The sequence below is a fragment of the Coccinella septempunctata genome, chromosome 7 (genome assembly GCF_907165205.1).
Source record: "Coccinella septempunctata chromosome 7, icCocSept1.1, whole genome shotgun sequence".
Classification (NCBI taxonomy): Eukaryota; Metazoa; Arthropoda; class Insecta; order Coleoptera; family Coccinellidae; genus Coccinella; species Coccinella septempunctata.
The window spans coordinates 22511627-22583715 of NC_058195.1; the positions used below are offsets into that span (position 1 = coordinate 22511627).

The 72089-nt window shown below is 38.7% G+C and overlaps 3 protein-coding genes across 3 annotated transcripts; all 3 read left to right on the forward strand.

The window, feature by feature from the left end:
• The first annotated feature begins 25943 nt into the window (after window positions 1-25943).
• LOC123317644 (probable inactive protein kinase DDB_G0270444) lies at window positions 25944-26822 on the forward strand. Its single transcript, XM_044904249.1, has one exon. The coding sequence runs from the start codon at window positions 26076-26078 to the stop codon at window positions 26820-26822; it is 747 nt and encodes a 248-aa protein (XP_044760184.1). The 5' UTR covers window positions 25944-26075.
• Window positions 26823-26830: 8 nt separating this feature from the next.
• Window positions 26831-29840, forward strand: LOC123317645. The gene is made up of 4 exons (XM_044904250.1): window positions 26831-27419; window positions 27849-28154; window positions 28248-29477; window positions 29569-29840. The coding sequence occupies exons 1-4, from the start codon at window positions 26831-26833 to the stop codon at window positions 29838-29840; spliced, it is 2397 nt and encodes a 798-aa protein (XP_044760185.1).
• A 934-nt stretch (window positions 29841-30774) lies between these two features.
• Window positions 30775-38359, forward strand: LOC123318068 (early nodulin-20-like). The gene is made up of 2 exons (XM_044904758.1): window positions 30775-30970; window positions 37661-38359. The coding sequence occupies exon 2, from the start codon at window positions 37662-37664 to the stop codon at window positions 38277-38279; it is 618 nt and encodes a 205-aa protein (XP_044760693.1). The 5' UTR covers window positions 30775-30970; window position 37661; the 3' UTR covers window positions 38280-38359.
• The last annotated feature ends 33730 nt before the right edge of the window (window positions 38360-72089 follow it).

A 72089-nucleotide genomic window follows, 5' to 3' on the forward strand; every position in this document is an offset into this window, starting at 1 on the left:
TTCTATTGTTATTCGATTGCTGGCCAGTAAAACCAGCAATATCGGAACAGGCCCTTAGTCCGTTCTATGTGAGACTCTCAGTAATTACGTTTTTCATCACAATGTCAAATCACTTCGGAAAATATTATAATAAGTCGAAAATATGTAACGTTGACGAATATACAAACTGATTGAAGACATACCAAATCTATTTATTTACATGGAAAAAAACAAGTGATCAGTAGCTTGAGGAGAGTTACTGTTGTTTATCTTCGTTGGCTGAAGGTTGAAGACATTACATCAGTTGTAGAATTCAAAATAATCAACCCGAAGATGAAATGCATTTGATGCATTGATTTGAATACTCAAAGGTGATAGGGAATGGTATCTCTTGAAGAAATGAACGGATAATTACAAGAATGTTGAATTCTTCACCAAAAATCATCTTGCGTGAATGGTAGTCAAAATAATTAAAAGAAGTTTGAAGCAAGAGGAGCTTCACTTTCAAACAAAACAACCGGCTGGTATTCATGTCTGTTCATTTTCAATAAATTGATATAATAATAATAATTATACAGGGTGTGGCGTAATGAATAGATAATATGGAGCCTGCGGGTAGAGGACTCTATGGCGGTTCAGAAAAATATATTTTACGTTTAGTAAAAATGCCTTGGTTTTCGAGATATTGGGGATTCTCGATGAATCACATCAAATAATAATAATAACTGGATATTGACATTTTTCATTATAGCGGATCGAAAGAAACTCCTTGATTTAATGGCATTTCTCAATTGCTCGCGGAGGCTTTTGCGATTTTTCAGTACACAGGGTGTTTCACGAGTAAACAGACAAACGAAAACCGTGAATAGGGGGTATTGAGCTTAGTTCAAAAACACCTCATATGTGTGTCTTAGGCATTCCGTTTCTGATATACAGAGGAGTTTATTCAAATTTCCCGAATTTTCGTTCGGCTATAACTCCAAATATTTTTGTTGGATTCGGCTAAAAATTCATTATCCGCTAAAACTTGTAAGTTTCAATAAAACAGAACATTAAAAGTTGACGAACACAGGACCGAACTCATTGAGGCTATATTCAAATTTAAACTCATGCAAAACACTCTGTTTGTAGTTTTTCGTCATAATTTTGAATTTTTCAGGTATCTGCATTGATTTTCTCAAAACCAATGAAACTTATCAGCCTCATCAGTGGATTATTTTTAATGAATAATTGTTTGGTGGTGAAATGCCTCTGGAAAAAATAGCGCTGCATATTGACTTTTACTTCACATTAATTAATGGTATGAATATGATCGCCAATCAAATGTGGAAATCTAAAAATGGAATTAGAAATGTTCAACTAAATTTTTTCGTTCTCAATATATGTCTTGCATTTGTTTTTGATATTTATAGCATATCTGGTTATTCAGATAAGTCATTTACAGTGATAATAAGCTTTATTATTGATAATGAACAAAAATAGAAATAAAAAACTACGCTATCATGAAAATAATAATAGTAACTTGATATGTTCCGAATCCGAATGAATGGCTTTTATGGGCAACGTGGACCTGAAGTAATTTTCCGAATTAATTTTCACCTCATTTGGTCTTTTAGTGAAGGTAATTATTGGCGCTTCGAATAAATATGATAAATGCACTTTCGAATTCTTCACTGATTCCCTTATAGTCATTATTCGATCTATGGAAATCTATTGATTGGTCTGGTCTTATTATAATTTGTTATTGAAACATTGATGATATTCATGCATCAGCAAAAGTATTTACCAGTATTTCATGTCATTTCATAAGAAGGGTAGCACCCCAACATTGGACTGCTAGATCTCCAGATCTGACACCCCGCGATTTCTTTCTTTGTTTTTATTAACACAACTAGTTGTCCATAGAAAAATAGATTCATTCTGAAGATCAAGTTTTAATTTTTAGTTTCAAGATAGCGTAGTTTTTCCATCCATATTTGGGTATTATAAAATTTCTAAATAAATTTTCATGAAGTGCTCTATTCCTTAGAGGCGTCTGACCAAAACAATTATTTCTAGAACTTGATCAACAAGTGGGGCAACCCAAAAATCAATTCATTTCTGGCTCTATGGCGGTTCAGAAAAATATATTTTACGTTTGGTAAAAGTGCCTTGGTTTTCGAGATATTGGAGATTTTCGATGAATCACCCCAAATAATAATAATAACTGGATATTGACATTTTTCATCATAGCGGATCAAACGAATCTCCTTGATTTAATGGCATTTCTTAATTGCTCGAGGAGTCTTTTGCGATTTTTCAGTACACAGGGTGCTTCACAAGTAAACGGACAAACGAAAACCGTGAAAAGAGGGCAATGAGCTTAGTTCAAAAACACCTCATATGTGTGTCTTAGGCATCCCGTTTCCGATATACAGAGGAGTTTATTCAAATTTCCCGAATTTTCGTTCGGTTATAACTCCAAATATTTTAGTTGGATTCGGATAAAAATTTATTATCCGCTTAAACTTGTAAGTTTCAATAAAACAGAACATTAAAAGTTGACGAACACGGGACCGGACTCATTGAGGCTATATTCAAATTCAAACTCATGCAAAACACTCTGTTTGTAGTTTTTCGTCATAATTTTGAATTTTTCAGGTATTTGCATTGATTTTCTCAAAATCAATGAAGCTTTGGTATGCCTTATCAGTGGATTATTTTCAATGAATAATTGTTTGTTGGTGAAATGCTCGGTGAAATGCCACTGGAAAAAACAGCGCTGCATATTGACTTTTACTTCACATTAATTAATGGTATGAATATGATCGCCAATCAAATGTGGAAATCTGAAAATGGAATTGGAAATGTTCAAATGAATTTTTTCGTTCTCAATATATGTCTTGCATTTGTTTTTGATATTTATAGCATATCTGGTTATTCAGATAAGTCATTTACAGTGATAATTAGCTTTATTATTGATAATGAACAAAAATAGAAATAAAAAACTACGCTATCATTAAAATAATAATTGTAACTTGATATCTTCCGCATGAATGGCTTTTTATGGACAACGTGGACCTGAAGTAATTTTCCGAATTAATTTTCACGTCATTTGGTCTTTTAGTGAAGGTAATGATTGGCGCTTCGAATAAATATGATAAATGCACTTTCGAATTCTTCACTGATTCCCTTATAGTCATTATTCGATCTATGGAAATCTATTGATTGGTCTGGTCTTATTATAATTTGTTATTGAAACATTGATGATATTCATGCATCAGCAAAAGTATTCACCAGTATTTCAGGTCATTTCATTAGAAGAGTAGGACCCCAACATTGGACTGCTAGATCTCCAGATCTGACACCCCGCGATTTCTTTCTTTGCTTTTATTCACACAACTAGTTGTCCGTTGAAAAATAGATTCATTCTGAAGATCAAATTTTAATTTTTAGTTTCAAGATAGTGTAGTTTTTCCATCCATATTTGGGTATTATCAATTTTGAAACATTTTATCATTGTGAATGACTATTTTGAAGACCGAATATGATATAGTTGTTGAACACATTCAACAGAATATTCTTTGAGAAAAAAAATAATTAAGAATTTCCAAATACATTTTCATGAAGTGCTCTATTCCTTAGAGGCGTCTGACCGAAACAAATATTTCAAGAACATGATCAACAGGTGGGGCAACCCAAAAATCAATTCATTTTGAGAAAATAATAATGCAGATAACAAAAAGTTAAAATTATGATTAAAAAACAACATACACGGTGTTTTTATGAGTTTGAAGTTAAGTAAAGCCTCACTGAGCCCGGTCCTCATTTTTGTTGAATTTTAATGCTCTGTTTCAATGAAACTCAAGGCTAAATATAAATTTTCAGTCGACTTGATCGAGAATTTCAGGAGTTATAGCCAAACGGAAATTCGAGAAATTTCAAAAAAACCCGAAGAAACCTATATATAGGGTGTCCCAAAACTATTGAATCAAACGTCACACCACGATAGAGTAGATCAAATACTATCGAATGACACCAACATTAGTTGAGCGAAAATGTACCGTTTCTGAGAAAACCTAACCTAAAGTTGCCGATTTCCGAACTATTTTTTTAATCGCAAGGCCAATTTGTAATTAAGGATAGCGTTTTTTTCCCATATTATCACCCCTGTTTATTCTGAGTATTAAAAATCATGTAGAAAAAACAATTGTTTTAATTTACATTTACTTAGATTATGGTTATCGATAAACTACTTGAAATAATTTCAATTAGGGGAGATAAAAGAATAATCTTAGTTCAATATAATTTAAAATCGATATCCTTTTTCACAAACTGGCCCTGTTATTGAGAAAAATAGTTCGAAAATCGGCAAGTTTAGGTATTTTAATAAAATTCTGATTACTTCGGAAACGGTACATTTTCGTCGAACTAATGTTGGTGTCATTCGATAATATTTGGTTTACTCTATCGTGGTGTGACGTTTGATTCACTAGTTTTGGGACACCCTGTATGTGGTGTGATTTTGAACTCAGCTCAATGCCCTCTATTCACGATTTTCATTTGTCTGTTTATTTGTGAAACACCCTGTATACTCCTTGTACCGTCATATGAAAATTCAAATTCTTCTTGTTGTGAGAAACGTTCAGTCCAACATCTGTTCACTGCAAAACACGTGTTAATGCTGATACGAAGTGTTCAAACTTTTCTACCTGATTCGAGCTTTTTAGGAACGAATTGCTCAAGATGCCGAGTAACATTTCGTTTTGCGTGTTATTATTATATTGGATAAAATTGAATTTATTCCATGAATGATTCGAGAATTATTGATGTCCGGAATGCTCCAGAATGATGAAAATTTTCAGATTTCATTGAAACTCATGCGAAAATTATCTCGTATATTGTCAAGTTTAGATTTTAATTCATTCAGAACTTCGAAGTTCGGCAAATAATAATGATGTGAATAATTCAATATTCTATTTGCCCCAGGACTCGAAACTTTTCGATTCATTTAATGATTTGATGACGAATAAATCAAAAAATTATGTGTGTTGGTATTATATTTTCATTCATTGAAGAATATTTTTATTTAGAATAATGAAGTTCAACAAATGATACGAACAAGATATTTATTCACTTAGCCTCATGATCCGAAACATTTCAGAATTTATTTCGTGTTTAGAATCCGCTGCATATCGTTGTTCACAATACGACTGTCAATTTAGGACCAATTATAGAACGATTCAATTAATAGATCAATAGCTTTCGAAAATGTTGGTCATTCTATGAACTGACAACTCATTTTGTCAAATGACTGATTTCAGTATCAGACTGCTACATAGTATAATGAGAGTTCAAAAAATTTGTATAGACTACAGAAATTAGATGGTTGATATTATGTGTCGCTAACAGTCAATCACATTTCCTTCAGCGTAGTTGTTGTTTTGAAAAAAAAAAAGTAGTAGATTCTCGCAAAATCCGAAACTCTACATGAATAGGCCCAGTTGTTCGGTTCGGGATTATAGTTTATCCTAGATTGATTTTGACATTTCAGTTCAGTTCCGTCAGGTTAATCTAGGATCATCTTAAATCTCGGTCTAATCCTGAACTGAACAACCGGGCCTTATAGTAATAGCAACGTAGCATTAATTAAGTCGGTATATTATTGGAATAATACTAATTTTTTTTAGCGGAGAATAGTGGTTTTTAGCCTCGGTATTCACGAAATTCATTTTATTATGTTTTTTTTTTTTAAGGTGAATCGGCCCGAATTCTTGGATCCCCCGACCTGCTAGTTTCGTACACTTCTATAACAATAGCATAATAACTCAAATTTCAACATTTTCACAGAAATTTTTGAATTCAAGCGAGAGACACATTTCCTTCAGCGAAGTTGTTGTTTTGAAGAAAAAGTAGTAGATTCTCGCAAAATCCGAAACTCTACATGTATAGGTCCAGTTGTTCAGTTCGGGATTAAAGTTTATCCTAGATTGATTTTGACATTTCAGTTCAGTTCTGTCAGGTTAATCTAGGATCATCTTAAATCTCGGCCTAATCCTGAACTGAACAACCGCGCCTTATAGTAATAGCAACGTAGCATTAATTAAGTCGGTATATTATTGGAATAATACTAATTTTTTATAGCGGAGAATAGTGGTTTATAGCCTCGGTATTCACGAAATTCATTTTATTATGTTTTTTTTCAAGGTGAATCGGCCCGAATTCTTGGATCCCTCGACCTGCTAGTTTCGTACACTTTTATGACAATAGCATAATAACTCAAGTTTCAACATTTCAACAGAAATTTTTGAATTCAAGGGAGAGACACATTAAAAAAACGATAGCAAGTTACCGCCTAAATTACGAGCTTGCCGAAGTTGAAACTGGTACCAATCTACTCCGTGCTTTATAATATGTATAGTTTTATGACTCAGTGTTCTCTAGAACACGTAAAAAAAATTAAAAACTGTAAACGCCTTCCAAAGGCTGTATCTTTGTATTTGGAAAAAAATTTATAGGAACTACCCCCGCTTATTTTTATTGAGGAATCATCTCCCTTAGGCCTTCGAATTTGTTTACAGATATCCTGTATACAGATATATTTCATCTATGTATCTATTCATTTTGTATAGTAGAAGTTTAATCAATATGTGTCATTTTCGAAGACCAAATCAAAAATTTCAATTGCACCTGATTTGTTAAGTATAAGAATCATCATTTATTTCGAATAATAAATTTGCATGCGAAAATACTTAAATTAACTTTTGTCCTTCTACTTTCAACTTGCGCCCATCATAGTGTCCGCTGTTCATCATAGCTTTTGGGAATTTACCAATCAATGATCTGTATATCAATCATATGTATCCGAGTATGTATGTAAATTATTAACTTCATTTTGTAGATTCATCATGTCTTGAAAAAAATATGGTTGCTATTTCAAAATAAGTTGACTCGAGTCCAGGATGGATCATACATCCTGTATGATACATCGAAAAATGCAAATCTGTTTTGGATAATTCTTCATAAAATCTTACTTGTTTCGTTATAATTGGTTATTTTCGTTCTGATACATCACTAAAAAATTTAAACCAGAGAGACGGTACAAGCTCTTAAAATTTTCGGGACAATCCAATATTCAAACATAATCGATAATAAGAGAGATGTTTCTGAGCGATTTAAGAAAAATATATAAAGCGTTCCATTTGAAATAACACAACAATGTCCAACCTTCAGTTCAGCCGACGTTGTTCATTTCTGCGATATTGTTAAATTTGTAGCATTTTTTTTCTTGATTCTGAAATGAAATTTTTCGGAATGGCTCATTGTCCTTGAATATTCATCACCATTTGAATATTCTTCTCCAAAATTTTTTTTCCCTGAACAGCTCCTTTTATTATATGCAATGTAACAATACAGATTATTCGTTATTCTTATAGGTAGTATTATCTATAGAGATAATTTCCATAGAGAGAAGCAATATTATTATGGACAAGACTCAAATCGATTTGTTTTCAGATAGGTAATGAAATAGTTCGCCAAATTCAGAAATATAGTGTTAGCTTGAGATGAAAGAAGTTCAACGGATGCATAGATACACACGATGAAATATAAACAGTCACGATCCCATTCGAGATTGGTTTTCTTTCACGTGATTATTTCCCCTACGAAAGAATGCGATCAAAAATCTTTGAGATATGCCGCCTGGATTGCAATAATGGAGGAGATAACGCTCTGCGCCTCTCTTCAGTTAATTCCTCCGTATACTGATATTCCGCCTGCCTACATCTGCTTGGACAGTACAACGTTGCCATTTTCGGAGGTGCTAACGAGCAAAGAGTCCCGCAGAGCAATTCTTCTATATACAGCTCGGCACACTAGCGCCAGTGATATACACTCGAACTAAAAGCTTGTTCAGTACATAAAGGGGGTGCGTTGTGACCTCAAAACGATTTTTTGATATGTTGGTCCCTGAAGCCTCCTGAATCTAACAAGCTAAAAAACAAGGCAAAACGTTGTCACCTCCGAAATCGGAGGTGACAGCGATATATATGAGGTGAGAGCGTTAAACGAGTTACTATTTTGGAGGTGGTATTAACACTTTATAACTATATATATATATATATATATATATATATATATATATATATCCAGCATACTATGTTGCGTCCATACATTGTCTTTGGGCCATACACTATTGCGTCCTGAATGATACTGCGTCCGTATACCGGACGCAGCATTGTTTTTCAACATTTTCTCTGGTATTTCGAGGAATTCAACGACAGGGGTGGTCGCAAATCGTGAAGGACGTCGAGAGCTATCATCGGAACAACTATAGATTTCATTCATCTTTTGATAAAAAAGTTATTCTACGTTGAAAAACATATCTCCAGACGCAGTAAAGTGCTTCTCATGAAACCTAAAGTATATTTTTAGTTCACGCAAATTCCGCTTCGGGGGCGCTTCAAATGATGAAAACTGATATACAGTCAATATACATCTTTCACACGACGCATAATGTTGCGTCCTAAATCTGGCAACAGTGTTTACGAGTAAACCAAGTTACATTTGCACAACTGAAATGATTTAGCTTCCTAGGCTCCAAGGTCATCCCGAAAGTCTGTTAGGTGAAGAATTGGATTCTGTCTCTCGAGCAATAGCAGATCCGATTGAAGTGGTGTTCTTCTAACTGATATTGTCATTATTATATTTTCGAATGAAAAAATATTTATAACTCACGTGAATTTTATTCCACTTCAATTAGAAATCAAACGATAATACTTTCCAGAGAATTATCGGATTTATGAATTGACATGAAAGGTATCGCTTTATCCGCTTATGAATATGTCATTTCATTTCACTTGTGAATTAAAAAAATTTTATTCCACTGGATGAATAAACGTCAACTTCCCTAGTTGCTTGAGGTTGAATCATGTCGTCCTCAAAATTAATTAGATATACCTAATAGATAGCAATTAAATATTTCTAATTTTTCTCCACTTGTTCAGTTGGGAACGGAAAAGCCATAAATCCGGTTACTATGAAATTGCATAGACCCATTTTCATTCGTAACATCTTTCTTCCTTAGGCCACAACGTCCTGTAATAAGGAATATATTATAGTAGGAAGACCTTCCTTACGAGGATTCTTGGTCTATATTGCTGTATCGATTCCAGTTATGGGTTTAGTACCTGTGAAGGTTGTTTTGGGAAAACTGAAAGATCGTTCCTGTTTTCCTTCGGTGAATTATCCGTCTGGCTTATTGAGCGATATTGTGGGGTTGATTACTCCTTTTGCCATGGCCTTTTGTGTTCTGGGTGCTTTGGGATTAGAAGTGACATTACCACAAAAATCAAAAACAAATTATGTAAACTCTGGTATATATGTAGTGTCCTTGTAATATATTATTTAATAAGGACTGTCCGTCAACGTGAATATCACAGAGATGCGAGACTTAATTGAATTTAGAACAAATCATATACAAGATGACTGTAACAATATATTTGTTCTGGGTGTAGCAAGGTTGAACAAGCGTACGGGTCTAGAACTTGGACTTCGTACATGAAATCCTACTCTAGCAAGTAGTTGTGCCATTCAAGGGTCCATGAAGGAACCTCAAAGAAGCAACGCCACTCCTAACATCAATCTTAACTGCATCGAATTTATTCAACAAACAGCATGATCTTATTCGAAAAAATTTCTCTGAACAGCCTCCATTAGTCCAAGAGCTGGCAACGAAATTCGGCAAAAGTTTTGTATTGGGGCATAATTTAATATGATTTAATTGATTTAGTATTGTGGGTGTACATTAGTCAGCACCCACTCTCAAGGTCAGCTAGTGGAACACCTAGCGTCGACGCGCTTTGATGTAGGCATATGAAATTACAACACACTCTACAAGTATTTTGTAATGATTGAAAATTTTCACTTACCTAGTTCATAGAACTGAAAACTTGAAAAAGTGGTCAGATCTCATTTTAGTGAAACGCGCTGTGTCAGTACACCATAGAAGTTGCTGCCTCAACGATGTTGTTTCAAAAGATTTGTATTGGCTGAAACTGCATTTACTACTAAAATATCAAATATTATTTGAGAATAAAATATTCAGACCCCATATCAATAGAAGAGAGGCAGTCAGCAGTCACCCCAGAGTACGGATATTGTAATTTTATATAAATCAAAGAGCGTCGCCGACAAATGTTCCACTACCTGACCTTTTAGAGTTGGTGCTGATTCATATACACCATCAAAACTAACTCATATTCAATTATGATTCATTACAAATCTTTTGCCGATTTTCGTCGCCAGCTCTCGGACTGCATGTCATTGTGATGTGTATGCCAATCGTTTATTGGGTTCCAAGCAATGCATTCAAACTCCAGTTTGCTCCTCACAAATGTATTGAGCAGCAAAATCATGGTTTCCGGATCAAAAAAATATCTGCTATTATACGCACGATGAATTCATACATTCTTGGCCTCGTACCAAGTTAATGATCAACATGAGAAACAAATGTAAAACTTTGATCTAAACAACACCAAGATCTTTTATCTCCGTTTTTCTGCTCAGGACGCTGCCATCAAGACTATAACATAACTATACAATATATAGTACTGGTGTACGTGGCGACATTGCACTCAAAAAGGCTCAATGGTAGTTTATTTCTGCCACACCAAATCAAGAATGAGTCTACAAAGCACGCTGCCGGGAACGCAATCTACAATAGAGCCTATATCATCAAAGATTTTAAAATCGTCGGCATGAGCCCATGCACGAATAGGATTGATTAGATGCATCCTCACTTGTTCAAACTTCCGGAAGTGGATAACTGGAGTGGAAGGCATCTAAAATTCCCTGATCGACTTTTTGTTCCAGATCGTAATGTGAGAGGTTTGGCCAATTAGTTTCGAACTGTTGTAAGTTTTGCTTAAGATGGATCTTAATGGTGGATCAGTTCCTCTTCTGTTATTCTATATTCGATTATCCTATGGTCAGAGATTGATGGTTTGGTCACCATTTCCCAAGCTTTATCACTTCATCTGGAAGCTGCATTGACCATTGTCACGTCCAGAACCCCTTTTCTTGCCCTAGTGACAGAACCAGGTGTTGTCACCACGTTCTTGAGATAGTTCTTCATTCTGGGAGAGTTCTGCAGGCCAAAATAATCTCCAATTCAGTAACGTAGTTAGTTCTCACATCTAAAAATTCTTCAATCAGAATTACCATTCAAACTTTATGCCCTGGGTATGAAGCCCCCTATTCGAACATTGATCCTTTGTCTTTTTCACTTTTCTGTTCTTCGTTCACTACCACAATATTTTCGGCAGCGAAGGGAATACGACACAAGAAATTCTTTGAGCTCTTTTTCTGGCAGAACTTTATCGAGCTTTATTGCGTGGATATGCCAAGTTGTTGAAAAAGCCTAATTCCAATATATGCGAGCTTTATCATTCTCAACAACTCCTCTGGTCTTTGGAGGTACAAATGAAAGCTTCTTTTATTTGTCTATGCCATAAACTTCTCTCAGATGGAAGTAAGGAATTCGCATTGGGTCTCTCTATATACCCTGATAAAGTATGAATTCTGCAAGCGGACAGAATGTGCATGAGAGTTTTCGTCGATCACGGCAAGACCTGCAAGATGTTGAGGTGACCACTTGCATTACATATATTCTTCTAATACCACTTAGTATTCTAGTATCTAGTATCACTCCATCTTGATGAACAAATCCTCCCGTTTCCGACATCAGCTCAGCCGACTCCAGAAAAACAGAAGATGATTTTTACAGCAGGTCATGGTTCTTCCATCTCTTGAAATATATGATATTCGAATGAAAACTTCAGTTTTGCTTGTCTAATCTGGCTTTCTAATATCTTTTGTTCTGCTAGCATGATAGATTTTCCTACTAGCTTAAGATCGATTCATATGTCGGATATTAGCTTCTCCAAAGCACTCCAGCTCTTTGACTTTGGTTTTTTGATGAGCTACTATTCCCTTGAGTGGGTTTTGACTTCTCAATAATCTTATTCCATTTCCAACTTTCGTGTATAATGTTGATATTGCAAACTTTGAAACCCCTGTCCTCCTGCATTCGAGGAAAGTATATCCTTTGAATCGAAGAGTTACAGTTACAGTTTGTTGGGCGCATCTGTCGAATGCCCCAGACTTGCTACCGCGACCAAAGCGGTCTATTGTGGCACACAAACAAGCTCAAAGAGCTAAACTTCTACCTCCAGTGCCATCTTCCAAAGGGAATAGGTGATAACAGAGGAGGAGTAGTTCATGAGTTCCCCTAGAACCAGCCTGAGCGAACCTTGTCTGCCGCTGGGCAGTCACTGAGGATCAGCTCAATGGTTTCGTCTTCCTATAAGCAAAGCGAGTCCTTGTATATCGAAGAGCTAGGATGCAGGCTACGATTCATATTCAAACTCTTCTATCGAACTCGAGAATATCATTCGCCGTCTATTTAACTACCCTGAAAGAGTAGTTGACTCTCCAGACTGCCAAATTGTTCGTAGGATGAACGTAGGGGAAACTAACAACTCTGCAGTTAATGCATTCCTAATTTGAGTTATCTCCAGAGCACCATTCTTTCACATTCATTCGTTATTAAAAAAAAAAAACTAAAATAAATAACTTTTTGAAAATTATTACATAATCACTAAAGCTTTTCTTGACAAAAAGACACTTAAAGAGTGTTTGAAAAATTCTGAAATACGATTCCCCAAATTAGCAGTCCACAAACTAAGGATAAGAGCCATCAAAAATATGGAGGTGTTTTGAAAGATGAAAGTTGTAATAACTTGAGCCAATGTTATAATACGATCACGTCATCGAGTTCGAATAATCCTAATGTACCAGATTCTAAAACATATGTGGCAACTACGCTGGACGCAACAACATGCTAATGGTGAAAGATTGAATAAAATTCGGACGCAGCATTGTGCTACATATGAAAACAAAATATACGCCGGACGCACTAATGATAGGAACATGAAAGGACGCAATAATGTGCGTATATCAACTTCTTTATTAATGAAGATATTTGAGATCTGAAACGACCAAACTACGTAACTTTTTGCGTAGATTAATATACTTCGATCAGATTCCACCTAGGTAGCGTATTTCTGGGAGACGCAATAAGGTTGCTTTTTGAAAGGACGCAATAAAGTATGCCAGATGTAAATATATATATATATATATATATATATAAATATATATATATATATATATATATATATATATATATATATATATATATATATATACATATATATATATATATATATATATATATATATATATATATATATATATATATATATATATATATATATATATATATATATATATATATATATACAATCTAAAACACAACTCACTGAATGCGAGGTTTTGTATAAACATACACCTGTCATGAACCATACGTTAAAAACAATATAAAATTATCCTTATTTCTTTCATTTTGGAATTTCTTTGGTTTCAAAACGACATATAAAAATTCTCATACACACTTTTCAATCCTTCAGCACGAAAAAATTTTTTCTTGGTTATGTTACCTGTTCTATGAAACGTCGTCTGTTGCCCAACTCTATGCTCCTTGTTTTCTCTACTCATCTACAGGACCGTCATAAAAGCCACTCATTTCCAACTTCTCTAACAAATAACTGTATATGGAACTCAGTTTATTTGTATCCGTCTTTTTGTTTAGAGTGTTTTTTTCTCTGTTTATATTTATCATCTCGTGTATCAATCTCTTCTGGTAATTACTTTCTGTTTTTAATATCTCCACATTTTCAAAATCTATATGATGATCCAGACTATGTGCATGAGCAGCCAAAGCACATCTTTCTGGATATTTTCTTATATCCGACTTATGTAGCGCCATTCTACTTTTTACCCATTGTGAGGTGTGTCCAATATAACATTTATCGCAGTTTTCACAATTTATTTTGTAAACTACATTACTTTGTAGGGGTGTTGGTATAGGGTCTTTTATTTTGGTATACAAGGACCTTATGGTTTTTTGGTTATAAACTGCAATTTTGACATTATCTTCTCTAAACACATTTTTTAATTTTCCTGTTAAGTTAGTAATATTAGGATACGATGCATAATGTGTCCTTGTTGTTGTCGAAGAAGCATTAAAGAAATGCGAAAGCTTGGCGTAGAATGAAGAGTACCTCATTCACTCCCCAAACCAGAGTCGATAGACCCTTATCGTCGAATTTATATTATCAAAAGGCTCTTATAACTACAGTGATTATATATATATATTATTTAATTTATATTATCAAAAGGCTCTTATAACTACAGTGATTATATATATATATATATATATGAACCCGTAGTTCGTTGTTACCTCCGTTAAGTTCATTGGGCGACCTGACCTCTGGGTGAAGGAGTTTTATAATTGGAATAATTTTTGCTTATATATGTAGAGGGGAAGGTAAATAACAGGGGTACCTAAAGAGGGGAAAAGATTTTCATCGAAAAATTTTTCTTCAAACGAATCAGACCCTACTACCTCCGCATATATTTCTTATTAGTAGTGCGCTCTCACCTCCCGCAACGTTGCCATATTTCAGGAGGACAGAAAGTAAGGCAGCTTGAATTCTACTCATATACAGAATACAGCTGCTCTTCCGATTCATTCACACATACTGAAACCTGTAAATAGTTCGAGAACGATACTGATATTAATAAACTTCATACGCTAATAATTGATTGATAAGGCTCGTGATCTCGGAGTAAATGAATTTGCACAGAAATTATTATCTTTTCTTCATGAATATCAACAGTTTTGAATAAATATGCTTATGTCTACGATACTTCGTCCGATAGGGGAGTTTAATACCATATGGGTCCCAAAATGAATGATACATGACAATGAAATTTTTCGTGACATATAAGATTAATTCCAAAGACAATTTTACCGAATTGGTTCTGGTATGAAATAGTAATCTAATTTGTGGACATTATATCCACGACATTAGGAACTCCATTGAAATGTTTTTCCCGAATGAATCAACAAAGATATACGTTTTACTTTCAGCTTCTATACTTCATTCATTTTATTTCAGCACTGGATTGGCCATGGAAATTGGATACCTTTCAATCTGTATGGTACGAAAATGTTTGGTTGAGACGCTTGTCAAAACATTTTTGAGTTTTAAATCAGTGCTACTTAGTCCGTTCTACGTGAGACTCTCAGTAATTACGTATTTAATCACAATGTCAAATCTCTTCGGAAAATATTGAGTCGAAAATATGTAACGAACATAACTGACGTTTATACAAGTTGATTGAAGACATACCAAATCTATTTATTTACATGGAAAATACAAGTGATCAGTAGTTTGAGGAGAGTTACTGTTGTTTATCTTCTTAGAATTCGAAAGAATCAACCCGAAGATGAAATGCATTTGATGCAGTGTTGAGTTGAATACTCAAAGGTGGTAGGGAATGAATATCTCTTGAAGAAATGAACGGATAATTACAATAATATTGAATTCTTCAACAAAAATCATCTTGCGTGAATGGTGGTCAAAATAATTGGAAGAAGTTTGAAGCAAGAGGAGCTTCACCTTCAAACAAAACAACTGGCTTGTATTCATGTCTGTTTATATTCAATACATAGAGGACTCTATGACGGTTCAGATAAATATATTTTACGTTTGGTAGAAGTGCCTTGGTTTTCGAGATATTGGGGATTTTCGATTAATCACCTCAAATAATAATAACAGCTGGATATTGACATTTTTCATCATAGCGGATCAAAAGAAACTCCTTGATTTAATGTCATTTTTTAATTGCTCGAGGAGTCTTTTGCGATTTTTCAGTACACAGGGTGTTTCACAAGTTAACGGACAAACGAAAACCGTGAATAGAGGGCATTGAGCTGAGTTCGAAAACACCTCATATGTATGTCTTAGCCATTCCGTCTCCGATATACAGAAGAGTTTATTCAAATTTCCCGAATTTTCGTTCGGCTATAACTCCAAATATTTTAGTTGGATTCGGCTAAAAATTCATTATCCGCTTAAACTTGTGAGTTTCAATAAAACAGAACTTTAAAAGTTGACGAACACAGGCCTCAATGAGTCATTGAGGCTATATTCAAATTTAAACTCATGAAAAACATTCTGTTTGTAGTTTTTTTCGTCATAATTTTGAATTTTTCAGGTATCTGCATTGATTTTCTCAAAATCAATGAAACTTTGGTATGTCTTGTCAGTGGATTATTATTAATGAATAATTGTTTGGTGGTGAAATGCCTCTGGAAAAAACAGCGCTGCATATTGACTTTTACTTCACATGGTATGAATATGATCGCCAATCAAATGTCGAAAACTAAAAATAGAATTGAAAATTTTTTCTTTGTTCTTTTTTTCTTCCTTTGTTTTCATTCACACAACTAGTTGTCCATAGAAAAATAGATTCTTTCTGAAGATCAAGTTTCAATTTTTAGTTTCAAGATAGCGTTGTTTTTCCATCCATATTTGGATATTATCAATTTTGAAACATTTTATCATTGTGAATGACTTTTTCGTAGAACGAATATAGTATAATTGTTGACACATTCAACAGAATATTCTTTGAAAAAAAAATCAATTAAGAATTTTTAAATATATTTTCATGAAGTGCTCTATTCCTTAGAGGCGTCTGACCAAAACAATTATTTCTAGAACATGATCAACAGGTGAGGCAACCCAAAAATCAATTCATTTCGAGACAATAATAATGTAGATAACAAAAAAAATAAAATTATGATTAAAAAACTACATACACGGTGTTTTTATGAGTTTGAAGTTAAGCAAAGCCTCACTGAGCCCGGTCCAAAGTTTTGTCGAATTTTAATGCTCTGTTTCAATGAAGTTAACAACTCAAGGCTAATTATAAATTTTCAGTCGACTTGATCGAGAATTTCAGGAGTTATAGCCAAACGGAAATTCGAGAAATTTCAAAAAACCCCGAAGAAACCTATATATAGGTTGCCCCAAAACTACTGAATCAAACGTCACACCACGATAGAGTATAGATCAAATACTATCGAATGACACCAACATTAGTTGAGCGAAAATGTACCGTTTCTGAGAAAACCTTACATAAATTTGCCGATTTTCGAACTATTTTTTCAATCACATGGCCAATTTGTGATTGAGGATAGCGTTTTTCTCCCATATTATCACCCCTGTTTATTCTGAGTATCAAAAATCATGTAGAAAAACAATTGTTTTAATTTACCTTTACTTAGGTTATGGTTATCGATTAACTACTTAAAATAATTTCAATTAGGGGAGATTAAACAATAATCTTAGTTCAATATAATTTAAAATCGATATCCATTTTCACAAACTGGCCCTGTTATTAAGAAAAATAGTTCGAAAATCGGCAACTTTAGGTATTTTAATAAAATTCTGATTATTTGGAAACGGTACATTTTCTTCGAACTAATGTTGGTGTCATTCGATAATATTTGGTTTACTCTATCGTGGTGTGACGTTTGATTCACTAGTTTTGGGACATCCTGTATATGGGGTGATTTTGAACTTAGCGCAATGCCCTCTATTCGCGGTTTTCATTTGTTTGTTAACTCGTGAAACACCCTGTATACTCCTTGTACTCTGAAAATTTTGAAACAAATGAAAATTCAAATTCTTCTTGTTTAGAGAAACGTTCATCCAGAGACTCTATATACTAGTTCATCCCTTTACCCAACGTCGACCCTGGTTACATTGCCCGAAATGAAATCGGCATCTGTTTACTGCAAAACACGTGTTAATGCTGATATGAAGGGTTCAAACTTTTCTACCTGATTCGGGCTTTTTAGGAACGAATTGCTCAAGATGTCGAGTTCAAGTAACATTTTGTTTTGCGTGTTATCTGTTATATTGGATGAAATTGAATTTATTCCATGGATGATTCGAGAATTATTGATGTCCAGAATGCTCCAGAATGATGAAAACTTTCAGATTTCATTGAAACTCTTGCGAAAATTATCTCGTATATTGACAAGTTCAGATTTTAATTCATTCAGAACTTTGAAGTTCGGCAAATAATGATGTAAATAATTCAATATTCTATTCGCCTCAAGACTCGAAACTTTTCGAGAAATGATATATTTAATGATTTGATGACGAATAAATCAAAAAATTATGTGTGTTGATATTATATTTTCATTCATTGAAGAATATTTAGAATAAAGAAGTTCAGCAAATGAACTGCACATATTATTTCTGATGTTACAGATTTTTTACTTGAACATGATTAGTCTGATGCTTCTGATAATTTGGCTTTTTCCAATTCAATGGTTTTTCTGACTATTTCTTTCATTGAATGTATTTCTTTTTTTTTCACTTGTTTGATTTGTTCTTTAGTGTCGCAATTTTCAGAGTGTTGGGGGTAATGCGCATTCTACTTGAAGCTTTATCGTGGTCTTCTCTATAAGTTATCTCCTCAGTAGAAATGCCTTTTTACTCTGACTTGGAAATCATATCGGATGTTGACCTTTATTATTTCGTTCGCTCCTCCTCAGGTTTTTCATACACGAGTTTCGGCCCCAAATGTTCGTCGTCACAACCAGTCAAAGGAATAAAAATGAGGTCCTCTGGTCGTCAGAATCTATAATTAACTTTTTAAGATAGAAAAAACGACAATAAGAGATACAATTATTATTTTTAAACTTCTGTCACTGTGATCAAGAGTTAGATTTATATATCTATCGGAATCATTACGAATTTTCCGCAATCATTAGTCCAATATCTCTTAGAGATTATGTTTTGTTTTCCAGTGCACAAAAGATTTCTTCGATTTTCGAATTATTTCGTGATTCATTTCTACTTGGATTATGATTGTGGTTTCTCCTTTGTTCAGGAAACACTAAATCAAACCATATGTTCATAATTAACAGCCTTCACTTCATCTACTATATTGTCTATTTTAGGTGTTGTAATTTTTCTAAAGTATTTTTGATTGGCACAATTTGCTGTTTCAGATGCAAATGTGATGATTTATGCTGAGTGGTCTCCCATTTGTGAATTCTTGGTGCTTGTGCTGTTTGGTTCGAAATTGGAGAATATATTGTCGATACATGTTTAGCTATCCGCAGTTATTCGAAAATAATCATTCATTTTATATTCAAGATTGTACCATTTGAATAACTAACATAGTTTTCCCTTATTTCTGCTTTCACTCAATATATTATATTCCCCGCAGATCAGTCATCTATATCTCGTGTATTTGTCGAGTAGGAAGATGTTATTCAAGATTTTTTTCCATATTGGATAGATTTTTTTCATATTGGCTTGGACATGGTATGCCTTCTGAGATCTATCTTTGCTTAAAACCAACAGCTCCTCTTGCAGGATTTCGATGATATTTCAATTGTGATTTATTTCGTGTTTTTATTGGGGAAATCTGGAAAAATTCCTCAGCAAATGGTTTCTAGAAAAAAATCTAAAAATACTAGGCAATCGGTTTATTCAAAGAAACCGTGTGAAAACTGTGCACGTACAACGACTAGAGACCACTCTATATAATCAAAAAAGCTAATGACTACTGAATTTTTTCTGAACTGTATCCCGAATGAATAAGTAATTATAATATTCAGTTGTCCTAAACGAGATAATGAGGCACCTACATTATTGCGTATTACAAATAGGAAACGAACCGAAGTCTATTTAAACTTACTGATGATTAGGATTATGTAACTATGTTTTTATTCAGCTATGTATATATGTTGTCTTATAATTGGGAGTACTTACTCTTACGATAGTAAAACAATTTTGTTCTTTTTTTCACCGTTGCATTTTCGAATAAGTGGTTGCAGTCATAAGGTCAGATTGAATTTTATTCTGCTTTCAAAGGTCTTCGTAGGTAATGAAAAAAATTTCAATTCAATAATACTTTTACTGTACAGTTTCAGTTTTTCAAGCTACATTTTGAAGAAATATTGAATGTTGAACAGGTGCCATACAAATGTTTAACCAAGAATTTCCAGAAATTTAGGTTATGGTCCGTGAGTTAACCAAGCGTACCAGAATTCCGTTCGGGTGGTCCGTATCCCTAGAAATCGTTGTCAATGAAATTAACCGACACTGAATGCGCTCAACTCCATGAACCGTATCAACCATTAAAAAAAGACGATTTTCACGGTTTTATGTATGTGTTCTGTAGATTGACATAAGGCTTTTTAATTTCTCCGACCTTTCAATTGTTTTTGTTTCGAATTTTATATCAGCTCTGTAAAAAGAGTAGAAAGTTATTCCAAAAGTATTTGTAAATTTACAGGCCAGACACGAATGAAAACAAGATGAACCGAAGCGTTTCGTATATTAACCAGCTTCATTAAACAAAATCAGTTGACGCATAACCGCTCTCAAACGATTTCCTGACCTGATCTGGTTGACTCACGGACCATACCCTTAACAACAAACAATATTTTATTCGGGTCCTATCATTAGATACTTATTGATCAACTTCATACAAGTTTATATGTTACGACTTAAGGTAGATGTGAAAAGAAAAGATTAGCTGGCTAAGCTCAGGTCTTTGAGAAGATGCTCATATCAGTTTCTCATATTAGTTTCTTTTAGGTTCATCCCTCTTAACTTAAATGCAAGCGCAACCTATCGGATGGAAATTGGGGATGGATTTTCATCACGTCTACTTGTATTGGATTAATAAGTCCAATTTATCCAATACAAGTATTGTTACCAGCCAAGGAAGTACTAGATCGGTGATCAAACTAGTATTTTCTTTCAAAAATTGCGTTACAACAACATAATCTGAAGAAACAAATTGCGACGTCCAAGCAGTGTCCTGAGAGATCTTAAGAAATAAAGCGATACTTCGTGAATATAACATATATTTCCAAATATATTCGCTATAGAGAACATATTATTTTGGAAAACGTACTCAAGGGACTAGAAGAAACAATTATAAAGGAAGGATATACATACGAATCGAATACGTTAATAATATTCCAAAGATAGTTTTCTCACAGAATGATACTGATACTAAAAATTAGAAGTGTCTCTTATTGAAGTCTTCCTATGTGTGTTCCATGATAAGCAAAATAGGTGAACTGAAAGATAGTATTCAAATCACGAATGCTAATATACTGATTACAGAAACATGGGTAAATGCATTTCAATCAAGCACAACATAATGTTCAGGGTATCCCTGTTTCTGGTACTTCTAGAAAGAAAGAAACGTAAGGAGGAGTCCTAGGCTGAATTTTCGTGAAAAGTGAAAAACTGGAAATCGCACCACGATATCTTCATCTGACTTGAAGATATAACGTAAAAACGTAATATACAGGCTGTTCCTAAATTGAACGTACAAACGAAAAGGGGAGATTCCTTAAGTGAGTTCAAGAAAAAAAAAGTCCCATAAACATGGGGTCGCAAACGTTTCGTTTTCGAGATACAGAGTGTTGAAGTTTGAATTTTTTTCAAGTTTTTTTCTCATAGTATCTACACTTCACAAGATATTCAACTGAAATTTGGCATAGAAATTACATTTTAAAGTTCTCACCACGTGACATGGCCATTTCGATAGAAGATCTACAGTGTGATATTTTTTCTGGAACACTGCCACCTGTTCTTCTGCAGAACTTTTTTTTGGTGAGCAACTGTTAATTTGAAAAAATGCAAATAGAAGCTTTGTTCTTATACTGAACTTTTCGGTCTCTTGTAGTTTTGTCGTGTCTACCAACGATTTCGAGAAAAAAAAGTTTGGATTATCACGAGGATTTCGAGAGAATCGTTCAAAATTTTTTTTCTCGAAATCGTTGGTAGATACGACAAAACTACAAGAGACCGAAAAGTTTAGTATAAGAACAAAGCTTCTTTTTACATTTTTTCAAATTAACAGTTGCTCACCAAAAAAAAGTTCTGCAGAAGAACAGGTGGCAGTGTTCCAGAAAAAATATCACCCTGTAGATCTTCTATCGAAATTGCCATGTCACGTGATGAGAACTCTAAAATGTAATATCTATGCCAAATTTCAGTTGAATATCTTGTGAAGTGTAGATACTATGAGGAAAAAACTTGAAAAAAATTCAAACTTCAACACTCTGTATCTCGAAAACGAAACGTTTGCGACCTCATGTTTATGGAACTTTTTTTTCTTAAACTCACTTGAGGAATCTCCCCTTTTCGTTTGTACGTTCAATTTAGGAACACCCTGTATACGTATATAAAAGTAAAACGGTTTCCAGTAATGAACTTTTCACAAAAATCTAGCCCAGGACTCCTCTGGACATTTTCACCTACCTAGTCTGGAAATAACAAAATCAGCCAAACTCAAGCAAATTGATATACCATTTACATGCAGTTGTCAGCAAACAGTTTGAAACAGTAGCTGCAGTTGTATCGTTGTCAGCATTGAAAGTTTTAAGTAGAATGTGAATATAGACAAAAGGAAGAAGAACAGAAGTGCTCAATTTCATATAATATTTGTTCGATTTAAAAACCGAATGGCGTTATGTAACCTAACGTTCCTCACCTAATTGTCAGATAGTTTAACCCTAAACCATCTCATAGGTACACAAATAGCATTATTTACTAACCTTTGAAGACTGCAAACTGGCATATCTTATCAACCTAGAAATATTGGCATTTTTACAATTTTGATTAACTCATTTTATCTTGTTAATTCAATAAAAAAAAGCATTCAGCATTAAAATGAATTCATATTATTCACAATCTAGGGCATGTGCCAAGAACGCTTGAAGGTCTTGCCATGTATCGAAGCCAAATTGTGCTGCTGTAGGCTTTCAAATTATTCAGGATTAAATCCTTTGGCCTAGGGAGCCAATAGGTTTAATTCACGAGCCATGAGCCATAACCACCTCGCGCGTTCATCGTTCAGGTTTTTAGCCGTTCAATTTCAGGTAATGTGCACAAAAGTCGGCTGAATATAAAATTCTCCAAGGCAAATTTACACTTTATCGAACTTTAGCCATCCTTGAATAGGTAAAAACTTCGAGTTAGGTGGCTTTATACTAGCATCAACCTTTAACTGTAACAAATACACCTCTTCAATGAAGCGGTCACTAATTTTGGAGGTTACGATATTCATTGATAATATTAGCTACAATCAGATCCAGTGGTGTGTCAATTTCTAAACTATCAACTTCAGGAATTTCCACAACGGCACAGCTGAAAAATGAAAAAATTATTATTATCATCATTAAACAAATAAGTGCAGTTCCTATTGAAGTTTCGATTAAATTCATTTTCAATATGGAAACGACAATTCAAATAATTGACGTTCCATTAATGCGTGCTAGTCATGAATCAGTGGAGGAACTCCCAGAGAGGCTAAAAAATATAGACACAAACTGTAGACTGGTTTGGCCCTTATTGTCCCTCATCAGTACAGTGCAGTGTAATACGTCTCAACTGCAGGATGGTGTCTTTAAGCCGGAAAGAAAGGCCGCCTTAGGAATATTTTTCAATCCTTATCACGACGCGCTACCTGTCCCACCAAGAATGAACCAATAACACGTGGTATCGTTTTGGAGTAATATATTTATTTATTTGTTCATAGGTCAGAGTACACAGCATCGACCTGCTCCCGCGCGTCTAGTGCATCATGTTTATATTCAGTAAATACTGAGAATTAGTTTCCACATATCTCTCACGAAAGAGACCGTGTTGTTCTGGTATCATAAGTTGAGCAACATGAGATATTTATGGACGAATTTTTCGAACAGCTTCGGTATCAACGATAATTTGCTGATTTGCTTGTAATTCCTTAAATCTGATCTCTGGCCGCTTTTGAAGATGAATATCACCGGAACTTCCTTCCATAAAGTTGGAAAAGCCCCCTCCGTGAGAGACCTGTTGAATATGATATAAAGTGGTTCAACTAAGGACGTCGCGAACTTAATCAAGAAAATTGCAGGCACATGGTCAGGTCCACAACCCTTTTTCAAGTTGAGCTCCTGAAGACTCTCGAGTATCCCATTCCTAGATAAATAAATCGAACTGAGGATATTGGTATCAACGCTTTCCGCTTAATTACGATTAAATGAGTACTTCTCAGGTTCAAAAACCGATTTGAAGTGGTCAGCCAATAGCTGACAGACACTACTGCCTCAGCCGCAGTACCTACACCCAAATGCATCTCCGACGACAAATGATTCGATCCTACTCCATTTCTCGACACGAAAAAATAACCAGGGCCATTCCTCGATTTTCCGAGAAAAGTAGGGCAACTCAACCCGAGGAATAGTAAGCTCCACCAGTCTCGAATGAAATCTTGACAAAAGAAGACGTGCTATAGTGCTCCATTGTGCTATAAATGTGAAAGCGGAAGAGAAAGTCGAAGTGGAAGTGCCCACTAACAAAGCTACGGAATATTTGATTCCGTCTGTGAAGTTTGTGTAGGTTCTATATTTGTTATCGGAATTTTAATTCGTTGAAATTTTAGTTGGTGTTCATCCCCAGTGTCCAGATTTTTGATCGTTGATACTTCAGAAAACATCAGGTGAGCTTATTTTCCATATCTTTTTTCTGATTTTTCTCATAGCATAGAAAACTTTTGGCTTCATACCATAGATTTATATCAGTCTATTTCAGTGAAGATTGCTGAATATTTTATTATTTTCAAATTGTTTGATATTTTGAGAAATCTGAGTATAAAACCATGTCGGAAACCTCAGATAATGAGGGTTCCTATATAGAAGCGACCGAGGCTGAAGAATTCAGCGACGGCGAACACGAGGAGCTTGTAAATCTCAGGGAAGTTGAAAGCTCAAATTGTCAAACCGTCAAGTTTTTTTTTTTGGTGTAACAGGGGAAAATCTGCAAATCAGACGAACCACCCTCTCCTGAGGGGGAACAAGTGTGGGGATTCTCACTCTCCTGAGCTTGAGACCCACTAAAAACCCTTAACTGCTTCTTGAATATGGGTTCCGGGCATTTGCCTTTAAACCGTTCATATCTTAGTCAGTTTTCTTCTCGCACACTATCGTGCTGGGATTTATGTGTTTATCCTCTAACGGATAACTCTTTATTGGATTTTTCAATAAGTTTATGTTCTTATTTTAATCTCTTCTTAATTGATCTCTTGGTCTCCTTCGGTAAATTCGCATTCTCCTTTTGTCTTCCTCTGGGTCGTAGTCCACAAGTCTCCTGAGTTCTTGATTCGGATGGTTTTTCGCTGTTTCGAATAATTTCTCTGCTTTTCTGTTCATGAATTTCGTTATGCTTTCCCATTTTAGGTCCCTATAAATCTGTCTATTCCTGACTAAAGAAGGTGCATCTATTGCACATCGTAGCAGCTTGTTTTCAGTGGCCTGAATTCTTTTGATTTGGCTCTTTGCCGCGAAACCCCAGGCAACTGATCCATATGTCAGTTGCGGCCTAGTAACGGCTTTGATTATCTTCCATTTTCTCTCGTTAAACATGTAGCTCCTTCTTCCTATCAGAGGCTAGAGTCTATTCATCGCTGCTTTCGTTTTGTCGATTGCTTGTTTGATATGACTTTCTCAAGTAAGTCCTTTGTCAAGCGTTATTCCTAAATATTTAGCTTCATTTTTCCAGTCGATTTCTTCGCCGTCAACCTCCAGTTTCGTTGTGGGTCGCAGTCTTCTTTTCTGTAGTAATATTGCTTGGCTCTTTTGTCCATTGAGCTTGATTTTCCACTTTATGCACCAGTCATTTGTTTCGTCGATAGTTTCCTGTAGAACTCGATCTATGACTTCTGGGTTGCGGTGTCGTTTTGCTATGCCTGTGTCGTCAGCATATAACGTTAGCATGGAGAAGAGAGAGAACCGTGCTGGGGTACGCGACATTCGGAGCTCCGTAATTAAACTCGATATACTCGAAAATTACGAGCGGGAACTTTTCAAAAGTCATCAGGCTTATTGAAGATACACTGGTGGATACCAAGTTGAAGAATACAGTTTTTGAGAGCAAATTATCCGTAATTAAGTAAATAATAACGAACAATTCGGGTTGAAAATTTAACAACAGAAAAGGAAACCAGCTGTCGCCAGAGATAACGAACGTTATTGCCGCCGATAAACGATCTTGATACCGGATTCCGAAACAGAGGTGGACTCGGTTATATTTTGAAGATTGCAGACAGAAGAGAATAACAAAATGAGTAATGAAGATTATACAAGCAACGAAGGAAAGAGAAGAAGGGACGAGGACGATGAGGGAGAAATGTTTACAACAAGTAAGAAAGTATTTCGATCACCACAAAAACCCAGATCAAGCATCGTCAAAGATGATAAAATGGATCAAATGATGGAAATGATGCAGGTTATGATAAAGGAAATGAGAGAAATAAGAGAGGAACAGCGAAATTACCAGAAAGAGATGAAAAAGTTAAGAAAGGAAAATGAAGACATCAAGGAAGAAAACGAAAAACTTGAAACGGAAATAAAGATGATAAACTCTAAACTAGAGAGTATGGATAGAGATAAAAGGGGGAATAACATAGTCATAAGTGGTCTAGATATAAATGATATTCAACAAGATTCAGTGGAAACCGAGATGAAGAATTTCTTCAAAAAGAACTTGGAGATAGAACCTAAATTCAAAGCAACCAGGAAAATAGGCGTGAAAACTTATGTAGTTGAGTTGGAGACTGATTCTGAGAAATTGAAGGTGATGAAAAACAAGAGTAAATTGATGAAAATTAGAGGGGAAATAGTGTACATCAACAACGATATGACGAAAGCACAAAGGGAAATACAGAGAAAATTGAGGACATTTGGAAAGGAGGAGAAAAACGCAGGGAAGAATGTTAAGGAAGGTTTTCAAAAATTGATCATAGACAACGTGAGGTACAGATGGAATGAGGAGAGAGGAAAAATAGAGAAATCGCAACCAAAAAACTAGAAATAACCATGCAAGTGGGGACCAAAAAGGAGGGAAAGCATGAAAGAGGACAAGAAAACGATAAATCGAAGAAGTTGAAGTCGGAGTGTATGTGGAAGATAGCAACTTGGAATGTAAGGGGTATACAGGGAAAAGAGGATGAACTGGAGGCTGAATTTGAGGATATAGGACTGGAATTATTGGCAATAACTGAAACAAAGAAAAAAGGGGAAGGATCAACAAGAACAAAAAATGATCATCTATTAATATATAGTGGAGTAGAGAAAAACAGGAGGGCACAATCAGGAGTTGGATGTCTAATAAGTAGAAGAATATGTGAGAGTGTATATGGGTGGAGAAATTGGTCAGACCGGATATTATCAGTGGAAATTAAGCACTTGAATAATGAAATCAAGACAATAATAGTGGTGTATGGCCCAAATGAAGATGACAATACTGAAACTAAGGACAAATTTTGGGAGGATCTAACAATGGTCACCGAAGAAGCCAAGGGAATCATAATTATATTGGGCGATTTCAATGGTAGAGTGGGTAGAATGGACAGGATGTACAAGGAGGTAATGGGACCATTTGGAAAAAACATAAGGAATAATAATGGTGAGCGACTACATAATTCTTGTTTATTAAATAATATGTTAATAACAAATACATTATTTGAACACAAGAACATTCATTGATACACAAGGGAGGTTAAAAGTCGCGGAGAGAAATCGATAATAGATTACGTCCTACTACAGAGAGAACAAAGGTCAATTATTCTGGATACAAGAGTGAGAAGAGGACCAGATATCGGAAGTGATCACTACGTGGTATTAACTAAGTTAAAAGTAGATACCAATAGTAAAATAAAGAAGCTCGTAAGCAGAGGAAAGAAAATAGAACACGAATGCATAAGAACATATAGACTATCAAACAAGGAGGTATCAGAATTATACAGAGTGGAAACGGAAAAAAGATTTTAGCAGGAAAACAATCAGATGAAGGACTCTTCACTGGAAAACATGTGGAATGACTTTAAAAACATAGTCATAGAAACGGCAAAAGAAGCTTGTGGAAGCTACAAGAAATCAAATAAGAAAAAGCAAACAGCATGGTGGACCAAGGAAGTGAAAGCACAGCTAAAAATGAAAAAGGAGGAAAAATGGAGGAAGTACTTGAGTAATAGAACTACGGACAATTATGAACAATATGAAAATCAGAGAAAGAGTGTCAAAGCCCTTATATTATCGCTAAAAAAGAAAAAATGGAAAGAGTTTGGGGAAAAAATGGAAACCAGTTATAAGACTAATCAAAAACTCTTCTACAGAACACTCAAAGCACAAAGAAATGAAGGTAAAAATGAAAATGTGAAAATTAAGGATAAAAATGGAGTTTTGTTGACCGGGGATGATGAAATAATGAAGAGATGGAGAGAATATTTTTTAGAACTATTGGATGGTGGACAGGACGAAAGAGAAGAATCATATGGAAAACCGGAAAATGTTGATGACTATGAGGGTGGAAGAATAACAATGGAGGAGCTAAAGCAGGCGATAAAAACATTGAAGAATGGAAAAGCGCCTGGATGTGACAAGATAACATCGGAAATTATTAAGAACTTAGGTAATAATGGACTGGAAAATTTGCTGAGGATCTCTGAGAGGGTGTGGAAGGAAGAAATAATTCCAGAGGATTGGCAGACAGCCTTAATAGTCCCGATATATAAAAAAGGTGACAAACAGAATTGTAATAACTATCGAGGAATAACTTTATTAAGCACCGTTATCAAATTGTATGAGATAATACTGGACAAAAAAATTAGAGAGAAAGTCGAAACAACACTGGAGGAAACACAGAGCGGCTTCAGGAGAGGAAGAAGCATTCAAGATGTTTTTACTATGAAGATATTATGTGAAAAAGCAAGAACGGAGAACAGAAACTTATATGTAGGCTTCATAGACCTAGTGAAGGCTTTCGATAAGGTGAAGAGAGAGAAATTGTGGACTATACTGGAAAGAAGAGGAGTAAATGAAAAGTTGTTGAAGGTCGTAAAGAACATATACAAACTAAATAAAAATCAAGTTATAAGCCTGAATAGGACATCAGAAACATTCCATACAAAAGCAGGATTAAGACACGGAGGAAGTTTGAGTCCGGTGCTGTTCCTAATATTTATGGATGAAATACTGAAAGAGGTCACAAAAAGAACTAAGAAATATCAAGTCGGATACAAAAATTTACAGAGGGTGGAAATATCAGAGTGCGCATTTGTAGACGACATCATCGTGATCAATGGACGAGAAAAGGATCTACAGAGGAACATGGAGATCTGGAATGAGATAACTAGGGATTTCGGAATGGAAATCAATACGACCAAGACAAAAGTCATGGTGATAGGCAACCCCGAAGAAATAAAAATACAATTGGATGGAACGAAAATAGAACAGGTGAAGACTTTTAGATACTTGGGAGTAGAATTGAGTGGGGATGGAAAACAGGACATAGAAATTAATGGAAGGATAGAAAGTACAATAAAATTATTCCATATGATGAATACCAGCTTCATAAGCAAAAGAGAGATTTCTCAAAACACAAAGATTAAAGTGTACAAAGCAGTCTATAGACCGACACTGACCTTTGCATGCGAGTCATGGGCATTAAATAGAAAACAGAAAAGTAAGATCAAAGCGGTAGAAATGAAATATCGAAAGGGAAGCGAAGGGAGTGACGAAAATGCATAGAATAAAGAATGAGAAAATACGTCAAGATCTAGAGATAGAGCCATTACAGGATTTTATAGACAAAAGGCAACTCAGCTGGTGGGGACATTTAAATAGAATGAACAACGCAAGACCTGTGAAACAAATATGGGAGGCCAAAATCCAAAAGAGAAAGAAAAGAGGAAGACCAGAACAAACCTGGAATAACACTATAACCGAAATAATTAATGGAAAAGGACAAACATGGAATGAAGCAAGAACTATGGCTATGGATAAGAGACTATGGACCCAGTTCGTACATGGAAGGGAATTCCAATGATGGAAATGGAACAATTTTTTTAATTTATTAATAACCAGAATTGTATTTTTGATTTGTAATATTATTCCCTACACCATTTTTATGGTAATTGGGGTTTTTGATAATATATATATAAATAAATAAATAAATATATATATATATATATATATATATATATATATATATATATATATATATATATATATATATATATATATTTACATCTGGCTTACTTTATTGCGTCCTTTCAAAAAGCAACCTTATTGCGTCTCCCAGAAATACGCTACCTAGGTGGAATCTGATCGAAGTATATTAATCTACGCAAGAAATTACGTAGTTTGGTCGTTTCAGATCTCGAATATCTTCATTAATAAAGAAGTTGATATACGCACATTATTGCGTCCTTTCATGGTCCTACCATTAGTGCGTCCGGCGTATATTTTGTTTTCATATGTAGCACAATGCTGCGTCCGAATTTTATTCAATCTTTCACCATTAGCATGTTGTTGCGTCCAGCGTAGCTGCCACATATGTTTTAGAATCTGGTACAGTAGGATTATTCGAACTCGATGACGTGATCGTATTATAACATTTGTGACGAACCAGATTTTGCTCCGCCACAAAAAATTAAATTTTTCAACCGATACTTGCATAATAATGCCTGATAACCGGGATATTTTTGAAGGGGGCCGAAATACTGTCATGGGGGGTGTACCGATAACAATGGTTGTGTGTTACGATTGAAGGGAGCCTTACCGATAGTTGTTGGTTCATGGTTTTCCACCGGTCAGTCCATGTTGGTGGGAGGGACTGTATCTCTTGTGTTTTCGGAATTCATTTGTTTTAATAATTCTTTCCGTTCCACCGTTTTTTTTGTTTGCTCTGAAAGGGTTCTCATAACTTTTTCTACTTTCCTTCTCGTCCGTTGCCTCTGTCTTTTTCTGGGCCGATTGAGTGGCCGTGTCATTTTTGCTTTGTCCAATGGATTGGTGAGTTTCCCATAGGGGGGAGAGTTTTTCCGAGTAGAGAGGGGATGTTTCTTCGCGGCCCTGGAAGGTGAAGAGAAAAAGAGAGACAATCGTTGTTGAGAGGTGAACGAGTGGAGTGTGTGCAAAGTAAAACCGTACTTACGAATCAAAGGAAAATCTAAGGCAAGTGATTGTTGAAATTATTACCGCTTCATTGCACCTTTATGGAATAATATTCTCTCTAGACTTTTGCTTGGCTGAAAATCCGAATTAACCGTAGATTGACCATTTCCTGCTGTATATAGCTTTCCGTTACCGTAGGGTGACATTTGGGTCCCAGGAGGACGTTGGGCCCCCCTGATTTCTCCGATTCCTGAATATTTGACCGTTTCATCCCGATTTCCAACCGTTTGAATTATAGTTATAGGTTAGACTCGCCGAGCATAGAGTTGGGATTTCATAACCGTTAAACACCCTCACCGCCGGACTCTGTGGCCGCTGTTTGACAGCCAGCCAGCTTGAGGTCACCGAGAGAGAGAGAGAGACCGAAGGACACCGGATCATAGACAAACCACCGAGACAGAGATAGAGGGCGTACCCCGGTGAACTGGTGTTTTCAAATTTCGACCTGACTGAATTCCGTTGATTATTTTTAAAACCGTTCGTACTTTTCATTAAATTGTGTCTTGCCTTAGTTGAAATATTTTTCCGAAACCGTGCATGTTTCTTTGCACTCAGTTTAATTGAAACTTGACTTACTTCCGTATATTTTTCCGAAACCGTTCTTTGCACTCAGTTTAATTGAAACTTGACTTACTTCCGTATATTTTTCCGAAACCGTGCATGTTTCTTTGCACTCAGTTTAATTGGAACTTGACTTACTTCCGTATATTTTTCCGAAACCGTTCTTTGCACTTAGTTTAATTGAAACTTGACTTACTTCCGTATATTTTTCCGAAACCGTGCATGTTTCGTTGCACTTAGTTTAATTGAAAGTTGACTTACTTCCGTATATTTTTCCGAAACCGTTCTTTGCACTCAGTTTAATTGAAACTTGACTTACTTCCGTATATTTTTCCGAAACCGTGCATGTTTCTTTGCACTCAGTTTAATTGAAACTTGACTTACTTCCGTATATTTTCCCGAAACTGTGCATGTTTCTTTGCACGTAGTTTAGTTGAGACTTGACTTACTTCCGAATATTTCCGAAACCGTCCATTTTCCTGAAGTGAAATTTTGCCAGCCGTCCAGCGCCGACCAGACACAGCCGTTGACGTCCACGCTTTAGTGTACCTGTCTATTTTCTTTTGTGTACAGTTTATTTTAATAGAAATAAATAGTTGAACATTTATTTTTGTTGCCAATTATTTTGCCAGTGAGAGTCTATTTATTAAATCAGTTTCATCTAAGAGTTTAGTTAGAAGAGGTAAGTACTCTTTCTGACGCCTAAAGACCGTTGAAAAGCAGACACTTAGAAGACGCTACCGCCCTAGTCTTCATCGATACCCTTCTCCACTGATACTCAAGTCTACCCGGGCTCTCCAACTCTTTGGGGATTCTGTGAGAGACGTGGGGTTTGACTGATTGCCCCACTGGCGCCCGAGCAACCGTAAGGAGCTGCCAGAGTACGAAAAGTCTATCACATCTGGCGCCCGAGCAGGGACTTCTGCTGTTCTGTGAGTAGTTCCTGTTACCGTAACCGTACCGTTTTCTTTAAATACTCTTCACTGGCAAATTGGTAACCGTTCTTTGTTTCTGGCATATATCCGTATAGTACATATTGTAAATCTTCATTCTGAGTTTCTGGTACCGTGAAAATGGATGTCAACCGACTGAAAAGTGACGAACTTACGTGGGAGTTAGAGGCAAGAGGCTGCACCGTGGGACACACCGTTCAGGAGAAAAGAGCTCAACTGAGAAGGGCCATCCATTCCGACATACCGTTCATGCCAAGAGATGAAATTGACCAGGCACAGGAAATTGGGGTTTGTGGTGCCAAGTTGTTCGACTTGATGGGAGAGATATGTGAGTTCGATTTTAATAATAGAGACAATGAGTTGCAGCGCATTAGGAGCCGGCTACTGCACGTTCAAGGCCGACTGAGAAGTTTATCTCCGGAAGCTGTCAGTCTGCTTCACAAGAAAACCGAGCTGGAGCACTCTCTGAAGATGGCTATGAGATTGCTGGAGAATACTCACTGGTTAGGTGGTATTCCAGAGAACCTGTCAGCCGGAACACCGTCACTGATGGACCAGGAATTACCGGACTGCGCATCTAGACTTGGTCCAGGTCTGATTCCGTGCTCAACCACCGTTGGAGAAGCAGACCTGTTGAACTTGGGAGAGGATTGTGACATTTCCCGACCGACCACTCATGACGACCGGCTGCAGCAAAACCGACAAGAAGTTTGCAGATTATTAACCGAACAAATTGAACGTACTTTTTTGCAGAAACAACCTTCATACCACCGACCGCCCGCCGACATCCTCCCATTTACCGTTGAACAAGCACTGCCAACCGACCGAACCAGTGAGGAAAACAGACCGCTAATAACATCCCCTGAGTCCAGGCGATTAACGAGGGAGTTTGCCGAATCAACCAGGAGAGTTTCATTTGCCTCATCTCCTACCGATACCGCTGGGATGAGAGAAGTAAGAAGCGAAGTACCGACGACCAAGGAAGCCGAACTGACGACCGAATACCCGCCGATGAAACCGCCGAAAACCACCGACCATTCCACCGTTCCTACCGTTCCTGTGTGGAAATGGAACCTGACATTCGATGGGTCAACCAGTGTGACCTCATTCCTGGAGGAGGCTGAGTATCTTGCCGAGGCTAGAAAGGTGAGCCACGAACAGTTATTCGAGTCAATATATGAGCTGTTACGTAGGGATGCAAGAGACTGGTACATTCCCCGGAGAGGCACCTTCACCGACTGGACCGACTTCAAGGAACAACTCCGAGAGGCCTTTCTTCCTCCCGACTACGAGGACATCCTTTTGGAGGAAATCAAGAAACGCACTCAAGGAACCGATGAACGACTCTTGTTGTATGTAACTCGAATGCAAAACCTGTTTCAGAAGCTGACCGTAAAGCGACCGACCGAGGAAGAACAGGTGAATATCATCCGACGACGTTTACTGCCAGAACTGCAAACCGCCCTGGCCTTCCAACCGACTTCAACCATAGAAGAACTGCTCCGAAAAGGAAAAGTTTTTGAATTGGTCAAATGACAAACCGCTAATTATGCTTCGCCACCGATCCAAAAGAGTCTCATCAACGAACCGCATCTTACCTTCCGAAATTCCCCACCGAACGTCAAACCGATCGGAATGCACCTGAACACTCCGAACCGCACCGAACCGTCTGAAAAACCGAAAGTAGCTCAGAGCTCCACAATACCCCAGCGACAGGATGAACCGAAAAAGTCGAACCGACCGTCAACCGAACCCCAGTGCTGGAGATGTGGTGGCAAGGGTCATCTCCGAGCACAATGCACCTCGAAACCGCTGCTGTTCTGCTCTCGATGTGGTAAGAGGGGTGTCATGTCTAGGGATTGTAAGTGTCCGTTAAACTACTAAGGAACTGTCCGAAACCGGGGATCCGTCAGTTCCAAGCAACCCCATCCTCGGTCCATGAGAAAGAAAAACCTACCGATTACCGTCCGATAATTAATGTTTTTATAGGAGACAAGGAGTTCCCAGCACTGTTGGACACCGGAGCCACCAGGTCCTTTATCAGCAGTGAAGTGGCCGCCTACTGCAGGGTAGTGGGTATACAACCGGATTATGTTAGGGACGTTACCACCACCGTCGCTAACGGAAGTTCAATACCGATTAAAGAAATATATACCGCACCGGTCCGAATTGGGTCTGAAATTATGGAAGCTAAATTGTTGTTAGTTTCAGATTTACCGATCAATGTAGTACTGGGAATGGATATACTGAGGACACACAACTTTTCCATTAATCTCCAAACCGCCGAATGTTTCCTGAATGGAAGGTCCATCCAAGCCCGGCTCAGCGAGCCAGAGAACCGAGGACAACTACATGCGATAGGACCGCTTTTGTCGAACCTGAGTGGAGAAGAGAAAGTCAGGCTGGAGGAGTTTCTACAGACCGAATTGAAGGCGTTCGAAAATCTCCGAGGAACAACTCCACTGATGCAACACCGAATTAAACTCAAACCAGGCACCGAACCGATCAAGCAACGTTACCGTCCCCAAAATCCGAAGATGCAGGAGATAATAAACAATGAGGTCGACCGAATGCTGGCCGAAGGCATTATAGAACCGTCTTCATCCCCGTGGAGTTCACCGATAGTAATTGTCAAGAAAAAGGATGGTAAACCCCGATTTTGTATAGATTTCCGAATGGTTAACAATGTCTCCGTTAAAGATGCCTATCCGTTGCCTTATATTTCAGGAATTTTAGACAAGTTGAGAAAAGCCAAGTATATATCCACTATTGATTTGAAACAGGATTATTGGCAGGTACCGTTAGCCCCCGAGAGTCGACCGATCACCGCATTTACCGTCCCTGGCCGTGGGCTGTTCCAGTTCAAAGTAATGGCTTTTGGTCTGCATTCCGCACCGGCATCCTTTCAACGTCTTTTAGACCGAGTTATTGGCCCTGAGATGGAACCGGATGCATTTGCGTACTTGGATGACATAGTAGTTCTTGGAGAGACATTGGACGAACATCTTGACAACCTAAGGAAAGTTTTCCACCGCCTCAGGGAGGCCAACCTGCAGTTAAATCCGGAAAAATGTGAGTTTGTAAGAAAATCATTGAAATATCTGGGACATGTAGTAACCGAGGACGGCATTTGTACCGATCCTGATAAGATTTCAGCCATAAATGAGATGCCTGCACCGAAATCCGTACGAGAATTGAGAAGTTTCCTTGGTGTTGCTTCATGGTACCGAAGATTCATCGAAGACTTCTCCAAAGTTGTGACTCCGTTGACCGCATTACTGAAGAAGAAGCAAACCTGGAAATGGGAGACCGCCCAACAGACCGCTTTTGAGACCCTGAAACAGAAATTGACCCACTCACCGGTATTGGCCTGTCCGGACTTTTCAAAGCCGTTCGTCCTTCAAACCGATGCATCAGATGCAGGACTGGGAGCTGCCCTGACACAGACCGTTGATGGACAGGAAAAAGTAATCGCTTATGCTAGCAGGACCTTGTCAGGTCCAGAGAAAAATTACTCTGTTACAGAAAAGGAATGTCTGGCAATAGTTTGGAGCATTGACAAGCTGCGTCCGTATCTAGAAGGCTACCGTTTCACCGTTATAACCGACCACATGAGCTTGCGATGGCTGCAATCTATCAAGTCTCCCACCGGAAGAATTGCGAGATGGAGCATATTTCTACAGCAATACGACTTCGAGATAAAGTACCGGAAAGGAGCCCTCAACCGTGTAGCAGACAGTCTATCCAGAAATCCGTTACCGACCACCGAGACTATATGTCTGACCGAGGAGACTGTAAGTTGTAAATGGTACCGAAAGAAATTGGCTGAGGTAAGAGCGAATCCCGCAGCGTTTCCCGATTACAGTATTGTGTCCGGAAAATTATACCGCCATTTTTGGGATGCTGACGATTTTACCGAGCCTGAATTCGGCAGTCCTTGGAAGCTGTGCGTTCCAAAGGACGACCGAATAGATATTTTACAGGAAAACCACGACCGACCGACCGCTGGACACCTGGGGATAGCGAAAACCAAAACCCGTATAGCCCGAAATTACTATTGGCCAGGAATGTTCAAGGAAATAGCCCGATATGTCCGTAACTGTGGTACGTGTCAGAGGTACAAAGTTCCGCAACAGAAGCCCCCTGGAAAGATGCATCCGTATGTGGTAAGAGAACCTTGGGATACCGTTAGCACGGATATTGTGGGACCGCTTCCTCGTTCGAGGAAGGGAAATTGTTATTTAGTTGTGATGCAGGACCGATTTTCAAAATGGGTGGAGGCCAGGCCCCTGAGAAGAGCAACCGCAAAGGGTGTGTACCAGGCTTTATATGAGGATGTAATCCTGAAGTTTGGATGCCCGAAAACCGTGGTCAGTGATAATGGTTCACAATATGATAGCCGATTGTTCAAGGGAAGTCTGCGAGACCTTGGGATCCGACACCGTTTAGCACCAGTATATTCTCCCCAATGTAACCCCGTAGAAAGAGTCAACCGTACCCTCAAAACAATGATAGCCCAGTTCTGTGAAAAGGATCAGCGTACCTGGGATGAGCATCTGAAGGAATTGACATTCGCAATAAACTCTGCAAGGCAGGAGTCGACCGGATACACCCCAGCATTCCTGAATTTTGGTAGGGAGATGCGTTCACCGAACGCCAAGTATCTAACCAAGATGGCCAACCGGGATGAAAAGGAACACACCGAACCAGACACCGAACCAGATACCGAACCGCAAGTTGCTTGGCATGCAAATAAATTAAACCGTTTCACCGAAACTTATGAGTTTGTCAGATCTAGATTGGCACGAGCTTTCTCCCAGCAGAGCCACTACTACAATCTACGTCGGAGGGACTGGCGATGTCGAGTAGGAGACCAAGTATACCGAAGGGAACATCCCTTGTCTTCCGCAGTGGAGGGAATTGCAGCCAAATTGGCTCCGAAATACTCCGGACCGTATACCGTTATAAAGGTAGTATCTCCTGTGGTATATGACATCAAGGATGGCAGTGGTAAGATTCTCCGACACATTCACATCAAGGATCTGAAGTCCTCCCTTGGAGAGGTACCGTCTGAAATGTAAAAAAAACCGTTACTAACACAAAAAAAAAACCGATTGACCTAACAGGGTACCGATGAACCGTTATTTTCTGTTTGATTAACGTATGAAATTTTCAGGATGAAACGTTACTCGATGGGCCGACCGTTAACCTTTAGGGAACCGACCCCACCGTCCGGACCGCCTTCTCCAGAAAGTAATGGGTCGACGCTCAGCCTGTCGGCAGACTGGGAGGTGCCGCAGGAAAGAAAAAGGGACGCCGGGACCAGCACAGAACCGCCAGCCACCAGGACCGTGGGTACCGGTGGATATCATGTCTACCTGGGGTTGGGCCCCCGAAGCTGTTGGCGGTGTGGCAACGAAGGCCACCGACGAGAACACTGCGGAGGGGAGCGGGTGAAATTTTGTTCTAGGTGTGGCTGCGTGGGTGTGCTATCACGGGATTGCTGTGCCCGAACCACCGACCGTGACAGAAGACCGCCCTTAACCACCGTCAGCCAGCGAGGAACCCCGAGCCGGAGCGGACCCTCAGGAAGCAGGGCAGAGGCCGTACTCCCGGATCTCCGGTTGAGGCCCGCCACACCGACGCCGGCACCGACGCCTGTACCGACGCCTGTACCGACGCCTACACCGACGCCTGAACCGACGCCTGCACAGACGCACATACCGGTACCGTCCAAACCGTCGCCGCCCACACCGTTGCCGACCCCACCGAAAAAGAAGGTGAAAGTGGATTGAGACCGTTAAATCATTACCGTAAAAGACAAAACACCGTTGTTCAATACCGTTATTTCCGTTGAATAAATACCGTTCCGAAAAATCTTTTATTTCACCAACCGAAATGGTGGATGCGCTAACCGTTTCCACCATCAAAGTACCGCTAACTAGGTCACAATACCAGAAAATAGTTCCGAGTTCAATAACCCCGCAACTTTGGTTTGTTCACAGGCTGCCACCGCAAACTACACCGAAAACCCAGGAGGGTTAGAAGAAAAATAAAACTCCGTTTTATTTTTCTTGCACACGGCAGAGGGGGGTGTGACGAACCAGATTTTGCTCCGCCACAAAAAATTAAATTTTTCAACCGATACTTGCATAATAATGCCTGATAACCGGGATATTTTTGAAGGGGGCCGAAATACTGTCATGGGGGGTGTACCGATAACAATGGTTGTGTGTTACGATTGAAGGGAGCCTTACCGATAGTTGTTGGTTCATGGTTTTCCACCGGTCAGTCCATGTTGGTGGGAGGGACTGTATCTCTTGTGTTTTCGGAATTCATTTGTTTTAATAATTCTTTCCGTTCCACCGTTTTTTTTGTTTGCTCTGAAAGGGTTCTCATAACTTTTTCTACTTTCCTTCTCGTCCGTTGCCTCTGTCTTTTTCTGGGCCGATTGAGTGGCCGTGTCATTTTTGCTTTGTCCAATGGATTGGTGAGTTTCCCATAGGGGGGAGAGTTTTTCCGAGTAGAGAGGGGATGTTTCTTCGCGGCCCTGGAAGGTGAAGAGAAAAAGAGAGACAATCGTTGTTGAGAGGTGAACGAGTGGAGTGTGTGCAAAGTAAAACCGTACTTACGAATCAAAGGAAAATCTAAGGCAAGTGATTGTTGAAATTATTACCGCTTCATTGCACCTTTATGGAATAATATTCTCTCTAGACTTTTGCTTGGCTGAAAATCCGAATTAACCGTAGATTGACCATTTCCTGCTGTATATAGCTTTCCGTTACCGTAGGGTGACATTTGGGTCCCAGGAGGACGTTGGGCCCCCCTGATTTCTCCGATTCCTGAATATTTGACCGTTTCATCCCGATTTCCAACCGTTTGAATTATAGTTATAGGTTAGACTCGCCGAGCATAGAGTTGGGATTTCATAACCGTTAAACACCCTCACCGCCGGACTCTGTGGCCGCTGTTTGACAGCCAGCCAGCTTGAGGTCACCGAGAGAGAGAGAGAGACCGAAGGACACCGGATCATAGACAAACCACCGAGACAGAGATAGAGGGCGTACCCCGGTGAACTGGTGTTTTCAAATTTCGACCTGACTGAATTCCGTTGATTATTTTTAAAACCGTTCGTACTTTTCATTAAATTGTGTCTTGCCTTAGTTGAAATATTTTTCCGAAACCGTGCATGTTTCTTTGCACTCAGTTTAATTGAAACTTGACTTACTTCCGTATATTTTTCCGAAACCGTTCTTTGCACTTAGTTTAATTGAAACTTGACTTACTTCCGTATATTTTTCCGAAACCGTGCATGTTTCTTTGCACTCAGTTTAATTGGAACTTGACTTACTTCCGTATATTTTTCCGAAACCGTTCTTTGCACTTAGTTTAATTGAAACTTGACTTACTTCCGTATATTTTTCCGAAACCGTGCATGTTTCGTTGCACTTAGTTTAATTGAAAGTTGACTTACTTCCGTATATTTTTCCGAAACCGTTCTTTGCACTCAGTTTAATTGAAACTTGACTTACTTCCGTATATTTTTCCGAAACCGTGCATGTTTCTTTGCACTCAGTTTAATTGAAACTTGACTTACTTCCGTATATTTTCCCGAAACTGTGCATGTTTCTTTGCACGTAGTTTAGTTGAGACTTGACTTACTTCCGAATATTTCCGAAACCGTCCATTTTCCTGAAGTGAAATTTTGCCAGCCGTCCAGCGCCGACCAGACACAGCCGTTGACGTCCACGCTTTAGTGTACCTGTCTATTTTCTTTTGTGTACAGTTTATTTTAATAGAAATAAATAGTTGAACATTTATTTTTGTTGCCAATTATTTTGCCAGTGAGAGTCTATTTACTAAATCAGTTTCATCTAAGAGTTTAGTTAGAAGAGGTAAGTACTCTTTCTGACGCCTAAAGACCGTTGAAAAGCAGACACTTAGAAGACGCTACCGCCCTAGTCTTCATCGATACCCTTCTCCACTGATACTCAAGTCTACCCGGGCTCTCCAACTCTTTGGGGATTCTGTGAGAGACGTGGGGTTTGACTGATTGCCCCACTGGCGCCCGAGCAACCGTAAGGAGCTGCCAGAGTACGAAAAGTCTATCACACATTGGCTCAAGTTATTACAACTTTCATCTTTCAAAACACCTCTATATTTATGATGGCAATCATCCTTAGTTTGTGGACTGCTCACTTGGGGAATCGTATTCCAGAATGTTTCAAACACTCTTTAAGTGTCTTTTTGTCAAGAAGAGCTTTAATGATTATGTAATAATTTTAAAAACGTTATATATTTCATTTTCGTTTTTTTTTAATAACAAATGAATATGAGATAGTTGTGCTCTGGAGATAACTCAAATTAGGAATGCATTAACTGCACAGTTGTTAGTTTATCCTACGTTTATCCTACGAACAATTTGGCAGTCTGGAGAGTCAACTACTCTCTCAGGGTAGTTAAATGGACTGCGAGTGAAATTCTCGAGTTCGATAGAAGAGTTTGAATATGAATCGTAGCCTGCATCCTAGCTGTTCGATATACAAGGACTCTCTTTGCTTATAGGAGGACGAAACCATTGAGCAAATCCTCAGTGACTGCCCAGCGGCAGACAAGGTTCGCTCAGGCTGGTACTAGGGGAACTCATGAACTACTCCTCCTCTGTTATCACCTCTTCCCTTTGGAAGATAGCACTGGAGATAGAAGTTTAGCTCTTTGAGCTTGTTTGTGTGCCACAATAGACCGCTTTGGTCGCGGTAGCAGGTCTGGGGGATTCGACAGATGCGCCGAACAAACTGTAACTGTAACTCTTCGATACAAAGGATATACTTTCCTCGAATGCAGGAAGACAGGGGTTTCAAAGTTTTCAATACCAACATTATACACAAAAGTTGGAAATGGAATAAGATTATTGAGAGGTCAAGACCCACTCAAGGGAATAGTAGCTCATCATATAATCAAAGTCAAAGAGCTGGAGTGCTTTGGAGAAGCTAATATCCGACATATGAATCGATCTTAAGCTAGTAGGAAAATCTATCACGCTAGCAGAACAAAAGATATTAGAAAGCCAGATTAGATAAGCAAAACTGAAGTTTTCATTCGAATATCATATGAGTAAACATATATACTTTATATATTTCAAGAGATTGAAAGACCATGACTTGCCGTAAAAATCTTCTGCTTTTCTGGAGTCCGCTGAGCTGATGTCGGAAACGGAAGGATTTGTTCATCAAGATGGAGTGATACTAGATACTAGAATACTAGGTAGTATAAGAAGAATATAATGCAAGTGGTCACCTCAACATCTTGCAGGGCTAGCCGTGATCGACGAAAACTCTTATGCACATCTTGTCCGCTCGCAGAATTCATACTTTATCAGGTTATATAGAGAGACACAAGGTGAATTCCTTACTTCCATCTGAGAGAAGTTTATGGCATAGACAAATAACCAAAGCTCTCATTTGTACCTCCAAAGACCAAAGAAGTTTTTGAGAATGATAAAGCTCGTATATATTGCAATTAGGATTTGGCATGTGCCAAGTTGTTGAAAGCATGTATATACACGCAATAAAGCTCGATAAAGTTCTGCCAGAAAAAGAGCTCAAAGAATTTCTTGTGTTGTTTTCCCTTCGCTGCCAAAAATAATGTGGTAGTGAACGAAGAACAGAAAAGTGAAAAATACAAAGGATCAATGTTCGAACAGGGGGCTTCATACCCAGGGCATAAAGTTTGAATGGTAAATCTGATTGAAAAATTTTTAGATCTGAGAACTAATAACGTTACTGAATTGGATATTATTCTGGCCTGCAGAACTCTGGCAGAATGAAGAACTATCTCAAGAACGTGGGGACAACACCTGGTTCTGTCACTAGGGCAAGAAAAGGGGTTCTGGACGTGACAATGGTCAACGCAGCTTCCAGAAGAAGTGTTAAAGCTTGGGAAATGGTGACCAAACCATCAATCTCTGACCATAGGATAATCGAATATAAAATAACAGATGAGGAACTGATCCACCATTAAGATACATCTGAAGCAAAACTTACAACAGTTCGAAACTAATTGGCCAAACCTCTCGCATTACGATCTGGAACAAAAAGTCGATCAGGGAATTTTAGAGGCCTTCCACTCCAGTTATCCACTCCTGGAAGTTTGAATAAGTGAGGATGAATCTAATCAATCCTATTCGTGCATGGGCTCATGCCGACGATTTTAAAATATTCGGTGATATAGGCTCTATTGAAGACTGCGTTTCCTGCAGCGTGCTTTGTGGACTCATTCTTGATTTGGTGTGGCAGAAATCAACTACCGTTGAGCATTTTTGAGTGCAATGTCGCCACGTACACCAGGAAGAAGAACTATTTATTGTATAGTTATAGTCTTGATGGCAGCGTCCTGAGCAAAAAAACGGAGATAAAAGATCTTGGCGTTGTTTCGATCAAAGTTTTACATTTGTTCCTCATGTTAATCATTTACTTGGTACAAGGCCAAGAATGTATGAATTCATCGTGCGTAATAGCAGATATTTTCTGATCCGGAAACCATGATTTTGCTGTTCAATACATTTGTGACGAGCAAACTGGAGTTTGGATGCATTGCTTGGAACCCAATATACGATTGCCATACACATCACAATGACATATATTCCGAGAGCTGGCGACGAAAATCGGCAAAAGATTTGTAATGAATCATAATTATATATGAGTTAGTTTTGATGGTGTATATGAATCAGCACCCACGCTAAAAGATCAGGTAGTGGAACATCTGACGGCGACGCTCTTTGATTTATATAAAATTACAATATCCGTACTTTGGGGTGACTGCTGACTGCCTCTCTTCTATTGATATGTGGTCTGAATATTTTATTCACAAATAATATATGATATTTGAGCAGTAAATGCAGTTTCACCCAATACAATTCTTTTAAAACAACATCGTCAAGGCAGCAACTTATGTGGTGTACCGACACACCGCGTTTCACTAAAATGAGATCTGACCACTTTTTCAAGTTTTCTGTTCTATGAACTAGTGACAATTTTTAATCATTACAAAATACTTGTAGAGTGTGTTGTAATTTCACATACCTATTATACATCAAAGCGCGTCGCCGCTAGGTGTTCCACTACCTGACTTTGAGAGTGGTTGCTGACTTATGTACACCCTCAATACTAAATCATATTAAATTATGCGCCAGTACTAAACTTTTGCCGAATTTCGTTGCCAGCTCTCGGACTAATGAAGGCTGTTCAGAGAAGTTTTTTCGAGAAAGATCATGCTGTTTTGTTGAATAAATTCGGTGCAGTTAAGCTTGATGTCAGGAAAGGCGTTGTTTGTTTGAGGTTCCTTCATGGACCCTTGAATGGCACATCTACTCGCTAGAGTAGGATTTCATGTAGGACGCCCAAGTTCTAAATATGACAGACAGTCCTTATTAATTAATATATTACAAGGACACTAAATATATACAAGAGTTTACATAATTTGTAGAACCAACTTTTTAATTTCTAATCCCACAGCACTCAGAATACAAAAGGCCATGGCAAAAGGAGTAATCAACCCCACAATATCGCTCAATAAGCCAGACGGATAATTCTCCGAAGGAGAACAGGAACGATCATTCAGTTTTCCCAAAACAACCTTCACAGGAAGTAAACCCATAACTAGAATCGATACAGCAATATAGACCAAGAATCCTCGTAAGGAAGATTGGGATATTCAAAAGACGATGTTTGGAGTGGGCAATGAACACCTTCAATCTATATAGATTACCAGAATTGTAAAGAAAAATCCAAGAAGAGATTCGTCTTCATCTTCTGAAGATAACCAGAAGCTGCTTAGAATGAGTCATATACACAGAAAATGGAGAAGGACAAAAGTTCCCTTCACACCAAAATGGGGACCCACAATCTTCAAGGACAATTAATTCAACATCGTTTCTATTGAAGACGATGAAGAAAGTAGTAGATAACAACATAAGAACATAGAATCTGGAGAATACTCCAATTCACAAATGCCAGATGGCCTACAGGACGACCGATCAACAAAAACTGCTCTGTATGACCGTATGACTCTATAGCTAGGTTCCTGGTCCCTCGGGAACTAAATAAAATGAAGAGGCAAATACACTTGCCTCTAGCAACAAGGGAAGTTGACGTTTATTTATCCAGTGGAATAAAAAATTTTTAATTCACAAGTGAAATGAGATGACATAAGCATAAGCGGATAAAGCGATAGCTTTCATGTCAATTTATAAATCCGATAATTCTCTGGAAAGTGTTATCGTTTGATTTCTAATTGAAGTGGAATAAAATTCACGTGAGTTATAATATTTCGAAAAAATAATAATGACAATATCAGTTGAAAGAACACCATAAGGGCACTTCAATCGGACCTACTATTGCCCTAGGGACAGAATCCAATTCGTCACCTAACAGACTTTCGGGATGACCTTGGAGCCTAGGAAGCTCAATCATTTCAGTTGTGCAAATACAACTTGGTTTACTTGTATACACAGTTGCCAGATTTAGGACGCAACATTATGCGTCGTGTGAAAGATGTATATTGACTGTATATCAGTTTTCACCATTTGAAGCGCCCCCGAAGCGGAATTTGCGTGAACTAAAAATATACTTTAGGTTTCATGAGGAGCACTTTACTGCGTCTGGAGAAATGTTTTTCAAAATAGAATAACTCTTTTATCAAAAGATGAATGAAATCTATAGTTGTTCCAAAGATAGCTCTCGACGTCCTTCACGATTTGCGACCACCCCTGTCGTTGAATCCCTCGAAATACCAGAGAAAACTTTGAAAAACAATGCTGCGTCCGGTATACGGACGCAGTATTATTCAGGACGCAATAGTGTATGGCCCAAAGACAATGTAGGACGCAACATAGTATGCTGGATAAATATATATATATATATATATATATATATTAGACTGATTCAAAAAAATCGACTTTCTTTTTTTTCGAGAAACACACCCCTAATTATCTTCGGGGCATTGAAAAATGACGTCTGTGAAAATATTAGCCGAAAATATTATTATTTAGAGGTCGCTCATCGAGGATTTCTATTTTCCCTACTAATAGCAGGTGAAAAAAATTCATTTCTGGTTAAAAAATTCCAGTTCGCAAACCAATGAACGGATTCTATTGAGCTATATATTTTTATGTAGGGAATTAGGTACTCTACAAAAACTGTCTCATATAATTTTTCCATAAAACGGATTTTCGAAAAGTTATTAGAGCTTGAAATAAAATTTTGTCGAAGTAGCTGTTTTTACTCGGATATTGGGGAGAAATTATTGAAATTTACTTTGAAAATCAGAATATAGTTCTGGAAAGATACAATTAATATAATTCTATGTGGATTCAAATAATTTGTGACATCCTCAAATAGTCAACCTCAACAATTGTAAGAGAGTTAGAAATTTATACTCTTCAGAATCAAATTATTCAGCATCTATTATTTCTCATTCACTTGGGTCAGAAAGAATGATTGGTTTTGTGCCCTCTTTCAGATTAGTGTTTGTTCTTGAACCCAGTACTTGTCTTCAGTTTCAGTCATAATACAATTTTGTGTATTCATTATTTTTATAAATCCAAAATAGCCACTATCACAAAATAGGTAGTGAACTATCAATTTTTCAACAAATGTCTCGATATTTGTGGGATTGGTAGGTTTAATGATATTACATATAAGTCGCATATAGAAAGCATTTATTCGGTTGTGAAAAATAATATTGGTGTTGGTATATTCAACATCTATAATACATAATATATTCTAAACAGATAATTTCAATTTTTTTTGTTGCAATCCGGAAAACGATGACGATGTTCGTTTATCAATTGTAAAAGAAACTGTAACTGTTTATTCTTCATTCTTCTTTTAGTAATTATTGCATTCAATTAAACCAATAACTCGCTCCGCTGAATTGTTAACAACAGAAAGATCCTATCATCTATATGTTACTGTCACTACAAAATGTCTTCTCCAATGAAATCATATAGCGAGAATTTTGTGAATGCGGCCATTTTGGGTTTGCAAAAATAATGAATACACAAAATTGTATTATGGATGAAACTGAACACAAGTAACGAGTTTAAGATCAAACACTAATCTGAAAGAGGGCACAAAACCAATCATTCTTTCTGACCCAAGTGAATGAGAAATAAGAGATGCTAAATAATTTGATTCTGAAGAGTATGAAACACTAACTCCCTAACAATTGTTGAGGTTGACAATTTGGGGATGTCATAAATGAATTAAATCTAAATAAAATCATATCAATTGTAACTTTCGAGAACGATTTCCTGATTGTCAAAGTAAATTCCAATAATTTCTTCCCGATATCCGAGTAAAAAGAGCTACTTCGACAAAAATTTAATTTCGAGCTCTAATAACTTTTCGAAAAGCCGTTTTATGGAAAAATTGTAAGTGGCAGTTTTTGTAGAGCACCTAACTCCCTACATAGAAATATATCGCTCAATAGAATCCGTCCATTGGTTTGCGAACTGGAATTTTTTAACTAGAAATAATTTTTTTTCCCTGCTATTAGTAGGGAAAATAGAAATCCTCGATGAGCGACCTCTAAATAATAAGTTTTTGGACTAATATTTTCACAGACGTCATTTTTCAGTGCCCTGAAGATAATAAGGGGTGTGTTTCTCGAAAAAAAAGAAAGTCGATTTTTTTGAATCAGTCTATTATATATATATATATATATATATATATATATATATATATATATATATATATATATATATATATATATATATATATATTGTTTTTTTCTCTCCACAGTTCATCGTGGTTTCCGTGATACCCGGGAGCACGCGCCAAGAGTACCTCCGTGTGCTAATGGGGATATATAATTTTTCGCACTATGTTGACGGTTCCCAGGATTACTGCTTCCTGCATCCAAGTGATGGTGTTCTGCGGTAGATCCAGTTCATGTAGATGTTGGGTGGTCTTTCGATGTACGAGGCCATTTACACTTATTATTAGAGGCATTATAGTCACTGTGTTAAACCTCCACATGTCCTTCATTTGCTGTGCCAGTGCCTCATATTTCGATATTTTCTCGGCATAGCTTTTCGCTAGGTTGTAATCTTGCGGCACAGCAAAGTCAATAATAATGACGGTCTTCTTTTTGTTTTCCCATACCACCATGTCCGGTCTATTGTGTTCCACACCTCTGTCTGTTGTGACTGCCCGATCCCAGTAGATTTTGTGCTGTTCGTTCTTTACTATAGTTTGTGGTTTATATATGTGGTGTGGTGTGAAGTGTTGGACCAGTTGTTTTTGGAGGCATAGTACTTGATGAACGACATTACCCCTATCGTCATGTCTGCTGAGATATTTCGTACCTGCTAGTGTGGAACATCCTGAGGACAGGTGCTGGATAGTTTCTTCGGCAGCGTTGCACATCCTGCATTTAGTGGTTTCCACTTGTTGTTGTAAAATATGCTTTACATACGTTCTGGTTGGGACGATAGATAGCCTTGTACCAGGTAGGTATTTGAGTTTTTTATATCTAAATCTGGTTGGTGTAAACTTGTGTAGAATCTTCCGTGTAAGGCTTTTGTTTTCCAGCTCTGTCTTAATTTTTCAGATGAATCTTCTCCTGCGTCCTGCCCGTTGTCTGTTTCAGTGTATTGAGCCGATATCCATTGATGTACAGGTAAATTGTTCTCCCTGAAATACGCTCTAATTTTTTTTTTCTCCTTCAGACAGATGTGCTGCAAGCTGCTTAGCCCGCGTCCTCCTCCTTTTCGAGGTAAGTAAAGCCTTTCTGTTGCCGAGTTTGGGTGTAGCATGCCGTTCTGTGTGAATGTTGTTCGTATTCTTCTGTTCAGCCTTTCCAGATCTTTTTTTGGACCAATCAAGGATCCAAGACGTATAAGAAAAGGTTGGTATGGCCCAAGTGTTGATGGCTGTGATTTTGTTTTTTGCTGACAGTTGTGAGTTGATTATTTTCTTGACTCGTCCGATGAGTTCTGTTTCTGCAGCAATTTTGTTTTCTTTTTGTTTTATTTCGTACGTCTGTTGTATCCCTAGATATTTGTATGTGTTCTCTGTCCCCAAGTTTGCTATTTTTCTTCCATCCGCAATTCTAATGTTTTCTGTTTCCACCAGCCTTCCTCTCTTCACTTCCACCGTGGCGCACTTTTCTAAGCCAAATGACATCCCAATATCTGCGCTGAAACCTCTCACGTGTTCGAGTTCTCCTTCCAGTTGTTTCCTCCCTCTAGCAAACAGCTTCAGATCATCCATATAGAAAAGATGGGTTATTTTGGTTGGCTCATTGATTGTGTAACCGTACGCTGAACTATTTGGCATGTTGCTGAGGGGGTTCAAAGCGAGGCAAAACAGTAGCGGGCTCCCGGATTGAGCCCGCTACTGTTTTGCCTGCTGTCTTGCCCCTGGAATATGCCGTTCCTAATTTTGATTTCTTCCGTCCTATAGGTCGTAGTTCGTGTTTTAATAGACAATGTTGTGCGCCATGTTGACATTAGGCTTTTGACTAGATTTATTGCCAGTCTGTTCACCTTGTATATCTCCAAGATCTCAACCAGCCAGGAGTGTGGTACCGAATCATATGCCTTCTGGTAATCGATTCAGGCCATCGAAATGTTTTTCAGTCTCTTTTTTGCCTGTCTGGTGAGCATCTTGTCGATCGCCAGGAGTTCCTTACTTCCACGTCCTTTTTCTTTGCACCCATTTTGCTCCCATGCCATGATGTTATTTTGCTTCAGTTGGATTCGTATTTTATGGCCTATCGTTGAGGTGAGTATTTTGTATGCTGACGGTAGACAGGTTATTGGTCTTTGGTTTTTAGCATTGGGAGCATGAGTGTGGTTTCCTACGTGAAATATTCCGGGATGGTTCGTGGGTCTTCTGAAGCCTTTCTTATTAGTCGAGCTAGTGCTTGGTGTGTGTGTGTGTGAAAGATTTCCACCAGTAATTGTGTATGTTATCTATGCCCGGTGCTGTCCAGTTCTTCGTCCTTTTAATCGTTTCTTTCACATCTTCTTCGGTTATATTTATCTCGGGCATATCTCGCATATTCACGCTCTATCCACGCCGCCGCTGTCCTGTGTCCGCCTCTATTTGTCCAAATTTTTGCCCAGTACTGTCGCATGTCTTCTGGGTGTGGTGGGTTTGTCGTTTTCCCGCCCTTTCCTTCCTCTAGCTTTCTGAAGAACTGCCGTTGATTGTTGGAGAAAAGGTTGTTATCTTTATACCTTTGGGCTCGTTTGTGGTATCCTCTTAATCTATTTCCTAGCGCGGCTATTTTATGCTTTAGTGTTTCTGTGTAGATTTTCAGTTGTTCTCGTTGTTCGGTCTTGGTCTTTGATTTGATTTTAAGCATGAAAATGTATTTCTCTATCTTCTTTTCGACCTTTTTGCTAGGGGTTGTGGTGTGTACGTATGTATGTAGGATACCTATATCTTTTTTTAGGTTTGTTATTTTTCTCTCTATCCTATTTTTTTTTTAATTTCACACATGACTGTGGTACATCCCATGCCTCTCGGGTCTAATCACCAAGAGAGACTTCGTTTTCAGTGCGGAGAGACGACTCGCCTAATTATGCCGACGGTCCCAAGTATAACCGCCTTTTGCATCCATGTTATAGCGCTGTGAGGAAGCTGTAGTTCCTCCAAATGCGTAATAGTTTTCTTCAGCACTAGACCGTTCACGCTCATGATTAGTGGCACGATATCAACCTTTTTTAGCTTCCATAGATCTTTCATCTGCCAGGCTAGTGGAGCATATTTGCTAATTTTTTCCCCATAGGTCTTCATCATATTGTAATCTTGGGGAACTGCGAAGTCGATTATGGTGGCAATCTTCTCATTCTTATTCCAGACTACCATATCCGGCCTATTATGTTCAACCCCCACATCAGTGATTACAGTGAGATCCCAATACACCTTGGTGTTATCATCCTCCAGTACAGGCACCGGCGTATACAAATGGTGCAGGGTGAAATGTTGGATCAGCTTTTTATTAAGGCAAAGCAGTTGGTGCACCACCTTCCCCATATTGTCGTGGCGGGAGAGGTATCGGGTTCCTGCGATAGTGGAGCATCCCGCTGACAGATGCTGCACTGTTTCCATTGCGGCATTGCAAAGTCGGCATTTGGTTGTCTCGAGTTGCTTTTTCACGATGTGGTGGGTGTAGTTGCGTGTGGAAACCACCTGGTCCTGGATGGCAAAAATAGTTCCTTCTAATGATGAAGAGTGATATCGCCTTTACGGCACTGAATAAATCAATGAGGATAAATTCAGATGCATACCACCCGACGATATGAATATCGACAAGTGTTACGATCTGAATTGAGCTAGCCAATTTGCCATCGTCAAGGCTCCAAATGGAGTACGTTCCACCGAAGAAAGGCAGATGCTGACCATGGTTTCGGCCTCATTTGGCCTCATCAGAGCAACATAGCATTTTTCCACGGTGGAGAACGTTTGGAATTGATGAAACTTTATTCAATGTTGTCATGTTCTACCGGGTATTATTTACCCAGAGCGCCATACAACATGAAACGGTATCCGATTCAATCCCCTCCAGATAGAAACCAAGACGAAGACAATAGCATTTGTCCCATATTTTCCCTAATTCAGTACGCCGATTCGCCTTTGCGAACGTCGGACGCATGATGAATTGGGAAGTCTGAGACGCGCTCAGGTCGCGGCAGAGTACGATGCCAGCGGTACAGTAATGAAGAGTGCCGTAAAGGCGATATCACTCTTCATTATTGTACCCCTGGCATCGTACTCTGCCGCGACCTGAGCGCGTCTCAGACTTCCCAATTCATCATGCGTCCGACGCGCTCAGGTCGCGGCAGAGTACGATGCCAGGGGTACAATAATGAAGAGTGATATCGCCTTTACGGCACTCTTCATTACTGTACCGCTGGCATCGTACTCTGCCGCGACCTGAGCGCGTCTCAGACTTCCCAATTCATCATGCGAATTCATCAGTGAAGAATTCGAAAGTGCATTTATCATACTTATTCGAAGTGCCAATCATAACCTTCACTAAAAGACCAAATGAGGTGAAAATCAGTTCGGAAAATTTCTTCAGTTCCACGTTGTCCATAAAAAGCGATTCATTCGGAAGATATCAAGTTATAATTACTATTTTCATGATAGCGTAGTTTTTCATTTCTATTTTTGTTCATTATCAATAATAAAGCTTATTATCACTGAAAATGACTTATCTGAATAACCAGATATGCTATAAATATCAAAAACAAATGCAAGACATATATTGAGAACGAAAAAATTCAGTTGAACATTTCCAATTCCATTTTTAGTTTTCCACATTTGATTGGCGATCATATTCATCATTCATCTCATTAATTAATGTGGAGTTAAAGTCAATATGCAGCGCTGTTTTTTCCAGAGGCATTTCACCACCAAACAATTATTCATTAAAAATAATCCACTGATAAGGTATACCAAAAATTCATTGATTTTGAGAAAATCAATGCAGATACCTGAAAAATTCAAAATTATGACGAAAAAAACTACAAACAGAGTGTTCTGCATGAGTTCATATTTGAATATAGCCTCAATGAGTCCGGTCCTGTGTTCGTCAACTTTTAATGTTCTGTTTTATTGAAACTTACAAGTTTAAGAGGATAATGAATTTTCAGCCGAATCCAACTAAAATATGTGGAGTTATAGCCGAACGAAAATTCGGGAATTTTGAATGAACTCCTCTGTACGAAACGGAATGCTTGAGACACACATATGAGGTGTTTTTGAAATCAGCTCAATGCCCTCTATTCACGGTTTTCGTTTGTCCGTTTACTTGTGAAACACCCCGTGTAAATCAAGGAGTTTCTCTTGATCCGCTTTGATGAAAAATGTCAATATCTGGTTATTATTATTATTTGGGGTGATTCATCGAAAATCCCCAATATCTCGAAAACCAAGGCACTTTTACCAAACGTAAATCATATTTATCTGAACCTCCATAGAGTCCTCTACCCGCAGGCTCCATATTATCCATTCATTACGCCACATCCTGTATAATTATTATAATTATATCAATGTATTGAAAATAAACAGACATGAATACGAGCCAGTTGTTTTGTTTGAAGGTGAAGCTCCTCTTGCTTCAAACTTCTTTTAATTATTTTGACTACTATTCACGCAAGATGATTTTTGTTGAAGAATTCAACATTCTTTTAATTATCCGTTCATTTCTTCAAGAGATACCCATTCCCTACCATCTTTGACTATTGAACTCAATGCTAACACTGCATCAAATGCATCTCATCTTCGGGTTGATTTTTTTGAATTCTACAACTGATGTAACGTCTTCAGCCTTCAGCCAAAGAAGATGAACAACAGTAACTCTCCTCAAGCTACTGATCACCTGTATTTTCCACGTAAATAAATAGATTTGGTGTGTCTTCCATCAGTTTGTATAAACGTCAATTATGTTCGTTACATATTTTCGACTTAATATTTTCTGAAGGGATTTGACATTGTGATGAAATACGTAATTACTGAGAGTCTCCCGTAGAACGGAATACGTAGCACTGATTTAAAACTCAAAAATGTTTTGACGAGCTTCTTGACCCAACATTTTCGTACCATACAGAGTGAAAGGTATCCAATTTCTATGGCCAATCCAGTGCTAAAATGAAAGTGAATGAAGTATAGAAGCTGAAAGTAAAAGGTATATCTTTGTTGATTCATTCGCGAAAAACATTTCAAAGGAGTTCCTAATGTCGTGAATATAATGCCCAAAAATTAAATTACTATTTCGTACCAGAACAAATTCGGTAAAATTGTCTTTGGAATTAATCTTATATGTAACGAAAAATTTCATTGTCATGTATCATTCATTTTTGGGACCTATATGGTATTAAACTCCCCTACCGGACGAAGTATCGTAGACATAAGCATATTTATGCGACTTTTCAACTCCTCTCCTGAGGAACATTAACTTATCCCAGATATCTCAGATATCAAATGGATTAAGCTCTATTGGAGAACTTTCCAGGTTATCGGGCTCGTAATATTGGTCGGGTCCGGGTCTCTCCTCGACTCCCTGCTGCCGGTTGGATTCCTTCTCCATCTCACTTTCTGTCGGAGAAGATGGTGTTCCTCTGCACTCCCCATGTACCTGCGTACGCCGTTCCCAGCAGTACCGCTTTCTGCATGACTCTATAGATATTTTCGTCCAACTGGAGTTTCCTTCTTCGATATCAGTCCTGTTGATGAAATAACAATAGGGATGGTCTCGATATCTTTCAGCTTCCACTGTCTCCTGGTTTGTTACTTGAGGTCTCCGTATTTTGAAATTTTTTCAGTGTGCCTATCTTGATTGTTATTATTTTAAATTTTCAGGAATGGCGATTCCTGAACCTCTGCATGGCGGCCGGCCTTCCGCTAGCAAAATGGCAGTCAAACGTCTCATGTCCATCTCACGTCGTTCAAGAGGAAGAATCAACACCGACTCCAATCTCATTCGATGAAGATTATCACTCAACTAAAGTGTTAAGTCTAATCTGGTACCCTCAAGAAGACTATTTCACTTTTAAAGTCAGCTCCAATCTATCTGGGTCTTTGATCACCAAGCGATCAGTTCTATCTCATATTGCTAAAATATTTGATTCACTAGGTTTAGTCTCCCCTGTTACGATTAGGGCAAAAATGTACTTGCAGGAATTATGGCTCCAAAAGTTATCGTGGGACGAACCTCTACTCCAACAGAAATGGTACGACATCAGTGGAGATCTCTCTAAGCTGGCCAGCATCACAATTCCAAGATGGATTAACACTCAAGATGGTTCTTTCATCCAACTCCACGGCTTCTTTGATGCATCTCAACTCGCCATTTCAGCCGTCCCCTACCACCTCGTTCGAACTCCGTCCAACGAATGCAAAGTTACAATGCTTTGCTCCAAAACAAAATTATCGCCTTTAAAACCACTCACAATGCCGAGACTCCAATTAGCAGCTGGTCTTCTCCTATCTCAACTCGTTAATTTTGCGCATAATATTTTAGATCTCAACATTCACTCAACCACTGTATGGACGGACTCCTCAATCACTCTAGCTTGGATTAACACTCACCCTTCACGTTGGAACGACTTTGTACGTAACAGAGTTGAAACTATCCAAGATCTAACTCCAAGGGCCCATTGGAGGTATATTTCCGGCAAAGACAATCTTGCCGACTGTGCATCACCAGGGTTAACTTCCTATCAACTTCGCAACCACTCGCTATGGTGAACGGGGCCACCATGGCTTTCCAAGTCAAAAGATTCATGGCCAAATGGTCAGCCGGCACCGACAGCCAACCATGAATCAGAAGCAAGACCAGCCATCTCCATACTCAACTCCAATACGTCAGACTACGCATGGGATCTTATCTACAGGTATTATGATATAATATAATATAATTGTTAAGAATTACCTCTATTTGTTCAAAGGTTCCTGCACGACTCCAACGTAAGCTGGATCCAGAACACCTCACACAAGACTCAAAATGTCTACTTTCCACATGAACTCAAGGCTCTTCAATCACAGACTCCACTTCTCTCTTCACATGTATTCGTAAAACTTACTGCATTATTCGACAACAATGGCGTAATTCGTGTAGGCGGACGAATTTCCCATTCTCAACTCGACCCAGATAGCAAGCATCCAATTATTCTTCCTCGACACTCTCAATTTACTTCTTTAGTTATAGATGAAACTCACCGAAAAACTGTACATGGAGGTACCCAACTCACTCTAGCCACAATACGTCAAAGGTATTGGATCATTGGAGAAAGCGCTCCAGCTAAATCCCATATACTAAAATGTGTTCTGTGTGCAAGGCACCGTGGTATTCGCGCTCATGGGACAGCTACCAGCTACCAGCTTCTCGAGTGCAGCCATCTCCATTCCTCCACACTCTGAGGATTGAAAGCAGTTTGTTCGCTACAGTGGGTGGATTGAGTTGCTCAGACAATGAAGTGATGGATTGCCTCAACTTCCTCACAATGGATATTTCACGAAGATCTACTCGATTATAATCAACTACGTTAATTATGGCGGCCAGAATATAAAAAATTGGAGTAATTTTTTAACCCAACTCTATCAACTCGGTGACCTCGTTTATCGTTACATGCTTTTGTGAACGTAACCTTTAAATCGCTGTCAATCAGCTGTTCAAAAAATACCGGTAAAACTGCTCAATTCATTCTATCTACTCTATTCATTCTATCTATTCTATTCATTCGATTCTAGATTCTTCGTTCGCTCAAGTGAATTGAAACTTGGTGTGAATTGATATCGAGGTTTTAGTGCACTCTCATTCTACATTCATTCCGCTCAAATTATAATAATATTAATTCATAATTATTATTGGATTAACATCTACTTTTTTAATGCAACAAAAAATGTTATCTTTTTTTTCGCATGTGGCTCGTTAAAATATCATTCACATAATTTTCCTCCCATCATTCACCCCATCGCTATGCCTATTCTCTCTTTTACTTTCGAAATATTCTGCTCTACATCTCTCTATCATATTTGCATGTATATTTTCGCAATTTTGCCCAAATCTCTCAATCAACCACGTGCTCAATGTACCTAATTGCTTCAACCTTCACAGAATACATCGATATTCCATTCTCTTGAAAATCACATCACCTCGAAAACCACTCACATTTTAATTGCTCTGATTTTAGCGCCAAGTTCACATTTCACACAACTCTATTAGAAGCTTACATAGTTGTATTCACTCTCATTTTGTATACATGTCACCTCAGATTAACTTTATACCTCTTACGATCAGACTTCTCCGGTTCGGTGTAAACACTGTAAATCTAAAGTAAATTCCACTCAAAAATCTGTTAAGTGTATTGACTGTGATAAGGTATTATGATATAATATAATATAATTGTTAAGAATTACCTCTATTTGTTCAAAGGTTCCTGCACGACTCCAACGTAAGCTGGATCCAGAACACCTCACACAAATCTGTTAAGTGTATTGACTGTGATAATGTTTTCCATAGTAGTTGCTCGAGACACTCAAATTTGAGATTGACACAAGAAAATTCCTACATTTGTTGCGAAAAAGTGACTGAGAGGATTGCATTGCATTTCTTGACGCTCTGGACGAGGTAAATGGTTCCGAGAAGAACATGGACAAGCGAATGGTTTCGTACATTATAAAGCAAAAGGACATACTCATTTCTGAGTTGAGGGACAAGATTGGTTTACTTAATGAGCAAATTGTTCTGTTAAAGAAATTGAATGAGTCACAGGCCGAGGTGATTTCAACCGAGTAAAAACAAGCAACAAAAACTTATGATAAAATGTTCCCACATATGACATCAAGATTTGAATGAGTACCTAGATCTTATATCAATATTGAAAACAAAACAGAGAATTCCCCGATAACATTGAAAACATCTGAGATGGTGGATAATGAAAGTAAAACAGCGGACCCGTTGAAAATTAATACCCGAAAAGTAATTCAGGGGACCCCATCGGATAGTCAAAAGGGAGAATGGAAAACTGTCAATCGTAAGAAAGAGTCAGGAAAACGCATTATTGGCAATAATATTAATCTTAGTATAAGGGGAGTTCCTAAACTGTCGGAGTTGCATGTTTGTAGAATTGACAAGACGACCACTGCTGACCAACTTAAGGAGTTGTTGCAGAGATCTTTTGATGTGGTTTCCTGTGAATCAGTTTCTTCAAGAAGTTCAGACATATATGCTTCATTCAAGATTACAATTTACGAACGGGACTTTAAAACTGCGATGAATCCCAACTTCTGGCCAGGTAGAGCGTGCATTAGCCGATTTTTTGGAAAGCGGAAAAAGAATTTGACGACGGAAAAGTGATTTTTATGCCTAGCATTCTATCACTGAATGTTCAATCTCTGAATGTGAATACGATCGCTGCTTTGGAGGTGGATCTAAGTAACTTTTGTAGTGTTCAGTTTTTGTGCTTATCCGAGACTCATGCTTCGGCCGATACAATTCTTTCGAAGACAATTGAGGGATTCGTACTGAGGAGTTTTTACTATAGAAGAGTGAATGGGATGGGTGGTGTTGCTATTTATTCTAGGACTGGTTTGAATGTTCAGACTGTTGATGTTGATCAGTTTTATTCAGAGAAGGATTTTGAGGTTTGTGCAGTTTCTTGGCTCAGTGAGTCGGTAAAGTAATCATTGTTTCTTGCTATCGCTCCCCGAGTGGAAATATTAATGTTTTCTTTGATAATATGATTAATTTATTGTATAAATTGTACGTGGCGAATGCATGTATTTATGTCTGTGGAGATATGAATATAGATGCTTTTCCTAACTCGCATGATTCCAAGAAATTCAAAGAGTTATGTGACATATTCATGGGTTTCGGTTTAAAATCCTGGGTTTGTTGGCCTACACGGGTTACCCAGTGCTCAAGTACTTTAATAGATCATGTTTTTAGCAATATGACGGATACAACGGTATGCGTAGTAGATAATGACTTATCTGATCATAGAACTGTGCTCGTAGGTGCCGATTCCGTCGCGGAGGATGGGGGAACTCGCGTCGCACAGGGAAGGAACTTCACCAGGTCCAATGTTGACTGGTTTTATGGTTGTTTACAATCTCATAACTGGTCTTCTATTTATCATTTCAGTGATCTTGATGAGGCATTCCGGCATTTCTTTGAAATATTTACTTATTTTTTGATATCTGTTTTCCGCCAAAGAAATTTCACATCAGGGCTAACAATAAGAGTGAGTGAGTAACGGATGAGGTAAAGAAGTCCAGCCAAAATTTGCGTGACATGTTTATATTAAGAAACTCATACCCGGAGTTGGCTGGTTTATACATATATTATACATATGTATAATAAGGAAAAGAAGAAGCACACAAAACTGGTACATAACGTGAAGCGCCGTTATTATCAGAATAAAATTCTTACGTCAGACAACAAGTGCAAGTCATCTTGGAGGGTAATTCGTGATCTCTTAGGAAAACACGAATCTCATTCAAATATTATCATAAGAGAGGACAGAAAAGAACAAGCTGATCCTCAGGTAGTTGTTAACATGATCAACAATTACTTCATTGATAAACCCAGTGAAGTTGTCAATTCGCCACCATCACAGAACTCTGATTTATCTGAAATGGGTGGTTGTCTTTTGAATGATTCCATATTTTTGAAACCCTTCATTTGTGACGAACTGTTGACTCTTTTGAATAAAAGGCTAAAAGGTAAGTCTTCTAAAGGTTTCGATGAAATTCCTACATTTATTTTAAAGAAGGTATTACCTGTTGTGATTGAACCACTTCACATTTTCAGTAAATCTTTCATTTACATCGGGCTGCTTTCCTTCAATTCTTAAAATGGGTAAGGTCGTACCTGTTGTGAAATCAGGATGCCATTCACCAACCATGGAAAATTTTCGCCCAATAACGATTTCTTCTTGTTTCTCAAAGGTTTTTGAATTCCCTTACCTTATAAGGCTAACTGATTTTTTGGATAGAATGTAATTAATACTAGCCAACATGGCTTCTCTTCAGGCAGGTCAACTGTTAGTACTATTGGTTCATTTATGGATAAGGTTGTGAGTTTCATTGAGGCAGGCGAGTGTCCTGCTGGAATCTCATGTGACTTGAGCAGGGCATTCGACTGTGTCAACTACGAGATTTTGTTCTCATAATTGGTTTCTTGTGGTGTCCGTGGGAAGGCCCATGACTGGATTGCCTCATTTTTGTCGTGTCGGAGTCAGTACGTGACGGTTCGTCATTCTGATGGCGCAGTTTTAAAAAATTATTCTTCTCAAAAAAGGGAGGTAAATATCGGGGTTCCCCAAGGTTCAATGTTGGGGCCTATTCTATTTGTCATCTACGTTGAAGAACTAGATTGCCACTTGTGGGAGCTGACCCACTGGGGGTCTCTATGGTAAAGTATGCAGATGATGTTTCTTTTGTTGTCAGTGACGGTAGTTATGGCGGTCTCAGTGATGTTTGAATAATGAAGCACACATTGAATTGGTGTATAAAAATAAATTGCGTCTCAATCCTAGAAAGACTCAAATTGTGCGATTTCACAATCGACAGAAACAAGTTCAACCGCTTGAGGTAAAGTTAAATGATCATGATGAGCCGTTGCCTCAGACTGCTTCTCTTAAATTTTTGTATGCATTGTCCATGAAAATAAAGTATATTATTATTAGCCTCTTAAGTTTCAGGTACCTCTACGCTCAAGTTGGACACTTCGAAGGCATCTCATAGACCAGATCGAGATCCATCTCATTACACTCAGAACTCTGAATAATGGAATACACTCAATTAACTCTCTTGGACAGACTGGTTTGTGATAACGCTCAAGGAGGTCCAACCTGATTTCAACTGAATGAGTATAATTTATTATAAACTTTTGCATGACTTTATTACCTGAAAATTATGATGCCTTATTTTGTAACGTGGTTTCCTCGGAGAAACTTATCTCGAGCGCCAGTTATTCTTTTCACTAGAAAGAATAGCAAACCTACCAGAGCACCTGCTAGTCGGAGACAGAGTTCGTTGTTATTTTGGGTGGTAGCGAAAACGAAATAGTTAATAGCTATTTATGTAACAAGTACATAAATTAGGTCTTTATGGACGAGTCCAAAAGTTTATGGCAGAGCGAGCGAAGCGAGCGAGGCCAATAACTTGGGCAAGTCCATAAAGCCTAATTATGTACGAGTTGCATACAAAGCTTTATGTTGGACTGCAATGCAGAAATTTTATTTTCTGAAATGGCTTATTACTGAAAAACATTAAGTGTGCTTTTGATTTTCTTACCTTACTAACCAGCGACCTTAGCAACCTAGGTAAACACAGTTGTTTACTTCCCTAATTTTGTGACAAACGTCATAATAATTCAAAAAATAGATAGTACTGGAGAAGAAAGCGTAGAAAATTCAGCCGTAAGCGCCAAAGAATCTCTCTCACCCACTAAATCTAAAAGTGCTTATGAAAATATGTATGCGGCCTATAAAAACTTGTGTAAAACAAAGAAAATTGTAAAATCGACAGAAGACTGACAGAAGTAAACCAGAATACTTTCTGGTTTACTTCAACAGTGAATTGAAAGCTCACAAAAGTTCTTCGCTATGGACTACATAGATGAATCGAGAAGTACTAAAATAAGTGTTGCCATCATAATATTGGGCCCGGAAGTAGTTGATTCAAGCATCAAGAGTATTGCAGATCGAAAACTGTGCTTCCACTTCGAGCTCGACTTCGTCAGGCATGCATTTTTATAATGACGAAGAATGTGTTTTTAATATTCACTAGCACACTAATGTTTAGAATAGTAATTCATGATTTTGTTTTTAGGTCGAAGTTCAATTCTTGTCCCTTGAATAAAGTGTTGTTTGCATCTAGTATATTTACTTGACAGAATGATAGTGACGTTGAGTCCAATAAAGTGGTGTCCAATAAAGTAGTCAATTATGGACTCTAAACGAATTCATAAATAAAGTGTTTATGATGCAGTCGAACATAAAATCGAATTATGTATCAGTTTATTCACTCCTTCGGAAACTGATTATATAAAGAACGGAAATATGTGTAGGTATGAAATATGAGCGAATCGATCAGCAAACATATACAACCAGAGCGGATCTACTCGAGACTTTTATTCGCTTCCCCAAGGGCTACGCTCCATGACTGATAGCGAAGAAAAGGTCTATTTTGAGCGCAACTACGGGATTCCACTGACGACGAGCGGTATCTTTTATTCTCTACCTCAAGGGCTTACGCACCATGACTGATAGAAAAGAAGAGATTTCTATTTCGACACAAATGACGTGGGAACGCGAACAGAGGGGGTTGACGGGACTTTCTCTTCACTACCCCAAGGGCTCACGCACCATGACTCATAGCGAAGGGAAAAGTCAGACTCGCGAAACAGGGTAGAGTATGATAAAAGATAACAGAAAGCGATACACTGCAGAAGTGTCAAAGAAGTAACCGGTGTAGGTCTAATGAAGAAACTGAACGGTTTAGACGGGGACCTACTTCCTTTATTCAAGGCAGTCGCGGAAAAACGAAAAATAAAAATTCATTTCTAAGAGCACCACCCTCGTAACTCAAAATCAATCAAAGAAGAATCGCAAAGAAAAGAGAGTAAAGAGACGAAAGAGGGTAAAAGAGCGTTAAAGAGACCGTCGCGGAGGTAAATCTGCTTTTATAGGCAAATCCACCCAAACATCAAAAATCTGAAAATTCTAGAAAACGAATAAAGAATGAAAAACGTCGTCAGCTCCAGATTATCGCATATCAACATCAGAAAAACGTCAAAATCTTCAACGGCATGCAAGAAAAACAACGGTAACCACAGATAAACGGTTTTTTACATTCACTCTGCCTATCGAAATGAATGTACTGAATATTTGAGTATTAAATATTTTCAAAGGCGGAAATGTGAAATGAAAGGAATGCACTAAAATGAACTCCAATTTTCTCAGAAATCTAGGATTCATTACACCACTTCCACCTCGGAAGAAATTGACTTACGATGAAATAGTGAGTTTAATTTCACGACTCTATTTACCTCAATAAATGATGACCTTCTCCATTTTTTCGGTGAGTACCCAATTTGAATTGTGTTTGGCGGATGTTGGAATTCCACCATGGCTTTGTAGGTTAACCAGGGTTCTTGGGAGCTGCAACAAGTGGAGAGCCTCCGACAACTAGACGTGGGGGCTCAATGGACTGGTTCACCCTTCCGACCTGGTTGCACTGACGTTGGGACTCTCGGATCCGGCATGAGACTTGCAGGTAGGTAACTTCTAACAGTAACTTCTCTGATCTTCATCGTTCCACGTGGTCTACTTTTCTTCTTGGAGCGGTTTTTTCTGTTTTCTGACTTCAGGTAGACGGTATTTTCTTCGGGTAGACGGTGTTAAATTTACAGTACAATAATATCGGTTCGGTTCAGCATAGAAATTGGTTAGATCCATTGGATTAAGAGATGGATGTACTCGGTTGAAATGTGAAACAGTATCCTTTATTAGTGTTCCTTTCATAAATAGCAGATTTTTCAGAAGGTTTTGATCGTTTTGATTTATATTTAGTTGCATGCTGAACGGATGCAAATCTGTAGATACAATATTTCGTTCAACGGTGGTGCATGTTCGCAATTTGAACGGAATTGTGACGGTGTAGTCAGTTATAATTATGTTTAATAACGGGCTTCAGATTTACGAGATTTCCCCTCGCAAGTGGCCTTGGCTTCACGGAATTCTCGGCATCTAGGACAAGCACGGAGGACTAGTTCCCTACTGGATGGCATGCGGAACTTGTTCAACTTCTTTCGGGGTGGTTCAGATTGGGTGGATGCTCTGGGTATATCACAATGGACGGCAGCCTCTCTTTGACGGTGTTGAGAATGACAAGGACAGTTTCTAGTCAGCGTACCTAGCAGACCGCGACTATTGCAGTTATTCGGATCAACAGGTAAACGGAAAATAATAATATAATCGGTAACGAAAAAAAAAAATATATAGTTGGCAACGGAAAAAAATAACGGATTACTTCCTTTCAGAGGTTATCTCCATAGAACGGTTAACGGATCATGACATATATATTATGCATGAAATGGCTTTAAATCTTTAATGTGTATGTTAGTGATTTTTCTACCCCTGTATCTTTCGGGTCGTAGACGACAGGGGAAACAGCTTTAACGACGGTAAACAGTCCGGAAAACTTCGGAGCCAACCTGGCGGCGGAACTGTCAACGGCAGAGGATAAAGGACGGTCCCGGCGTAGAACTTGATCTCCCACATGATATCGTACTTCTCTTCGTCGAAGATTGTAGTGGTGAGCCTGTTGTTGGAAGGCACAGTATAGTCTAGTACGGACGAACTCATAAGCCTCCTGGAGATGTCTGATCTGTTGAGTACGGTAAGTCATGTCTCTGTTTTCTTCTTCTGGACGGTTGGATTCTCCGTTCATTTCTTCATTGTGGGGGTTTGTCGAATAAATCGCCCTCGGGACTTCTAGTTCCCTTCCATAATTCAAAAATGCCGGTGTGAATCCAGTAGACTCCTGCTTAGCGGTGTTGATGGCAAACGTTAACTCTCCTATCTTTTCATTCCAGGTTCGTTGATCGGTTTCACAAAACTGCGCTGTCATAGTCTTCAGGGTTCGGTTAGCTCTTTCTACAGGGTTGCACTGAGGAGTATACGGTGGTGTGAAACGGTGAGCGATGTTCAGCTCTCGGAGACTGTTCTTGTATAGTCTGCTGTCGAATTTTACTCCGTTGTCAGATATTACCAGTTTTGGGCAACCGTTTTTCAGGATGACCTGTTCGTGGAGGGCCGAATAAACAGTTTTGGCGGTGGCTTTCCGCAACGGACGACATTCTATCCACTATGAGAACCGGTGTTGCATTACCACGATGTAGGAGTTTCCGTTTTTTGACCGTGGCAATGATCCTACAATGTCCGTGGATACTTCTTTGAACGGCGCATCCGCCATTCGGTGTGGTTGCATCTTCCCAGGGGATTTCTTTTGCGAAACTTTGTACTTTTGGCACGATGTGCAGTTTTTCACGTATTTTGCAATGTCTCTAAACATCCCTGGCCAGTAGTAGTTTCTGGCTATCCGTGTAATTGTCTTGGCAATCCCCATGCGACCTGCTAGTTCTGAGTCGTGGTTTTCCGTCAGTACTTCTGTTCGCTGTTCGGTCGGTACACAGAGTTTCCAGAGTTGGCCGGTTCCATCTTCTGTGAAGTCGGATGAGTCCAGAAATGTCGTAACAGTTTTCCATTCTCAACGGCGTAGTCAGGAAATTGCTGGGTCTTTTTCCACCTCCTGTAATTTCTTGTCGTACCATCGGCAGTGAATTTCCACTTCGGCCAGGTATAAGGAATCTACGGACGGTGACGGTTTAGGTGACGGGTTGTCCGCGTGTGTATTCAGGGATTTTCTCCGGCCCTGCAACTCAACAGGTTCTTGAATTTCCGGTGTTGGTTTGGCAATCAGTCGACCTTCCAGGTAAGAGTCGGCGGTACTGAGGTTAATGGAAAAATTGAACCTTCCCAGTAAGTTCACTCCTAGGTGTGAGGTCAACTGGTAAATCAGGTACCAATAAAAATTTTATGTCGGTCAAGGAATAATCCGCCAGGTGGACGGCGGTAGTGTAGAGTTTGGGTGTTGTCATGGTTGACCATTTGCGATCACCACGAAACCATTCTCAACATGTTGTCCGGTGATTCCCTTGCTTTCACACTGGTGGGATATGGTCTGACTGCAGGAACTCCTGGTAGCTCCGGTATCTATCAGTGCTCGGAAGTGTTTGTCGGCTATTCTGACCTCTGCTAACGGAGGGTTGTTATTACCGGCAGTTGGTGCCAGTGGAGTCAAGATTCCGGGAGATGTGTTCGACTCCGCCTCCAATCTCCCTTTCAGTTTCCCGAACACGGACAGTCTCGTGTGAAAATATTTTTCCTCTGGCATCGAGAACAGAAGATTTTCGGTGGCCTGCGACAATCTCGACGCCTTTGGCCATATCCACCACACCGGAAACACTGTGTCTGGGAGGACTCTCTCCTCCCCGATGATAATTCGGTCCTGTCAGCGTGGTTATTTTCGGCTTGACGGCGGTGTGGCGGTGTTGAAGGTCTAGATCGACCTTCGGACCTGTCTCCAGGAGTCGGACGGTGTGATTCCTGTTGCTGGACTATTGGCTCTCTGGATCTGGGTGGCTTTCCCCCGGCGGAGAAAGTCGTGTCTGGTTGGCTTGTGTCGGCGGAACTGATTCCCTGTGGCAGATTATTTGGTGAACCTGCTCTTCGGTCTCCATAGAAAAACTTGCTTGATATCGGTTCAGTTGACGGGGACTGTATGTCAGGTGAGGTTCCTCCACAAAATTTGGTTTGGAGGGTGGCCGGGTGTACTGGCTCATCTGCCACTGGACCAGTTCAAAAACTTTTCCCTTACGGAGAAGTTCATCATAAGTCTTGGTCTCCTGGAAGGCCAAGGCCTATTGTAAGGGTGGGATCAACTTCTGTCGGATAAGCCGGATTTGCTCCACCTCGGATGGTTTTGCATAGGTGAGTTTCTGAAATAAGTTCTGCATCCGGGTAACATATAGAAGTAACTTTTCTTCAGGGCCCTGTCTTCGCCTTTTATTTCCTCCAACAGATTCTCCTCGTAGTTAACTGGCAGAAATGCTTCTTTCAGTTGGTTGCTAAAATCTTCCCAGTCCTCGAAAGTACCTCTCCGGGGAATGAACCAATCCCTAGCATCCCTTTGTAGTAACTTATAAACTGATTCAAAAACTTCCAGGGAAACTTTACGCGATTCAGCCAGCCTCTCCACCTCCTCAAGAAATCCGGTTACACTACCCGGACAGTTGGTACTGTTGATCGAGACTCCGGTTCCGATCTAGCAGGTGCCGTGGTAACCGGCCGGTCAGAATTCATCCACGGTGCAGGTAAGTGTGGAAAAGACACCCTTCGTGTGGAATTAACCCATCTACTTTGTGTCGGACCCTCAGGTGTTGTTATCCCACAGTCCTGTGACTGTGTGAGAGGTGTCGCTGATAATTGTCGCAGTAATGTTCTACATGTCTGCCTTGTCTCATTCATGACCTGTTCTAATGTTAGATTCCTTACAGGTGTACCGGTTCGTGAGACATTGACTACTGCAGGAGGATAGACACCATCTCCTAAGTCTAAAAGTGATGTCTCAATCCTTGATATCCTCTCCGGTTGGATCGGTGACATCCCAGGTGAACTGGGCACCTCCACATCTAAAAGAGACCTCTGATCTCGGTTGGATGTCTGCAGCTGTTCATGATTACTCTTCTTACGCAGTTCCTCCAGTGCTTCCAACGCCGTATCTGTAGTCGCCTTCATTTGTTCAATTAATCGTAACTGTGTTGTGTCTGCAGTGACAATAGAGTCCAGCCTGCCTTGAATGTGTATTAATCTGGTGTGAATTCGCGAAAATTCGTTAGCCGCATTATTATGATTGAAGTTCTGAAGGGATTCCACTAAATCGGTGAGTTTATTTTGACAGATCTCAATCTCGGAGGCGGGATTCAATGATGTTGGGGGTAGTAGAGGTTCATTAGACTGAAGCACTTGTCGTAGCAGAAAGTTCATCACTGAGTAACCGATTCACATCCATGTTCGACATATCGAAATCCGATTCAGAACGCACCAATATTTCACACTCGGTATGTCTTTCACAATCCATTTAAGTTCTAAGTCCAACCCGGTAAGTTAATCGTTAGCCAACCTATTCACTTAAGTTCGAAGTGGGTATCGGTGTACCCAAAAAAAAATTAAGTATAAGTCCCGGTGTATCAGAAAAAAACAGTCTAAGTTCCGGCGCACCAAAAACAATCTAAGTCCCGATGTATCACAAAAAAAAAATTTAAAAATTTGTTAAAGTCCAGCGTTACTCGAAAAAAGAAAAAAAAATTCAATCAGTCCCACCAAAGTCCGAAAATATTCGAGAAATGCCGCACACAATCGCAAGTCGTATCGTATAGTCCGGAAAATTTCCTGAAATGCGAATAGCACAAAAACGCACAGGTTAAATTCCATACAGTTTTCAAAGTTCAATAGCCAGAAAATGAATCACAATAATCGGCTTTCAGTTTTCAGAAATAATCGGTTAATTTCAACAATACTGGTCGAGAGAAAATAGAAAACAGGTAGATAAGTTATCAACAGGGAAATAGGTGATTCACTATTGAACCGATAGGTAAATCACACCTATTAAATTTTACCAATTGCGACAATAAATTTTCAATTTTTCTAAGTCCGGAAATTCACTCACCTTCAATGTGAAATTAAAAGAGTTCAATTCAATAAATCAGAAATAATAAGAAATCGGAATTATTTTCACTGATATAACGGCGTAATAACAGTTCAGTTTTCAAAAACTCAATACAGTAATCGGCAAAAAAAATAATCACAAATTATTTTCAATGGGGTTCAACAATAGGAACATTTCCAAAATATAGTCCAATTCAATTCACAGTATAACAGTTCAATACAGAGTGCCAGGGAATAAAACACAGTTCAAGTTTATTTTTCACAGTTTTCCGTTCAAGAAATAGTTACTCACTGTTCTGAGGTTTTACTCACTGTTTCGGGAATTCACTCACTGTCCGGTTAATGTCTCTCACCTCAGTTGTTTCCTAGTAGATTCTGAACGGTCCCTGCTCGTTGCGCCATTTTTGTAACGGGTTTTCCTCGGTGTACTCGAGCACCAGCTATTCTTTAAGGGAGAATACCAAACCTACCCTGGTAGCTACTAGCCGAAGACAAGGTTCCTTGGTGTCTAGGGTGTTAGCGACGCCCAATGATCAAAATCAACGTACACAACCTCGACTCGACTCGAAAAAAAAGGAACACAAATGGCACTATTATGAAATTCGTACAGTGAAAGACTCGAAATCAGTGAATTTACAGTGCAAAACGGACGGAATGAAACGGGATCCGATCTCAAAAGTTATACGGGGGTTTACGGACTTGTTCGCCAGCCAGAACCTGAGACGTACACTTAACGGACAGATATCGGACTTCAGGCAGGCTGGACTTTATTGTCACTGCAGACACAACACAGTTACAATTAATTGAACAAATGAGGGCGACTAGAGATAAGGCGCGGAAAGCACTTTGGAGTGGCAAAAAACTTCCTCCACCCCTTCCTACCCCGGGTTAAGCTACACTCCTACTGCAGAAGCACCCCGCTGGCGTGGATACTCAGGGGGCGCGGAAAGCACTTTGGAGTGGCAAAAAACTTTTCTAACGGGTTTTCCTCGGTGTACTCGAGCGCCAGCTATTCTTTAAGGGAGAATAGCAAACCTACCCTGGTAGCTACTAGCCGAAGACAAGGTTCCTTGGTGTCTAGAGTATTAGCGACGTCCAATGATAGTCAAAATCAACGTACACAACTTTTATTTGTCGACTCGTTAAAAGGAAATACAAATGGCACTATTATAAAATTCGTACAGTGAAAGACTCGAAATCAGTGAATTTACAGGGCAAAACGGACGGAATGAAACGGAATCCGATCTCAACAGTTAAACGGGGGTTTACGGACTTGTTCGCCAGCCAGAACCTGAGACGTACACTTAACGGACAGATATCGGACTTCAGCCAGGTTAGGGGATGAAAGACGGCACAGATTTACGACAGCTCACCCCTAGGTGCTCTTCGCCCCCTGAGTATCTACGCCAGCGGGGTTCTTCGATAACAGCTGAGGTGTGCGTCGAAACAACGGGGGAGGAAAGAGGGTTAGCCACTCAAAAGTGCTTCCGCACCCCCTGAGTATCCACGCCAGCGGGATGCTTTAGCAGTAGGGGTGGAACTTAACCCGGGGAAGGAAGGGATGAAGGAAGGTTTTTCGCCACTCCAAAGTGCTTTCCGCGCCCCCTGACTATCCACGCCAGCGGGGTGCTTCTGCAGTAGGAGTGGAACTTAACCCGGGGTAGGAAGGGGTGGAGGAAGTTTTCGCCACTCCAAACTGCTTTCCGCGCCCCCTGAGTATCCACGCCAGCGGGGTGCTTCTGCAGTAGGAGTGGAGCTTAAACTAGGGGTAGGAAGGGATGAAGGAAGGCTGAAGTTTCAATGGTAAAACAAAAAAAAAGAACGGAGTGTCGTCTCACCTAAGTTTCTGTTTGGCCACTTGCACTTCTGACAATCACCCAATAAGGTGAACAATAATTAAAAGAAAAAACTAAAGAAAAATTCTGTCCTAACTAATAAGAGGAAGAAAAATGAAAATTCTAAACTATTTAATAATAAGCACGGCGGACGGTAATTCACGGCAAGCGAAATTTTAGCGTATTGATTCGGCGAATCATTAGAAGTCAACGTTCGATCTAAACAGTTGGTGAGTGCACATGTGCTTCATTGATGTTAGTCCCTTATCTCCGGTGAGCGAAGATAATAATTATATTTATTTTGCTTCTTGCTTCATAATATAGAAAGCGAAGTCGTATTTTGAATACCTAGACACATTTTTTGGATTTTCCGAGGAAAAGTTGCGATTCACACGAATCGTAAATTGCCTTAGGAAAAAACTTCATTTCATTCAAGGAAAGAAATATGTTATCACTCTTCATATTCCTACCTGAAACAATATGTCGAACACAATGTCGACCACTTAAGAAATCACACACGATCATTCTTCTACTCGAACAGAACTTCCAACAAACAAACAAAGTACATCATATGCAAATGCCACAATGTCTAAGCCGACACCATCCTTTCCAAAAAAAGTGCAAGCCATTGTATTAAATGCGATTGGAGACCTACGAAACTCTGACTACGCGCGATCCATAGGAAACATTAAAGGAGCCAAATCGATAAGATACATCTCCCGACTCTCAAATCAGAGAATCTGTATATTTCTAGATGATATCAAGACAGTGGATAAACTCCTTGCAAACCGTTCTACAGTTAACATAAATGGCACAGAAACCAAAATTCGAAGATTTATAATCCCAGCCAAACGAATAGTTATATCGAACGCATGCCCATCAATTCCTCACTCAATAATAGAGGCAAAACTCAAAGACCTTGGACTAACCCTAGTATCGAGCTTAAGTTTCTTGAAAGCTGGCATCGAAGGGGACGAGTTCTCCCAAATCCTTAGCTTCAAAAGACAAGTGTACATCAGTTCCCCAGAAACTGAAGGAGAAAGTTTTCCATCTTCCTTCCTGCTCTCTCACGAGCCAACAACTTATAGAATTTTTTTATCCTTTGATTCACCCATTTGTTTCAACTGCAAGGAACAAGGCCACATCGCCGCAGCCTGCCCAAAAACAAGCCTAACACCTAACTCCAATAAAATAATACTCAACAACGATTTCCAAAATAACAAACAAGAAGGAGATCTAGGAACATGGTGAAGTAAAGCACATCAACAAGAGAAATGGAAAATCCTAAAAAACGCCTGGCAGCCTTCAGCAGTCCCAACTCACCGAACTCAGCAGAAACCATAGAACCACTAATGATACCAGCCACCACTACCAATAGAACCGAATTGAAACAACTGGAGCCACCACAAGAGTTTGCCACTCCTAATACTAGCGCACTGAAGACTAATAGGAACGAAAAATGCAAGTTGATAACGCAGAAGAAAGCAAATATCAACTTGGAAGGAATAGAAGGTGTGTTTTCGAAAGATCCAGACCAATACCCTTGCAATTTCGAAGAATTCAAGAATCTTCTTGAAAAATCTTTGGAAAATAACGACCCATTATCTAACTCTAGAAATATCTCAGAGGACATTGACGCAGTAATCCATACTATGGAAGATATCTACCCTTACTTGCCCAATAAAACCGCTAAAATGAAGTTCTCGAAGCTATTAAAACGACTAAAAAACCAACTGAATCAAGAAGAAATTGAACTTTCCAGTAACATGAGCATAAGCTCACAGGACATTGTAGAAAATTCAGACCAATAAAAGTGCTTAAAATTCAATGAACACTTCTTTCACCGCAGTTCAATGGAACTGCCGTGGATTCTACTATCACTTAGAGAGAATACAACAACTACTTAGTGAACACCAACCAGATCTACTTTGCCTTCAAGAAACCAATCTGAGACTAGATCAAACACCAAAACTAAGAATGTTCGAAACTTTCACCCTCAACCGATCGAACCAAAGAAGAGCTAGCGGCGGAGTTGCCATTTTCATCAAGAATTCATACCATAGTGAACTAATAAATCTACAAACCAATTTAGAAGTAACTGCAATCTCAGCCTATATACCAACCAAGGTTCCAATATGTAACTTATATATCTCACCCAACTACGATCTACAGGAATCAGAAATCAACCAACTCATCAGTCAACTACCGAAACCATTCATTCTGCTCGGGGATTTCAAGAGCCACAATCCAATATGGGGATCCCAACGTATAAACAAAAAAGGCAAAATAGTCGAAAACATCCTAACTAATTCTGACCTCATCATCCATAACACTGGAGTCCCTACACATTTCATTGAATCTAACGGAACCTTCTCTAGCATCGACCTCACTCTATCAGACGCTAACATTGGCACCTCTATTGATTGGAAAGTACTAGACAGCTTGTACGGAAGTAACCATTTCCCAATAAAAATCACATATCAGACAGGCAAAACCAGAGATGAGATGAAAGAGAGCTGGAAATTAAATCAGGCAGACTGGGCCGCCTTCACATGTTACCCAGACGAAGTACTAAAAGACTTCCAACTTAACGAGGATATTGATATTGCCACCGAGGACTTTTCAACTCTTATTATCAACGCCGCAGAGAAGTTCGTTGGGAGACGTGAAGAATCTAAGGGAACGTTCTCCGTCCCATGGTGGAACTAAAAATGTGATGAAGCGATCAAACAAAGTAAACATGCGTTCTACAAATTAAAAAGAAATAATACCACTGAAAACCTAGTCGAATACAAAAAACAGAGAGCTGTAGCACGACGTACAATAAAACAGAGCAAGAAAAGTGCTTGGCAAGACTACGTGTCACAACTTTCTACAAATTCCAGTATAAAGCAGGTATGGGACAAAATAAATGCTATCAATGGAAAGAAGAGAAAACAGAACATAACAGCACT

Coding starts and splice junctions, on each gene's coding strand:
- LOC123317644 (XM_044904249.1), top strand. CDS start 26,076: ATGAGTAATGAAGATTATACAAGCAACGAAGGAAAGAGAAGAAGGGAC.
- LOC123317645 (XM_044904250.1), top strand. CDS start 26,831: ATGCAAGTGGGGACCAAAAAGGAGGGAAAGCATGAAAGAGGACAAGAA. Junction 27,420..27,848: donor AAACATAAGGAATAATAATG/GTGAGCGACTAC, acceptor TTAAAAACATAG/TCATAGAAACGGCAAAAGAA. Junction 29,478..29,568: donor ATTAAATAGAAAACAGAAAA/GTAAGATCAAAG, acceptor AAATACGTCAAG/ATCTAGAGATAGAGCCATTA.
- LOC123318068 (XM_044904758.1), top strand. CDS start 37,662: ATGAAACGTTACTCGATGGGCCGACCGTTAACCTTTAGGGAACCGACC.